A 72,089-nucleotide genomic window follows, 5' to 3' on the forward strand; every position below is an offset into this window, starting at 1 on the left:
TCCCACCGTGGTGCTTCCCTCCTTGCACTAGCTCCAGCTATCCTCGTCTTACCCTTCTTTCGTTTCTGCAGACCTCGCTCTGTTATCTTATGCTGCTGGAGAAAAACGTATATAACGTGAAGTCAGTTCTGATTTATGAACTCCAGCCTTTACTGGTCTAAGAAGTTATTTCAAATGTCCATCGTTCTTCAACCCGTCAGTATTGTCACCTATCTCCTGTCAGTTGACTTTGCCATCTCCTTCATGGAAAGAGAAAAAAGTGAGCCTATCATGCTAGAATTTTCTGAGCCTCTTCCTCAACACTTAGAAATTTATCTCCATGGGAACCTATCCTTTCTTCTTTATTCTCTCTCCTAGGGTAAGAAATAGGCTCCTACCTTTTTAAGCCCAACCCCATCCCTTCCCGAGTCTTGAGGCATGCGTTTTAACTTCTCTATTGATATTGGCCTTTGTCTCAAGTAGTTTCATCTAATGTTACACCTTTATACCCCTTGGGAGGAAAAACAGCCCCTCAACTCCACGTTTCCTTCTAGCTACTGACCTAATTCTCCTAACCTTCAGATTTGAGCTTCCTGAAAGAGTAGCTTGTAATTGGGTAGCCCTACTTCCTTATGCCTGCTTGATGACTCAACCCACTGCAATTAGCTTCTGTTCTCTGATGGAATTGTTCTTTCTAAGGTTACCAATAAGCTTCATATTTGCCAAAACCAAAGGCTAAATTTTAACCTTTATCCTACTTCATGCCTTTGTGGTATTAGACACTGCTAAGCACCCCACCATGGAACTTTTTTCCTCCTTTGACTTACATGACCCTAATTTTTCCTCATGCTTCTGTCTTTCTAGCTTTTTCCCTTGCAGCCTCTTTAGGGGTGTCCTCTTTTCTTATTCATTCATTCAACAAATGTTTATGAAACTGGATCCTGGAGCTGCAGTGATAAGTGGGATACAATCTCTACCCTCATTGGTACAGGATACAAGAGAAACAATCAAATAATTATACAAATCACTGTAGTTACACACACATTCTGGTAAATGCTGGGAGGGGGTGCCTTGGGGGTCTGATCCAGTCTCAATGGTGAGAAACACATGACATCTGAGTCATGTGAAGGCATCATCCATCTCACTGTACTACCTTTCCTGCTTTTTGGGAATATGAGATTTTGGTGAATGAATGCATATTCATCTTAGTCATACTCTTAATTATTTAATAATTGTCAGTCACATACCCTTTCACAATCTGCTATTTCCAAGTGTAGATATTTTTAGCCTTTTAATATACAGTCTCTTCCTCAGTCCCTTGTTAGTAGTTATGGAGATACTTGGGCTGAAATACATTTTTGTAAATCTTGAGTTCAGTTATGCCTTAGTTGAGCAGCAGCAGCTAGAACTTCCCAGAATTCCAGGTGTCCATCTATTTGCAGCTGAATTCCATCCGCTTTCTTAAAATCCGATTTCCCTATGTGGCTATCTAAATTTAGATCTCATGTGTTAGAGCAGGCAGCCTACTACACGCACATCTCTGAACACTACTTTGTGATATGCCATATTGCTGAAGAGGTGTGGACAGAGTACACAGTTGGTTTGAGTCTGGCCTCCATCACTTCATTCTTTTGACAGGTTATTTAAATTCACTGCCCAAGGAAGCAAAACTAGTAAACCAGCATTGAAACTTAGGCCATCTTACTGGGATTGGGAGTTCATCCTGTAAAATAGGCCATGGTCTTGTAAATGACCGTTGTCAATGGTGAGGAAATGGTTTTCCCACAGTGTGCTTCCCTAGCCACTTTAGAAGCACAGGAAGCAACTGGCCTTGGAATGAGGCCAGTGCCTAACCTACCTTGGTAAGGAATGATCTAAGGCAGTGCTTCTCAACAGGGGTGATTTTTCCTCCACCCCAGGTACATTTGGCAATGTGAGAAACGGACTCACCTATTTCTAGAGAAGTCCTCAAAAGATATTTTTAAAATTGAAAGTAACTATAGACTCAGAGTTTTCTGGAAAAGTATACAGATCATTTATTCATTCAAGACATTCTGAACACCTACTATGAGTCACGAGCCAGGGTTAACCTTCAACAGGCTTGGTCCTTGCCCCCAAGGAGATTATAATCCATCTCCTTGTGAGGTGTTGGTGGTCCTCAAATTTTACCATGCATCAGAATCCCTTGGAGGCTTGTGAAAAGCTCATTTCTGGGCCCTACTCCCAGAGTTTCTGATTCAGTAGGTCTGGGGTGGGGCCCAAGAATTTGCATTTCTAACAAGTTCAGGATCATACTTGCTCTAGGGGAATAAGGAAAGAAAGCTCCTGTGGTTTTGAGGATCAACATTTGCAGTATCTGTGGGACACTTGAACAGTTTGATTGTATCTGTCAGAATGTCTTTGGAAAAACGAAGTTTTCATAGCCCATGGCTGTTAGAGGCAGACTTGGTGTTTCACTAACAACTAGGATTATTGCTAAAAAGCCCAGACATTTTATTGCCTATTTCTCTAAAGCCAGTAAGGTTGAACATTTTTTCATCTTAAAAAAACAAAAATCTTTTTTACATGACTTATGTTTTCATTTCAATTATTTTTTTAAAAAAATTTCTGCTGAGGTCTTGGTGAGCAAATGGTTTTAAACTCCACACTTTTGGCTACGAATGAGATGTAAGATACAGACACTAGTTCTTAAAATTCAGCACTGTTCACTTTTGCCAAGTGAATATAAACTGAATTGCATCAAATTACGGAGAACAGAGTATCTAGAATATTGTTTTCTTTTATCATTTTCACCTTTCCATTGAAAGATGTAATCAGGCGATCAAAGTAGCAAGGGTTAAATTTCTAGACTACCACAAATTAGAATTGACAAGAAAAGCTTTCTGATCCATATTTGCCTGGGAAGGCTCCAAGGGAAATACAAGAAGCAGCAACTCAAATCCTGTTCTCTTCATTATCCTTTTTTTTTTTAATAGCTCTTGCATAGGCTCGGTTTTTGGAAGTTGTATGCTGCTAATTTAGGTATATATGTCATTACAATTTTAGCATGGATCCTTCTCAGGCATACACAAGAGATGCCAGACATGTGAAAAAAGGAGGGAGCCAAGCGCAGGAACCTCAGGGACACTGTATGACTGTTCTAGAGTCAGAAACCACGTGAATACGTATCGAACTGATAGACCTGAGGCTCAAGTCTGTTCTGTGCCCTGTCTCGCTCTCTCCTCTCAACGTCCCCTTCTCTTTCTGGAACTGGATTTCACATAATTCTTTAGGTGAGAACTAGAGCCATTCAGTCAAAGACTAAAAAGAGGCAAGGTTGGACCAAGTTTAAGTAAGAATCAGGTAACAATTAGCTTTGTGATGGTTAATGAAATCATATGTCTCGGCGTAGACTGTTCCCCTGGAAGTGTCTTGCAAAAGCTGGTTATTGTTGAAGTAGGATGGAGAGTTAAGGGAATGGGTTAGATGACCTCCAAAGCCCTTTTAACTACAAGGTGAATCTACAAGTCTAAGAGTCTTAGGTCAACATTTATTGGAGTGCAGATACGGACAGAGCTCTGTGCTAGGCACTGGGCCACAAAGACGTGAAACATGGTCTTGACCCTCAGAGGCTTGCTCCCTAATCAAGAGGACCAGGTAGACAGACATTTAAATAAAATAAAAATGCAAAGGAACATAGACTAGGCATTCTTTTTAGTTCTGGAACTCGTGTTGAGGATCACATTGGTTACTTTTAGGGTCAACTCCTAGAACTTGAGGAGCAACTTATTTCCGTTAGAAATTCCCATATAAAAATAAAGATGAAAACATGGAAAAAGATACCCCTAAAAAATTGGAATTCAGTGCAAATTTTATTAGACTACAAAAACATATCATACAATTATTATTTTAGATATATTTATATAAAGTCATAAAAGCTATACTTTCTGAAAAACATTAGCATAAGAAATAATGTTTTAATTTGTTATATAAGTAAATTAACTTTAGCATCTTAAGGATTCAATGATACAGTTTTTAAATTTATTTTTTAAATTGACAAATAGCAATTGTGCATATTCTTGAGGGCACATAATTATATTTCCATACATATAATTTATAGTTATCAGATCAGGGTAATTAGCACATCCACCATCTCAAATGTTTATCATTTCTTTGTGTTGAGAATGTACAATATCCGTCTAGCTATTTGAAACTATACATTGCATTATTGTTAACTATTGTCATTCTACAGTGCTGTAGAACACTAGAACTCATTTCTCCTATCTAGCTATAATTTTGTATCTGTTAACAAATCTCTCTGTCACTCTCCCTTCCCAGCCTCTAGTATCCTCTGTCCTACTTTTTACTTCTATGAGATCAACTTTTTTTAGCTTTCACATATGAGTGAGAACATGCACTGTTTAACTTTCCGTTCCTGGCTTTTTTCACTTAAAATAATGTCCTCCAATTTCATCTATATTCCATGAACGATGGGATTTCACTCTTTTTTATGGCTGAATAATACTCCATAGTGTGTATATATCACATTTTCTTCATTCATTCATCTGTTGTTGCACACCTAGGTTGACTCCATATCTTGGTTATTGAGAATAGTGCTGCAGTAGACATGGGATGCAGATGTCTCTTTGTCATACTATCAGTGACTTGTTTTGTTTTTTGTTTTTTGAGACAGAGTTTCTCTCATTGCCCAGGCTGGAGTGCAATGGCAGGATCTCGGCTCACTGCATCCTCCACCTCTCAGGCTCAAGCAATTCTCCTGCCTCAGCCTCTCGAGTAGCCAGGATTACAGTTGCTTGCCACCACACCTGGCTAATTTTTGTGTTTTTAGTAGAGACAAGGTTTCGCTACGTTGGTCAGGCTGGTCTCGAACTCCCAGCCTCAGGTGATCTGCCCACCTCAGTCTCCCAAAATGTTGGGATTACAGGCATGAGCCACCACGCCCAGCCTTAATGACTTGTTTTAATGAATTCTCTCTCTGAAGACTTACTGCTATTTCCTGCTTATTGACAGCTGTGGCAGCAAGCATCCAAAAGCTGACTTTTCTGAGGTCTTTGAAACTTTTGGACACTTCTCCTATTGGGAAAATAGAATTTTTCTTTTGAATAATTCTCATTTCCCACTAAGCGTATAAGCAACCTGGAGTATCTTGTAAGATCCATACAGATTAATATTTCAAGCATAATAATCCTTATACATTCCTTTTTGACAATGGAGACTATGGTTACGAGTAGAAGTTTTTAAATAAGGAAAACTTTTGAGGTCCCAAAGCTTTGAAAATCTTAGGTATAAACAAAACAACATATTCCAATGAGATATTGATACCTAGTTTTCTTCAATCTCTCATTCAAAGGTTGAGAATTTCTTCCTGAAATTTAGACCATATATTATAGAAATGTGCTTTGTCTTTTCGTACATTTAGGATGACTATTTTTAAATATAATTCTAGGCATTATTTATTCTGTATATTAGTGTAATAGTCAATGCAGTAGTTAGAATTGTGGTTGCTAATAGTCACAAAATCTAGTAAAAATGTGAGTACATGAACCCATCCCCAGGAAACTGATGGGATGAGTAGTAAATTGTTTTTTTTTTTACTATTTAACAAAAATATTTAATGCTGCCAAAAAGTATAAAAATACCGTAGGAATGGCAGTACAATACAAAGGAATCTCTCCTAATTTTTTTTACATATTTCTATATTTCATACATGCATTAAAAACAGTTAACAACACATCCATTGAAAGGTTCTGAAAGTCTTCTGCTGGTGGGTGCTCCTCATGCCTTGTATGTAAAGTTTACTTTGTAAACAAATGACTGTGAGGCAATCTAGAGGTTTAGCAAGTCTCACTTTAGTGTCTGGAGTGGGCTTCAGGTCTGGCTTTGCACATCAATGGTTCAAAATTGATAGCTCCAGAATATTCTCAAGTCATGAACATTAGGTGCCTATCGTGGCCTTTTTCTTTTTCATTCATTCTCATTTAGCCTCTGTTTCATCTGCTGCATGTTCTGAACTGTGGTGGCCTTTCTGCCCTCTCGAATACGTTTCCGTGGAGCATTCTCACTGTTCTCCATTGTATCTTGCATTTGCTGTACATCGGTCACCTGTCAGTTTTTCTTCTAGACCAATTCTGTTCCGATTGTATTTTTCAGCCGTTATTTTGTTTGGTGAGTGATCAAAAGCAGGAGCTAAGTTTTACTTAGAAAGTGCTTTCCACCGTTTCTGTATACTAGAATCTCCCGTTACACATTTTACTGCTTCTATTATAGCCATGTATGAGAATCTCAGTTGATCTGGGGTCTGAATAAGACCCATTTGGTATTTTCTCATGTTCAATAACACTTTTTTAATGTTAATATAATCTCCTTTTCCCATCAAAACAAGACAAGTGTCTACCAGAGAGAAGGTGCTGAGCACCCAGTGCCTTCACTACAATGGATCACCGCAGGCTCATCAGGGTTCAAGGAGCCAGATTCTCTCACTTTAACCAAGAAATTGATAAATGAAGCTGGTGATTCAGGGACTCCAAAATCTGGCCAGGTAGTATAATGAAAGTGAGATATTGTTCTGGTTTCACCACTATTGATATTTTCTAATCATAGAAGATGTACTGTGTAATACAACTTCACATCTTCTGACAAGAGCTTCATACTGAATCCTGTTTCTTTATACAGCATCTCTTGGTCATCTGTTGGCCAGTTCTGTGCACATTTAACCGATTCTTTCTCCACAATGCGGTTCAGCATGACAACTGCTTTGGTCTGCTGCTGCCAAACCGTAAGCCAGAAATGGCAGCACATGTTAGGAAGTGGACCCTGTGTTAAGATGTAACTCCTCTGTGCCTCTTCTATGTCAACTAAGCTGGCATTAATATCATCATTCTCAGCATTTTGCAGTTTAACACGACTGTGATCATATGGGCTTACATCTCTGTATCTATTTTGATTTCTGTTTTCTGGAAACTTGGCCACTCTATGAAGATAGTCATGGGACTCATTTCGAATTTCCAAGTACAGTGGCTGCCAGCGAGACTGAGCATCCAACTCCTCGAGCTCCCGCCCAATGATGGTGGGCGTGGCTGGGACGAGTCGTAAATCTTTAGAGAAATGGAAGAGTGAGGATGGCTCCTAAGCTGGACAGACACCCAATGTGGTTGATTATAGTCAATCATTACTCAAGGAATTTGTATGTATTCTATTCATATATATATATATATGGTAAATTTCTAATGGTAATTACTCCTATGAAGTAATTACCATACTCCTATAAAGTATTATCTTCATTATAAAGTGAAGAAAGTGAGGCTGAGAGAAGTTAAATTATGTGCCCGAGGTGATGGCCTAGTGAATGAGCAAACTTGGTTTAGCAGTCAGGTCTGTCTGGCTCCCAAGCTGCCGGTGTTTTACGTTACCGCATTGTCTTAGCCTAGGCCCTCCCGAAAGCAAAGCCTGTACAGACAACTTGGAGGTAGGCAGGGAGTTTATTTGGGAATGTAACACCTAGGAATAGACTGATAAGACAGAAGAATGACCCCCCGGAAGGAGAGAAAGCCAACCCAAGGGTCCCTTTCAAATTAGCAAACATTATGAATATCTGCTACTTGATCCTGTGGGAGCCTCTGAGGAACCTTTTAACCTGTCTCTCAGAATTGGCCACCCAGGGCCAAAAATGAGACAAGCATTTTTCTATGAGCTCCTGTCCCTCAGTGATCAAGGGCAAGGTTATAGGCCTTAACTGTCCCCCGTTGCCAGATTGTCCATGCCCGAGTGCCAAGTGGTTCCCATGGGACTCCTGTGTCACAGCTCCAACATAGCCCTGGGGCCAGAAACCAGGGGCAGAGGCCAGAAGCAGGTGCTGTGAGGTTGCATCCGCACAAGATGAAAGAAGCCCACCACGCAGGCCTGGGCACCACAGCAGTGTTTGAAACTAGAGGGGAAATTGAGAACATGTGATATGTTGCCCGGAATGTTGAGAGACACATGACCAGTTATAATGAGAGAGTGGAATGAGAATCTTCAGTGTCTCATCATGCATGCATTCATTCATTTATCCATTCAGTCACCAGTGAATGCTGGGTAGTATATGAAGTGAAAGAAGAATTAAAATGAGTCTAGCTGAGTTTCAGATACCACAGAAAAGAAAATAGACAATGTGATAGTGTGTTCTCAGTGCTTCAATAGAAGTATACTAAAAGCTAGTAAAAGTACAGAAGGGAGATACCCACTGTATCCTGTGTGTGGACAGAGAGGGGCTGTGGGGAGAAGGGAGGTCATTTTTCTAGCGCTTAGTCTTGAAAGATAAATAGAAGTCAGCCAACTGGGGAGAAATATGAGCATCGGCTCTATATTCAAATTAAATTTTAGTATTTCAATATTAAGTTTCCTAAGTATGATCATTGTGGTTATGTAAGAGAGTGTCCTATTTTTAGGAGATATGTGCTGAAAAATTTAAGAGTAAAATGTCATAATGTCTGCAACTTACTCTCAAATGATTCAGCACAGTAAATATTTTGGGATGGGGAAAAGCAAGTGAACACAAATGTAGCAAAATGTTAATAACTGGTGAATATAAGTAAAGGGTATGTATGTGTTTATTGCACTAATCTTACAACTTTTTAAAATTTTCTGAAATAAAAAAAGGCGGGGAGAAAATTAATTGGAGGCCATGGGCAGGGGCTGGGGAAGAGCAGTCCAGGATGGGCTTGTGAGAGGGACAGCAACACCTGAGGACACTGGTTCATTTTTTAAATTGCAGCGGTTGGCCAGGTGCAACGGCTTACACCTGTAATCCCAGCACTTTGGCGGCCAAGGCAGGAGGATCGTTTGAGACCAGCCTGGGCAACAGAGCAAGACCCCATCTCCACAAAAAATACAATATTAAATAGCCAGGCATGGTGGCACATGACTGTGGTCCCAGCTACTCAGGAGGCTGAGGTGGAAGGATTGCTTAAGCCCAGGAGTTCGAGGCTGCAATGAGCTATGATCGCACCACTGCACTCCAGCCTGGGCAACAGAGCAAGACCCTCTCTCTACGAAAAGTAAATAAATTGCAGTGGTTAGTGGGACACCATGGGACATAAATGCTCATGATAGAGAAAAAACAAAAATGGGACAAGAGAAGGGAGTGATCTATGCTAGAGTGTTGGGCTGCATCCTGAAGGCCTAGGTGACATTGAATAATTTCATGCATCTTTTATGTTTTTAGATGGTCACTTTAGCAGTAGTTTAATAAGAATGGATTAGAAAGGCCCAAAACTGTAGCAGGAAGATTAGTTTTTCTGTTATGACAGTAGTTGACAGATTCTATAGGCCTACAGGAAAATGGTGCCAAAGATAAAGTGAAGACAGCTTTGAAACTGCAGAGGGCAGAAGAGTCAACAGGACTTGGCAATCCCCTGCACTCAGTGAGTTCCTAAGAAGATGGACTTGGTTCAGTTCAGGGATGAGTCTTTTAAACCCCAAAGAGAAGGAAGACTTGCGGAGGAAAAAGTTTAGTTTTAGAATGTATTTAACCATGAAATAATGAATTAAGGTGTTTAGTTTGTACATCAGGGGTTTATCTTTTGTCACCATAACTAGTACTGCTTGCAGTATAGTAGGTATTCAATAACATTTTTTAAACTGTGTTTAGAAATCATGATAGTAGATGGTAAAATGCTTTCTTCAGTTGCTGATACTCGGGGGAACTATGTTGTATGTTTTGTTAATGTTTTCTCCCTGAGGGCTAAGCATTTGGTGAACATCTGTCTCCTAACACCCGTTGGACTGGTTTGCCTGGCAATCCAAAGTGAACATGTGCCAGGGTAGTGCCACTTAAAGTACCTTCACTTTTTAGAATCTATCAGATGGGTTTAGAGTCAGTTTGTCTTTCACCAGCTAGTTTTCTCAGTTTAGAAAGTACAAGTATTTCTACTTCTTAGTAAATGTAATATATGACAGTAAATGTAATATATGACACATGAATTTAAAGAACGTACAAAGGAGGAAACATTTATATTTCATACAACTTGAATTTTCAAATGCAAAAATTCCCTCTTGGGAGTGAGTCTTATGCTTTGGAGCAGGAATGACAGAACAGATATGGTACCAAAGCCAAGCTCACCTAGATATTGCAAACACACAGGCAAAAGAGGAGGTGGCCCAAGTGTGTCATCAGAGGGTCACTCGGCATTGGAGCAGTTCCTTTGGCAGGTGGTGAACTGAGCAAAGAGGCAAATGAATGATAGGTAGTTACAGAGAGAGAATCCCTACATCAAGGAAATACGACAGACACCAGGACTTGATTTTGATTCTATGTCTAAGAGCCTTCCTTTGACATCCCTCCCCACTATGTCAGGGAGGCTATGTACTCTATTCCATTCAGCCGTTAGCACTGCTCACATTGGTAATAACTTCTTGTTATCTACTTTCCTCTTTGGACTTTAGACAGCCCCCTGAAAGCCACCCACCTTTGTGTTCCCAGTGTTTAGATTGGTCCCTAGCACAATGTCAATGTTCTGTAACTTTCACATACATGAATGAACAAATGGACAAATGAACATACATGATTTCCTAAAAGGGTATCATAGCTCTTGATAGCCATGACAGCACTGGTATTAACCTTTGTTTTGTAATGAGTTTCAATTTAATGTTATTAAGGAAAATACAGGATTTTAAAAACTAGTACACACACATATACATATTCCAGAGTCTTTCTAATGAGTTGGAATATAATTTGTAAAAGAATCTAATAACACATGCTTTAAAAAATAGTGTTTGTGACCAGGCATGGTGGCTCACGCCTGTAAACCCAGCACTTTGGGAGGCCGAGGCAGACAGATTACCTGGGGTCAGGAGTTTGAGACCAGCCTGACCAACATGGCAAAACCCCATCTCTACTAAAAATATAAAAATTAGCCAGGCATGGTGGCGGGCGCCTGTAATCCCAGCTACTCAGGAAGCTGAGGCAGGAGAATTGCTTGAACCCAGGAGGCAGGGGTTGCAGTGAGTCGAGATCACGCCACTGCATTCCAGCCTGGCGTACAGGCTGAGACGGAGCAAGACTCCATCTCAAACAAAAAACAATTCGTGTTTGTGCCAGGCACAGTGGCTCATGCCTATAATCCCAGTACTTTGGGAGGCCAAAGCAGGAGGTCTGTTGAGACCAGGAGTTCAAGACTAGCCCGGGCAACATAGTGAAGCCCTGTCTCTACAAAAATAATAATAATAATAATAATAATAATACAAAAATTACTCAGACATGGTGGCCTGCACCTGTAGTCCCAGCTACTAAGGAGGCTGATGCAGGAGGACCACTTGAGCCCAAGATGTCAAGGCTGCAGTGAGCTGTGATTGTGCACTGCTCTCAGCCTGGGCAACAGTGTGAGACTCTGTTTATTACTCTAAACACTGTCACTAGTACTATAAGAGTAATAGAGTTTATTACTAAGTTGTTTTAGGATCTGTCAAATACAGAGATGCTGCCCCAATCTGGTCAGACATTTCTGATTGATTGATTGATTGATTGATTGATTGATTTTTTTAGACAGTATCTCACTCTGTCATCTAGGCTGGAGTTCAGTGGCACAATTACGGCTCACTGCAGACTTGACTTCCTGGACCCAAGTAAGCACCTGAGTAGCTAGGACCACAGGTGTATGCCAGCATGAACAGCTACTTTTCTTATTTTCTGTGGAGATGGTGTCTCACTCTGTTGCCCAGGCTGGTGTTGAACTCCTGGGCACAAGAGATCCTCCTACTTGGCCTCCCAAAGTGTTGAGATTACAAGTGTGAGGCATTGCACCCAGCATCTCTGATTCCTTTGATTCCATTGAAACTACAGTTTCAGTACATCCAGAAAGAAAACAGTCCAAAGGAACTCACGCTGTCCCTTTATTCACTATCAGGGACAATGTTAATAGGGACTGCTTCCAGCTGTCTGCACAATGCCCTTTACTGTTCAAGACCAGCACTTCCAAGACAGTGTGGTTCATTTGGTCTTAAGAACAGATACTGAGGAATTGGTCCATAATCCACAGCAAAGCTCTGTAGGCACCTGATACCATGGAGAGGTGTTCTGACATTCTTACACGTCCCCCAGGGCAGAAATATAGGTTCTGAGTGACATCTCGTTATAATTCAGTGGAAACATTAAGAGGCAAGCAAGCATAATTCTTGGCAAAGAAGGGCTCCCATCATAAGAATTTTGCAAACCGCATACTCTTATTTTGTAACAATGCTTGTAATTTATCTTTTGGAAAGAGGCACACAGACCTTGATGTAATTTGTGTAATAGATACTGTTTACTAATGAAATATCCTTTTCAAATGAAAGGAAAATATTAGTTTCCTACATCAGGTGCTGTATTAGTCCATCCTCATGCTGCTAATAAAGATATACCCAAGACTGGGTAATTTACAAAGGAAAGAGGTTTAATTGACTCACAGTTCAGCATGACTGGGGAGGCCTCAGGAAACTTACAATCACGGTGGCAGGGGAACCAAACACGTCCTTCTTTACATGGAGGCAGGAAGGAGAAGTGCTAAGCAAAAGGGGGAGAAGCCCCTTATAAAACCATCAGATCTCATGAGAACTCACTCACTATCGCAAGAACAGCATGATGGTAACCGCCCCCATGATTCAGTTACCTCCCACTGGGTTCCTCCCACAACACGTGGGGATTATGGGAACTGCAATTCAAGATGAGATTTGGGTGAGGACACAGCGAAACTCTATCAGGTGCTTATGACCATTTTAAAACCTGAAACATAGTGGTATTCCTATTGTAAATTTTCCTAGAAAAACACCATTAGATAAAATGCAACAAGCGATAAAATAGCATTTTATATTGTGGAATGATAATTTTTATTTTCTCCTAAACATAGGCAACTAACCCATATCTTTTTTTGAGTCTCACTCACTGTGTTGCTCAGACTGAAGTCCAGTGGCACCATCTTGGCTCACTGCAGCCTCTGCCTTCCGGGTGCAAGCAGTCCTCCTGCTTCAGCCTCCCAAGTAGCTGGGATTACAGGCGTGTGCCACCATGCCTGGCTAATTTTTGTATTTTTAGTAGAAACGGGGTTTCACCATGTTGGCTAGGCTGGTCTCAAACTCCTGATCTCAAGTGATCCACCAGCCTCGGCCTCCCAAAGTGAGCCACTACGCCTACCCATATCTTTATATTAAAAAAAAAAAAAAATCTAAAGTCCTACTTTTAAGTACTCTTTTCCCATAGTATTAGACAGACAACATAATGCTCTGTAGCAAACCACCCCAAACTCAGTGGTTTGTATTAACACGTATGTGTTCTCATACTCACAGGTCTTAAGGTTGGCTGAGGTTTAGCGTCTATGGAACGGGCTCAGCTCTTGACTCTGCTTAAGGCTGTGGGTAAAGGAAACCAATCTTTAGTCCGTTGAAAATAAGCTTGCCCTGTATTTGGTTCATGAGGTTTTGCCAACATACATAATTATTAAACTTTCACTGAAAATGTTTAGCAACAATATTTTTAATGAAACGAGAGGGTAAAGTGAGAAAACTTACAACTGGAGCAGTGCCTTACCTTTAGTATGTTCTCAAATAATATTTGGGAAAAGAATAAAACAATGGAATATAAAGAAATCAGAGATGATAAAATTTCTTAAAACTGTAACTAAGCAAACCTTGGACAAACCCTGACAAAGCTAAGCAGCAAAACGCTTTTTCCCCATTGCCTTTGTCATCAGTTATGTGAATAACATCTCAGGAGGACTTCAGGCTTGGCATGACCCACACACATTATCTCTGCTCCTTGCCGAAAACCCATCAGTAATGCTGAAGGAGTAGGATAGGGATAAAGAATGTTTTGAAAGATGGGAGACACCTGGACCAGTGGTAATTAACAGCACGAAACCTACACCTACAAATGTGTGTGTTGTTGTGGGGAGGGGTAAGAGTCAAGTTTCAAGAAAGGGGAGCCTTCAGGTACCCCCAAAGGTGGATTCAGAGTAGGACTGAAAATACAATAATTAATGAAATACTGTGTAAAGAATAACTAAATTGGACTGGGCATGGTGGCTCATGCCTGTAATCCCAGCACTTTGAAAGGCTGAGGTAGGAGGATCAGTTGGGGCCAGGAGTTCAAGACAAGCCTGGATAACATAGCAAGACCCCATCTCTAAAGCAACTACAAAAATTAGCTGGGCATGGTGGCACCCACCTGTAGTTCCAGTTACTCAGAAGGCTGAACTGGGAGCACCACTTGAGCCCAGTAGGTTAAGGCAGCAGTGAGCTTTAATTGTTCCATTGAACTATAGCTTGGGCAACAGAGCAAGACCCAATCTCTAAAAAAAAAGAAAAGAAAGAAAAATCACACTTCCAGTTTCCATCCTCAAGAGTGTAGTTAGGAAACCACTTCTCCCCAAGTATAAAACGTGAGGTTGGCCAGGCGCAGTGGCTCACACCTGTAATCCCAGCACTTTGGGAGGCCAAGGCAGGCAGATCACGAGGTCAGGAGACCAACATCATCCTGGCCAACATGGTGAAACCCCGTCTCTACTAAAATACAAAAATTTAGCCGGGCGTGGTGGTGCACACCTGTAGTCCCAGCTACTCTGGAGGCTGAGGCAGGGGAATCGCTTGAACCTGGGAGGCAGAGATTGCAGGGAGCTGAGATCGTGCCACTGCACTCCAGCCTGGTGACAGAGCAAGACTCTGTCTCAACACAAACAAACAAAACTTGAGGTTTAGTCTCCAGCAGTGTGCCATAGAACTTTCCGTGATGATGGAAGTACTTTCTATCTGCATTGTCCAACTAGTGGCTCAATAGCCACCTGAAATGTAGCCAGTGTGACCACACATGGTGGCTCACACCTGCCCAACACTTTGGGAGGCCAAGGTGGGTGGTTCACTTGAGCCCAGGAGTTCAAGACTAGCCTAGGCAACATGGTGAAAACCTGTTTCTATAAAAAAACACAAAAATTTGCTGGGCATGGTGGCACACACTTGCAGTCCTAGCTACTCAGGAAGTTGAAGCTGAGGCAGGAGAATCTCTTGAGCCCAGGAGGTTGAGGCTACAGTGATCCATGATTGCACCACTGCACTCCAGCCTGGGTTACAGAGTGAGACCTTGTCTCGAGAAAAACCCGCAAACAAAAATACACGAAATATGGCCAGTGTGACTGAGGAAATGAAGTTTAGTTTTAATTTTGATTCAAATAGCCCCATGTGGCTAGTGGCTGACATATTGGACAGTGAAGCTCTAGACTCAGGAATAACTGGGCACTGCTGACAGTGGGATGGATTCTCTTGCAGAAAAACAGGAAAAGTGAGTAGAATTCTTCAAGTGACTGCTGAGATCTGTCGGCCTCTTCTATTACATGGCACCCAGGTTGGAGGATTCCTTTCTGACAAAACTATGCTGCCAAATTTATATGAATAACAGAATAATACTCATATTATTAATAATAATATTCAGTTATTCCCAAGAGAACAGCCGGCACTCTAATTCATCACCCAGTGACAGCACCCTCACCTACAGTCAGCATTTGTTGTGGTCGTTTTGTTTTGAGATGGGGTCTCACTGTGTTGCCCAGGCTGGCCTTGAACTCCTGGGCTCAAGCAGTCCTCCCCCATCAGCCTCACATCCATCAGCATTTTAAATGCCTCCCTCTCAAATGTGACTAGGTAGCCAAGGATCACCATGCATTTGGGGAAAGCTACCCAGCTGAAATGGAAATCAATGCAAACAGAAGAAAAAGAACTGAAACAAGACATGACAGGGAACATAAGAAAAAAAAAAATAGTTTTTTTAAGAGAGAAGATATTGCAACCTAAAACAAGATCAGAGGCTATATAAAAGATCGGAGGAACACGTTTCTACATTCAGGCGCCTCCTGACTCACCTGAATTCCAACAGAGCACAGTAAGCACCAGTTCTCCGCCTGCCCTGGATTGGGCCCTGCAGTTGCAGAGAAAGCTTGGGAATAAAAATGGAGGTAAATCTTTAAGTGATTACCTATTCTTCTGACCCACCGGCTACAAATCGGTATTCCCACCACTTTCTCCTCAGGTTCAACTGATTTGACAGCAGCTTACAGAGCTCAGGGAAACACTTTACTTATGTTGACCTATTTATTATAGTGGATACAGAGGAACAGATGGGAAAGATGCATAGGGCCAGGTATGGGGGAAGGGTGCAGAGCCTCCGTGCCCTTTCCAGGGGTGCCACGTTCCAGGAACCTCCACATTTTCAGCTATCTGGAAGCTCTTCAAACCCAGTCCTCTGAGGGCTTTATGGAATCATCATTACATAGGCATGATTGACTACATCATTGCCTATTGCTGATCAACTCAACCTTCAGCACCTCTTCCTTCCCCAGAGGTAGGGGAGTGAGGCTGACATTCTAACCCTCCAATCTTGCCTTGGTCTTTCTGGTGCCAGCCTCCATCCTGAAGCCACCTAGGGATCCCCAGCGATTAGTCATCTCATTAGCAAAGCAAGATACCTTTATTGATCTGGCCATTCCTAGGGCTTGAGGAGCTGTGGATAGGAACAGAGATGAAGGCCAGTGGATCACTGGAGGGCTCCCACTATCTCACTTTTGGGGCAGAAGTGGACATTCTGAGGTGGGGAGTGGTTGGCTCAGAACCTCTGACTTGCGTGTTCAATCCCAGGCAGAGAGACATCGCTAGGACCTGCCAGAGTAGGTAAATTGCTCACGTGGCAGTCACCTGCAGGTGTGGGTGCAGACACATCTAGCTGAGAGTTGGGTGCCGCCATTCCAGATGCCTGTCCCCAGAAAGAAAACCTCAGACCAGTAAAGCTCTGAATGGAGGTTTGATCCGAATACCAAGGACGATATAAGCAGAGTTGCTTTAAGGATGCTATCGCTGTTGTCCATGGGAAAGACCCTTTATGCCTGAATTATTTTGATTCCACATTGAAGGAAAAACTGCTAATTTCAGGTAGTTTTATAGAGGCTGCGGTTTTGGACATTGCTGTTTGACTATAAACTCTCAATAAGGTAGGGAAATAAATCAGAAATCATGGGTGTGCATTTGTAGAGACTTGACAGACTTATTTTGCAGTTGGGGCTTCAGGGCCCAGAACCTTTTAGCATCCTTGCCCTAGTTGAAATCAGACACACCCTCTCCCTGGTATCCAAACAAAGCTAGTTCAGGTGCTGCCCTGAAGGGATTTGGTTGATGTGAAGTCCCAAGTCCTTAAATTAATCAACAGGAGTACTTCCTGGACGGGACTGATTTGATCAGGTGGGTGATATGTAAGCTCTCCTCCTTTACAGGGGAATACACCAGGACTCACTTCCCAGAGTCCCACTTCCCACCTCAGACGCTCTCAAGATGGTGACCTCTCTGGGTTTTAACACCTGGAACAAGCCGGGTGCGGTGGCTCAGCCTGTCCATCCCAGCACTTTGGGAGGCCGAGATGGGCAGATCAGCTGAGGTTGGGAGTTTGCGACCAGCCTGGCCAACATGGTGAAACCCCATCTCTACTAAAAATACAAAAAGTAGCCAGGCATGGTGGTATATGCCTGTAATCCCAGCTACTCTAGAGGCTGAGGCATGAAAATCGCTTGAACCTGGGAGGCGGAGGTTGCACTGAGCTGAGATCACGCCACTGCACTCTAGCCTGAGCAACGGAGCAGGACTCTGTCTTTGGAAAAAAAAACACGCTTGGAACAGGCAGAGCCTAGAGGATGCGTGTGGACTTCCCATCTGTGCCAAATGTGCCTTGGAGAAAACCCACATAGCTGAATGATTCAAGTCGAGCAGCACGGGAAGGGATCAGCCACATAGCAGTGCCCCGTGCACCTTGGCGGAAAGGAATTTTTCTGTCCATTGACATTTGTAGGTGTTCAGTTTGGAATCAGTCCGTTTTGGGAGTCGCCACCCATTAACTTGTCAGTCCCAAGGGCACTCATGAAGCAATCACCCGCTGAATCTGCACTGGGGCCATCCTGCGTCACCGTGAGAAACGGGAGACTTCCAGAGAAAGTGAAGGTCCAAGGTCCAGAAGGCCAGACTGGGCCCCTGTGGAGTCCTCCGATGAGGCAGATGAAGAATTTTCATTCATTGGGAAACCCAAGGAACGGGAGGCAGAGCCTGAGGAACAGGAGGAGGGCTCATCCAGCCAGCCAGGCTTTGGCATTTTCAGGACCAGGTGAATGACAAGAGGAAGAGAGATTGGCTGGCATTTGAAAACAGTGGAGCCTGGAGTGATAGAAGCAGGCGGCTTCAGAAGAGAAGTAGGTGCCTCGCGCCTGGAATGAGCAGATGTCAGTGAAGAAAAGGAAGAAACCGAGGCTAAGGAGATGGAGCGGCAGTGCAGCACCCTGTGTCAGGGAGCACAGGAGAGGAGACAGGAAGGTGGGAGGCACGGGGCCGGGGGTGAGGAGTGGCGTCCTGGGGAGCTCAGGGCAGTTCTGAGTATGGAGAGTCCACAGACAGTGAGGATGAGACGGAGTCTCGCCTGATGCAGGCCCTCACTGGGAAGAAGGGCTTGTTCAGAACCTGAGGCTGAAGCATTGAACCAGAAGGAGCCGTGGCAGGAAGCAAAAGGCACGCTGAGGACGCATGGTGCCCCCTGCAGACTGTAGGAGACCAAGGAAGAGCCGGCGGAGAACAGGCGGGGCCGCACTACTCTGGATGCGCTTAACACCAAGAGGAGAGTCAGGAGGAGCAGGAGGCATGGAAAGTTGAGAAGCTAAAACGAACAAGGGGACAGGGACGAGGAAGAAGAGCTTGAGAAGGAGGAAGCAGAAACTGAGCACCTGGGAAACCTGGCTGAGGACGAGCAGCAAGCTGAGCTTCAGGCGTATGGCAAGGTCATTACCAGCAAAGCCATTCAGGGCAAATATGAGAAATATACAAAAGAGCTTTCAGTGCCCCCACCCTGGAGGATCATTTCAACAAAGCCATGCTTCCTAAAGTCATGCAAGAACTTCGGGCACTCTGGTTATACCAAATACAGCCATGGTGGGGATTGAGACACCACCTCCTTCTACCCAACATGGGGCCAAGAGAGTGCCCAGAACACAAAGTTCTTCAAACAAAAGGCAGCTGAAGCACAAGATGTAGTTGGGCAGCCGTTTGCCAGGAAGCAGAAGAGTACGTAGGATTCAACTCCTTGTTCTCCCCAGTGTGGAACTCAAGGGGAAGTCTCAGCATCTGGTCCTTGATTTGCTTTTCCTGTTATTTACACGGCCCCTGAATCCAGCCTTCAGACCTACTGCCATGCCTGTGATACTGCGTGGCCCAGTTTTTGAAGGTGCTTTGTGGAATTTAGACTTGTGCGGAAAAATCCCCCAGAAAAGCATATCCAGGTAGGATTAGAGGCTTCCCACTTATTTCCAGGAAATCTTAGGTTTCATCAATGCTAAGACTTCCCGTGTTTACATGAGACTGTTCTGATTTTTAATTTTAGAGATGGAGTCTCGCTACATTGCCCGTGCTGGATTTGAACTTCTGGGCTCAAGTGATCTCCCTGCCTCAGCCTCGCAAGTAGCTGGGATTACAGGCTTGTGCCACCACGCCTAGCTCTGAGTTTCATTTTCCAGCCCCTTAGCTTGGGTCAGAAACATGGGCATGTAAGTGGACAATCAATTTAACTCTTAGGGTTAGGAGTAAAATGCCAGGAAATCTAAACTCATTAAAACTCGTTTTTCATTTCTGGAAGAAGTACATTTTTCTAGATGGACATACTTTTTGATCCATTTATATGATGTATCAAGAAATAAAAGAAACACACTCCCCCAAAAGAGAAAAAAACATACAAGAAGGAATGCAGCCTCTGTGCCAGGCCATTCCCAGTGTTTCACTGGTGCCCTGGGGTCCACATGCTTTTTTAAAGAAGACTAGGCTGGGCGCGGTGGTTCACGCCTGTAATCCCAGCACTTTGGGAGGCCAAGGCGGGCGGATCACCTGAGGTCGGGAGTTCAAGACCAACCTGACCAACGTGGAGAAACCCCGTCTCTACTAACAATATAAAATTAGCTGAGTGTGGTGGCGCATGCCTGTAATTGCAGCTTCTCAGGAGGCTGAGGCAGGAAAATCACTTGAACCCGGGAGGCAGACGTGGTGGTGAGCTGAGATCATGCCATTGCACTCCAGCCTGGGCAACAAGAGCGAAACTCTGTCTCAAAACAAACAAACAAACAAACAAAAAAAAACAAAAAGACTAAAGTGCGCCAAATCTGCATTAAATTGGAGAATGTCAGACCTGCCTCTTAGACCTAGCGTGTGGCCTGCACATCCAGGTTCATGACACAGCATTGTCTTTTGAAAGTAATGTGCCAAGGTCAGATGTCAGCCGAGGTTTCTACACACAGAATATGGAGAGAGATCTGAAACTCTGATGGAACACGTCCAATTAGCATGCTGGAGAAAGACACATCCCCCAGTGTCGTGCTACTCAAACTGGCCTGGACCATACCCTACTATCAAAGGAATCAGCCTCACATTCGCTCCTGCTGGGTGAAAGGAGAGTGTCAGAGAAAAGAGAAGCATCCCTACAGACACAAGAAGCCTACAGATCTGGACGATCCCCTTGCTAATCAAAATGTTGAAGATTCATATTATGGAATCAATGACCCTGTAGCAGATAAGCTTCCGAAGCAGACTTCAACCATGCCTCATCTGGACCCACCAGAGGACGAGACTCTCACGACATTAGAGGTAGATGGTGTGGGTGAAACAGATCAGAGAAATCATTTCTACCAGTTTGGAGAGATTGACGATCACTCTAATGCAGAAACAGCAGGGTGCTTTCACCCAGTTTTCCACAAGGCAGGCTGCAGACATGGCTGCTGAGAAGGCCTTTAATAAGTTGATTGTAATGGCCACAGACTGAATATGAAATCAAGAAGATCTCAAGCAGCCAGAGGAAAAGAAAAAGAAGGAGGGAAGCACGTACTCTGGGATCAAGCTAGAGCCTTTCCGAGGACTGCCGTGAGCTCTTCCTCTTGTTGCAGCAGAGGATGCAGCAGCCAGCTACTTCAGCCTACCCCTAAGTGATCCTCCACCACTGTGGCGAACATTGCCCTGCCACCCCCGCTACTCCCCGTACCGTCAGGTTTGGGGTCACACGTGTTCCACCCAATGAGACCACCTCATTCCTTTCATGAAGACTCCAGGACCAGTCCTTCTCAGGACCCTCAGAGGATGGGAGCTTGTGCTGGAAAACACAGTAGCCCCCAGCACATAAGCACTACTCTGGGGCTCTGTGGAAGAAAGGGCACTTAAAAATCCCAGTAAATGAGTTTTGGAGTAAATATATTTTTCCTTTGTAGTTTCCATGGTAGCTGAATATGCTCAGATATGGACAGTCGGTGAATGACAGCCATGCTTCTCTACACATAATCAAAGACTCAGTGGCCTTCAGATAAGCTGCTGAGGACACATCTGGTTACAAATACAACATGACTAATAAAACCTAATGCCTGTTCCGCTCATCTCTGTGGGAATAAGCGACTGGGTGAATTGGAATGCCCAATGGAGCTGCCATCTCAATTACATTCATTTTGTACCTTCATTTTGTACCTTCTTGGTGGGGGTGGGCAGGGGAGAATTGATCTTCAGTAAAAGACTTTTGAGCCGGCTGGGCTCCGTGGCTCACGCCTGTAATCCCAGCACTTTGGGAGGCTGAGGCCGGTGGATCACTTAAGGTCAGGAATTCAAGGCCAGCCAGGCCAACATGGTGAAACCTCATCTCTACTAAAAACACAAAAAGTAGCCGGGCATGGTGGCAAATGCCTGTAATCCCAGCTACTGGGGAGGCTGAGGCAGGAGAATCTCTTGAACCCAGGAGGTGGAGGTTGCAGTGAGCCGAGATCATGCCGTTGTACTCCAGCCTGGGTGACAGAATGACACTCTATCTGAAACAAAACAAAACAAAAACAAAACACCTTTGGGCTATTTTTATGTCCATGGGGGTATTTTTCTTTGTATCGTCTTTTTTAATTAAAAAAAAAAAGAAAAGAAAAAATGCTAGTACTACTCACTGCCGTGTGTCAGGGTGATTTAACTCTTTTGATGTCACACCCTCAGACAAGTAGAAACCAGCTGCCTGCAAAGCCCAAATGCTTTCTTTCCTCTCCTCTTCTTTATTACTAAAGGAATCTGATTGATAGTTGTACTTCTCTATATCACCAAAAAATAAAATAAAAAAATAAAAATTACTTTGTATTCCTATCAGTTGGATGGAAACACAAATTTCATGGAGCTGTGTATTATTGAAAAAACCTGGTGTCTGGGATGAAATTATTTTCAACAACGTCCTGTAAGATGCTTTCTTTAACAAATGGAAATGAAAAGCATGGAGTGTTTGAGTGGAAGACTTGTGACCTCAGCTGGACCTCTGATCTTCCACATTCACCTTTGTGTGTCTTCAGGGGCTCCTTGGAATTTCCTGCTCTGGGCAGGGTGGTCTTAGAAAGTTTGGGTATAACTGTATTATAGATGATAAAGGAAACTTGATGTTGTGTTAAAAAATAAATTTTAAAAAAGAGAAGAAGGGAGAAATCATGAAAGAAGTAATTCCAGCAGTTTTCACCATACTGAAGAAAGAATTCAGATTGAAAATGAAAAATGTCTTATGCCATCCAACAGAACTACATCTGTTCAGCAGAGGGCATGTACAGAAATGTTGATGACGGCCCTCTCTCTAGTATCCCCGAAATGGAAATAGTCACAAGTCTATCCTCATTAAAACTGGATACATCAATTATATATATATAGTGGAACAAGAGTGAATGAATTGCCACCACATGCAGCGACGTGGGTGAATCAGACAAAATTAATGGTGAATGAAAGAGACCAGGAGCAAAAGGTACATATTTTTTAAAAATATGGCTGGGCACAGTGGCTCACGCCTGTAATCCCAGCACTTTGGGAGGCCAAGGCGGGTGGATCACGAGGTCAGGAGATCAAGACCATCCTGGCTAACATGGTGAAACCCCATCTCTACTAAAAATACAAAAAATTAGCCAGGCGTGGTGGTGGGTGCCTGTAGTCCCAGCTACTCGAGAGGCTGAGGCAGGAGAATGGTGTGAACCCAGGAGGTGGAGCTTCCAGTGAGCCAAGATTGCACCACTGCACTCCAGCCTGGGCAACAGAGCAAGATTCCGTCTCAAAAACAAACAAACAAAAAAATACCTTATAACGATTTCATTTCTATAAAAATTCAAACACAGGCAAACTGATCTACGGTACTGGAAATTACAATAGTGGTTCTCACAAGGGGCCGATAGTGGCTCTTGGTAGCATTGTTTCTTAATCTAGGTATTAATTGCACAAAATGTTCATTTTGTAAAATGATTTGTGCTCTTCTGTATGTTATACTTCAGTAAAAACTTAACATTTGTCTAAGTTCCATACCAAAACACACCATAGTGAAATTTATGGGGATAAAGAGGAGATTCAAAAAGCTTTGGTTGGGGCTGGGTGACGGTGGGGCAATAAAAGGATCAAGACAGTATAACTTAAGACTTCTTAAAAGTATTACTGGAAAGTAAACAACAATGGAGAAATGCCTATAACATGCTAAGGGGAAATTATGTCCAAACTGTCAATCAAGTGAGAAGGTAAAATAAAGACATTTCGTAAAATGTAGTCTCAAAAAATTTTCTCCCTATGCATCCTTTCTCAGGAAGTTTCTAGAAGACATCACAAAAATAAGAACAGGGAAGACAGAGGACCCAGGGAACAGAAAAGAAAGGAAGAGAATTTCCAAAATGATGGTTGGAAGCAGCTGTAGACCTGCGGGCTTGGCGATGAATCCAGGCCCTGTGGAGTAGGATCGAGGATGCTGCCAAGAAGTCAGTAGCCCAAGTGGTATGAGAGGAGTTTTAAAGTTCTGTTGGAGAGTATGGTGACAAATAGTGATAGGAACCTAGAAAGCTAAGCAAATGGAAATAGAAAAGATAATTACTAGCTACCAGAAAACAAAAAGATGTCCAAGAAAGGAAATGCAATGAGTGTCCACTACAGTGAAAAATATTTACACAGGTGTTGAATAATATGAATGTTGATTTAATTTTTAGGCCGGGCAAGGTAGCTCATGCCTGTAATCCCAGCACTTTGGGAGGCTGAGGCAGGCAGATCACCTGAGGTCAGGAGTTCGAGACCAGCCTGGCCAACATGGTGAAACCCCGTCTCCACTGAAAATACAAAAATTAGCCAGTTGTATTAGTGTGTGCCTGTAGTCCCAGCTACTCTGGAGGCTGAAGCAGGAAAATCACTTGAACCCAGAAGACAGAGCTTGCAGTGAGCCAAGACTGCACCACTGAACTCCAGTTCAAAAACAAAATTAATTGTTAAAAATATACATAGTGGGAAATTAGGAGGAGGAGGAGGAGGGGAGAAGTATATTGCATTGTGAGGAAAAAGTTAGAAAAAAGTCTGAATCCTAATACCCTATGATAGGAAGTCAATTTTATGTTTTATATACTAGGCATATATGTTATTTTGATAATTTTAAAAACACTGAGGAGAAAAATAATTGTTTCATCTGCAACACAGTGAGAATTATTTGTTGCAGTAACTTCTATTTGAGAAAATAAAACATTTTTCTATCCCTTCTGAAGGAAACCTTTAAGTGCACTTGAATTTTTTATCTAGTTCTATAGTGTACAAGGTAAGAAAATCAAATTTAAAACATGCTTCCATTTCCCGAATTACGTTATTGGTAATAATTACACAAATGGACTTAGATTATCTGAGTGTGTTGCTTAGCTTTTGCCTATATTCCCGTCTTAATTGTGAGCAGAAAATAGGTTTATTTTTGTTTCAGTTTTTGTTTTGAGACAGAGTTTTGCTCTCATTGCCCAGGCTGGAGTGCAGTGGCACAATTTCACCTCCCTGCAACCTCCACCTCCCAGGTTCGAGTGATTCTCCTGCCTCAGCCTCCCAAGTAGCTGGGATTACAGGCGCGTGGCACCACACCTGGCTAACTTTTGTATTTTTAGTAGAGATGCAGTTTTGCCATGTTGGCCAGGCTGGTCTCGAACTCCTGACCTCAGGTGATCTGCCCTCCTCAGCTTCACAAAGTGCTGGGATTACAGGTGTGAGCCACTGTGCCCGGCCAGTTTTTAAAAAGTGCACATTAATTCAATTAAGAGGAATGATAAGATATAATAAGCATACTGAAGCCATTCATCCTAGAAACTTCCAGAATTTCAAATGGCAAAGAGAAGCATGGAGGAAAAGATGTTACCTTTTTTTGTGAATTACTAGCATCAATCATCTTTCCAGCTTAGAGAAAGTAGCAATACATACATATGCAAACACACAATTTTTTCCCCAAAATATTGAATTTCAGAAGTTCTCATTCTCATGATAACTATTGTTGTTTCTTCCAAATCTTGACAATTAAGAAAGTTGAGAATGAACTAAGCAAACACTGACGTTCCCTCCTTTTCAAAGTGCTGGCAAAGCACAGCTTCAGATGAACTCCATCAAGTGCTGCTGGCTGGCTTGTCAAGACAGAGGCTACAATTCTATGATAGGGCAGAAAGAGAAAGGCTGAGTGGGAAAGGTTGTACAGGGGACCCTCCTTATCCAAAGATTTATTATGAGAGTCCCTGCAGAAAAGATTAACAAATAATCTAATACCGACCTGTGAAATTAGTCCTCATTCAAGCATCTATCTCCTCTTAGCCTCTGTAAGTCGTTGAACAGTCTCTCCAGTGCTGTAAACATTAAAGCAGAGCAAATGGATAGCACAGTGAAAATGCTAATCTAGAAGGTGGAAACTGTCACAGAGCCTATGAAAGTGATGTTAGAAAACAGCTTGAACTGGCCAGGCATGGTGGCTCACACCTGTAATCCCAGGACTTTGGGAGGCCAGGGCAGGCGGATCACCTGAGGCCAGGAGTTTAAGACCAGCCTGGCCAACGTGGTGAAACCCTGTCTCTACTAAAAATACAAAAGTTAAGTGGTGAGGTGGCGCAAGCCAATAATCCCAGCTGTTCGGGAGGCTGAGACAGGAGAATCGTTTGAACCCAGAGGCGGAGGTTGCAATGAGCCAAGATGGTGTCAAAAACAAAAAACAAAAAACAAAAAAACAGCTTGAACCATAGGCTAGAGTTAGACTAATTAACAACATAGAAAAAAAGAGTAAGATAAGGATGATAACATAATAGGTGCTTCCAAAAAGAATGACAAGAATATTTAAATATTTATAAGGGCAGTCCTTGGAAAATTGACAAACCTCTCCTTAAATATTTGTGGGGGAAAAAAATGACCATTTTAATGATCAAGCTATACAAGTCCAACATGAAGGGTATTACATCGTGCTAGCGTCCATTTTTGTAGAACATAGCTTTCCCCCAAAGAAGGGAGCCATGGGAGACTAAAGTGAGAGACGAGACTGAGTTTGGCCTGGGCCATGGAGTGTGACTGAACTGGCTGAGTGAGCAGGGGAAACCGGACCAGCTCAGGAAGGAACTGAATCAGAATGAGGAATTTAGACCATCATCTTTTTCACATGTTCACCAACCTGGGGAGATAAAGATAGTCTTAGGGCTGGGCGCAGTGGCTCACGCCTATAATCCCAGCACTTTGGGAGGCTGAGGCGGGCGGATCACCTGAGGTCAGGAGTTTGAGACCAGCCTTACCAACATGGAGAAACCCCGTCTCCACTAAAAATACAAAATTTGCCGGGTGTGGTGGTGCACGCCTGTAATCCCAGCTACTTGAGAAGCTGAGGCAGGAGAATTGCTTGAACCTGGGAGGCAGAGGTTGCGGTGAGCCAAAATTGCACCATTGCACTCCAACCTGGGCAACGAATGAAACTCCGTCTTCAAGAAAATAAAAGAGAGTCTTGACCAGGATTTACTACAGAATTTTCAAATTGGGAATTTTTTGTTTTAATTATGTAAGGAAAAAATTTATAATACATTGCAATTAGCTAATAGAATTATTTTATGACACTTCTGTTGCAGTTTTATACATGCGTATACCTGTGTCACAAGGCAAATATTGATCTTACTGAGAGTCATGTAATCCAAAATTTGGGCTGCGCATGGTGGCTCACACCTGTAATCCTAGCACTTTAGGAGGCTGAGGCTGGTGGATCACTCGAGGTCAGGAGTTTGAGATCAGCCTGGCCAACATGGTGAAACCCCGTCTTCACTAAAAATACAAAAATTGGCCAGACCTGATGGCGCACACCTGTAATCCCAGCTACTCGGGAGACTGAGGAAGGAGAACCACTTGAATCCAGATGGTGAAGGTTGCAGTGACCCAAGATCACACCTCTGCACTCCAGCCTGGGTTACAAAGTGAGAGTCTGTCTCAAAAACAACAAAAAACAAAGTTTGAAAGACACAGATCTAGAGGAAGCTTTATGGTTCTGTTGTAGATGAGAACCCCAGAAGCCCTAACTGAGCCACATTGGAGAATAGCACCAGACTGAAGTCTCTGGGCTGTGGTTGCACAGATGTCCCCAGGCTCCAATCCCAATGCCTTCCCCCTGCATGTACATCGGCTTGAAGGCCCTTTGCTTGGCCCCACTGCCCACTGCTGCTGAACCCTTCTGTCTGCCCTGCTGCATGTGAATCTGGGTCTCACGGTGGAAAAAATATACGTTTTGGGCTCAGCTGGACCTGAGTCTGAAGCTTAGTTCAGCCCTTTACAGGTGAAGTTATGAAGCCATTGTGATACTCTGTTGCCTCTTCTGTAAAAGTGGGGGAAATAATACCTATTTCATAGGGTTGTAATGAGGATTTAAAGAATATATGTCACCTCCAATCAAGCTGTATTCTACTTCTAGGAGCTCATCTGTGGAAGTACTCATGTGTACAGATTCACATACATGGATGATTGATTGCAGTCTTATAAAACCAAACATCTGGAAGGAGACTAAAAATCTAATAAGGGGCGGGCATGGTGGCTCACCCCTGTAATCCCAGCACTTTGGGAGGCCGAGGCAGGTGGATTACTTGAGGTCAGGAGTTTGAGACCAGCCTGGCCAACATGGCGAAACCCCATCTCTACTAAAAATATAAAAATTAGCTGGGCATGGTGGTGCATGCCTATAGTCCAGTCCCAGCTACTCGGGAGGTTGAGGCAGGAGAATCACTTGAACCTAGGAGGCAGAGCTTGCAGTGAGCTGACATTGCGCCACTGCACTCCAGCCTGGGTGACAGAGTGAGACACAGTCTCAAAAAATATATATTAAAAAAAAGGGATTGATTTATTTTTAATTATGACATAGCAATGTAATGGAATACTATGGACCTATTTAAAAGAATGAAGTATACCTATGTCTACTTACATGGAAAGATATCTGCCTCACTACTTAGTGGAAAAAAAACAAGTTGCAAAATCCTGACCCCATTTTTTTTTTTTATTGTTTTTGAGACGGAGTCTCGCCCTGTTGCCCAGGCTGGAGTGCAGTCATGTGATCTCGGCTCACTGCAACCTCCGCCTCCCCGGTTCAAGCCATTCTCCTGCTTCAGCCTCCCAAGTAGCTGGGATTACAGGTACCCACCACCATGACCGGCTAATTTTTGTACTTTTAGTAGAGACGGGTTTCACCATGTTGGTCAGGCTGGTCTTGAACTGCTGACCTCAGGTGATCTGCCCATCTCGGCCTCCCAAAGTGCTGAGATTACAGGCGTGAGCCACCGCACCCAGCTGTAAAATATTTTACAATGAGCATGTGTGACTTTCATATTCAGGAAAAAAATTTCGCTGAAAACACACACACACATGCATGTGTTACCTAGCAGAGCCGTTCCGAGTAGTTGGTGGTTGTTAGGAGAGTTCCACTTCCAGCATGGGTACGCTACATCTTTAAATATTCCTGTAGCAATGAGTAGCCACTGTGCCTAGGGTTTCTGTGCGAATACATACCCTCCTTTTTTATTCTTGATAGACTCATTATTTTAGTTGAGGCCTTGTTCTCCTTTCCTTCATTAGCTTTAATCAGCAGGCTCGGGGCATCTGTCACAGGGGATGCCATCATTCATTTTAATTTTGAAAATTATAGTAGCAATTTAAGCTCATCCTAAACATGAAAAACAAATCCGCAGTTAGTAAAGTAAAACCTTCAAGTCACCAATTTCACCATGCCTTTCAGTCCCACTGCCCAAAGATGGCAGTGATTCAGTGTATGGTCTTCACAGCTTGTCTGCATATGCAAATGTGTGTGTGCACTTGGGTTTTGTTTTTTGAGACAGGGTCTCACTCTTGTCCAGTCTGGAGTGCAGTGGCACAATATCAGCTCACTGCAGCCTCAACCTTCTGGGCTCAGGTGACCCTCTCACCTCAGCCTTCTGAGTAACTGGGATTACGAACGTGTGCCAGCACACCCAGCTAAATTTTATATTTTTTGTAGAGACAAGGTTTCTTTATGTTGGCCAGGCTGGTCTCGAACTCCTGGGCTCAAGCAATCTGCCTGCCTCCACCTCCCAAAATGCTGGGATTACAGGCATGAGCCACCACACCCAGCTTGCACTTGGGTTCTTGTTGCACAAATACCACTGAGCATATAAAAAATTTCTTTCCACAACAGAGATTTAAATGTATATACTATGTCTTTTTTAAGAACTGCATAATATTCTACTTTGTAGGTGTAATTTATTTCACCATTCCCTTATTGACATAGTTTTCACTATTGTTAGCAGAGCCACAAAAATATTCTTTTACCTATATCTTCGCACACTTCAGTGAGCAGATCTGTAAGATAAATTCCTACAGGGGAACTTGTATTGGTCAAAGGGTATCCATGTGGATAATTGTTATCATGTTGCACTGACTTACATTCCCAGCAGTACATGTATGAGATCCTTTTTCCCCTACACACTTTTACCTGCACAAGTTGAGTATTCTTTACACAAAATGCTTAGGACCAGGTATGTTTCAGACTTCAGATTTTTTAGGATTTTGGAATATTTGGGTATTCATAATGAGATATCATGGGTGTGGGACCCAAATCTAAACATGAAATTCATTTATGCTTCATATACAGGGAGGCTGAAGGTAATTTTATGCAGTATTCTTAGCAATTTTTGTGACCCATCACAAGAAGTCAGGTGTTTCAGAAATTTTAGAAAATTTTGGATTTTCGGTTTTCAGATGAGGGTTGCTCAGCCTGTATTGTGTATTATATATGATTGTCTTATTATTGCTTTTGTTATTATTTTTAAATCTTTGGCAATTCAGTATGTGAAAAAATGGGTGTCATTGTTGAATTTGAATTTTTTTCATCGTGACTGAAGACATCATTTCTTTATTGCCACCATCCATTTGGAAATGTTATGCACATTCTGCAAATCCAATTGGAAGGCTGGCCTAGAGTTTGGTTAGATGGTGGCGGGGACATATATGCTTAGAAACATGGTCCTGGATAGAATGTTGAGAAAAAGTAGAGAGAGAAGATGTGTATGGGACACAGGTTGGATAGTGGCATATTTTTTTGCATAGAAATCTGTTAGCTGTATGGCTGCTGTTTCAGCATTCCTGAATCCCTCGCCTGTTTGAAATGGGCCATCTATCCATTCACCTTTGTTCACAACGATAGAAATCGTGTCCAGTATTCTCTGTGTATTTTTTCTCACTGAAATCTGGCATCATAATGACTCAGCATCTGGAGGAGCCAATACAAGTGAATCAGGTTTGCATTCATCACCCAGCAGTGCCTCGTATGCCTAAGGGATTTCACAGAACTTCATTTCAAAATCATAGTTTGAAATGGTCATGTTTCAATACCTATAAAGAAACTTTAAAATGTGGCAAAATGTAGACAGGGCCTTAAATGTAGAAAGAACGTTCAGATAACTTTGCAAACAGTTTTTTGGTGATAGCTCAGTTACTTCTTGCCTCATTAGTTGTCCTTGGTGCATAGGACATCCATGACTCCGCATATGTCAATGATAAAGTTTGTTCCAATACACATTATTTCTCCCTTTCAGAATGAGTGGCCTTGGCAGATGTGAAACCTTTCTGAGGAGGGAATGTCACTAAAGGGGACATGCAGAGAGACTGTGCAGAGTCACGTTGTGATGGGGATGTGGGTGAAGAAATTCACAGACACCATTGCCTTTTCCGTCATTTAGGATGTCTTTACTGGTTTCTTCATTTCACCATCCAGAAATACTGAATTATAAAGGATGTGATTCTTTCTGACTACCCAAGGCATCTAAAATTCAATCTTATGCAAATTTCAGTTGAGGACGTTTCCCCTGATTCTTTCGCAGCTTCCAAGTCCCAGTAGTTCTCCGTTTTTAACCTATCAGCTGTTCTCAATGGATGTCATACCTTGAGATGTTATCTTCCAAACACACAGCATACACAACTAACTCATTCTCTTTTTAGAAACTCAAGCAAATATGTATATAACTGCATATGCAGGCGTCTGGTCAACCAGAGGCAACAAGCATAACCTCACAAGTTTGTGTAAATTCAGACAAAAGCAAGGGGATGCAATACGGTAGTCCTTTTATGGGTTAATATGATCTCACCCTCCCCCGCCACAGTAGTGATCTTTCTGTTCCTAAAAAGGGAAGGGCCCTGGGCTGGGAACCCCTTCAGTTATCCCTTCTGAGTGGTACAAATCTCCTTCATCCCATCCCTCTGATGGTCCCAGTTGGTTGTTGTTGGCCGTGAACCAAGGTAAATGGCTCAAGATCATGCACCTCATCCCCCACCTGAAAAAAGACATTTCACGTTCACATTTTGCTGATGATGGGAGCCGAGTCAAAACCTGTATGTAGAAAACAGCCCAGGAGACGGGTTGCCTGGTCACTGGCGCTGCAGCACTCCGAGTTCCCTGCTCTGGGTCAGGTTGTTAAGACCGCATGAGGATGCGCTGCTGTAAAAGTGCCTGCTTCTTCCAATTTAGGTTCACCAGAGTGCAGAAATCCACTGACAGCTCTCTTCAAACAGTTGTTCTCAACTTTAAATAAAATTTTGAAATAACACCTGGTTTGCCTTTTTAAATTTTCAATTAAAAAAGAGCAGCAGGAGGGTATAGATTGGGGGGCTATGGAAGGCATTCTACTATTGGGGGAAGAGCACACGTCTTTTAGAGTTTGACTTTGAACCCTGACTTCACTAAACATTTGGCTATATGACCTTGGGAAGGTTATTTTTAAGCTTTGATTCCCTTCTCTGGGAGTAGGAATAAGACTCCTTTCCAGTCTTGTGGACATTTATTAATAATAACTTCAGCAAAGCATAGGGCTGGGCATGGGGTCGGGGCTGAGTAAAGGTGAGCTTGCCCGTCTCCTCTCCATCTCTTTTTATGTCACACTGTATCGCAGCCTTCTGTTTCTGCAGTTCAGGGCAGCGCTGGATGTCGTGGTGATGCTGACCCTGAGGAAGTGACAGTCCACTTCCTCAGGGGAAGTAGTGGCACAGACACAGGCAATCATATGTCATTCATAGAAGCAAGTCCCCGGCCACTGTGGACCACCAATATCTGAGGAAGGTGGGAAGAGTCTCAGAGACAGGAGCTACCACCCCAGCCTCGGGTGTTACTCACTGAGCTGCACTGCAGTCTTAGGGTGGGGACAAAGGTCAGGGGACCCACCATCCCCGAGAGGTTCCTTCCTTGGTGCGCTGACAAGCCAGCTTCTCCCTGAAGTTTCTTCCAACTGAAGCTTCAGTTCTGGCAAACAGACTACGGACCTAAGTCCTAGGCCCAGCAACTGCCTCCCCAGGCAGGTCCCGTTCCCTTTTTGGGATCACTGCCCCTTCTCAGCTTTCTCGCCCGCCTCCCTGGAGAGAGAAGGCTCAGCACCGGATGCACAGCCGCTGTGGCCCCTGCTCTGCGAGGACTCTTGAGCCTCAGCGGGGAATGGCCCATGCTACTCGTTAAAAGGCAGGCTTGGCCCCTTTGAGCTCCTCCTGGCCAAGAAGCCAGCATCGCTGCAGGATGCAAATCCAAAGGCCATCAGAAGGATGTGTGGAAAACACTGTGGTTAGGAATGGGCAGACATTCCTGATGGAGCACGGACCTCGGGCTGATCGTGATCTGAGACAAAACAGTGCCAAGTGCTGCTACATCATTAGAACACTTGTGGACAACAGCAAGAGAAATGAAGACACGCAGACTCTGCCACAGGAAGGCTCTGTGGTATGGAGGGAAGCAGGAGCTTTGGTGACAGAGGGCGGAGGCCCCTTTCTAGTTGTATTGGAACAAGTCATTTAGTGGTGGTGGAACTAGGGCTCGTGGTGGCAGCCTTGCTGTCCCCCCATATCAAGGTCTTGCTGTGTGCCAAGCACTGTCAGGCTCCTTGTAGACATCATGTCCCTATAGCCCTATGAGGTAGGTACTGTGATTATGCCTATTTTGATTTCAAATTTTTTTAGGTTAGCTCGTGAGGCTGCAGATCTCCCTGTTTAGATGAAGAATCTGACTCAGGTGAAATGATATGCAGGTAGAACCAGTCTCACTGTTCTCTGTCTTAATGTCTCTCAGCCTTCATTTCTCATCTGCAAAATGGGGATAAAAATGCAATCTCATAGAGTTAGAGAAATAATGAATAACTCACCAGTCTGTGGTATAAAACAGGTGTTCGGGCCAGGCATAGTGGCTCATACCCATAAACCCAGCACTTTGAGAGGCTGAGGCAGGCGGATCACTTGAGGTCAGGAGTTTGAGACCAGCCTGGCCAACATGGTGAAACCCTGTCTCTACTAAAAATAGAAAAATGAGCCAGACATGGTGGCGCATGCCTGTAATCCCAGCTACTCAGGAGACTGAGGCACGAGAATCACTTGAACCTGGAAGGTGGTGGTTGCAGTGAGCTGAGGTCATGCCACTGCCTTCCAGCCTGGGCATCAGAGCAAGACCCTGTCTCAAAAAAAAAAAAGAAATAAAAGTTGTTAGATGTGGGTTATTTAATGTTGCATGTTGCCTTCCAGTTTTTAAAAAAATTGCCAGGCGGGGCTCAGTGGCTCATGCCTGCAATCCCAGCACTTTTGGAGGCCAAAGCAGACAGATCGCTTGAGCTCAGGAACTTGAGACCAGCCTGGGCAACATGACGATACCCCCATTATATGGTTAGGCTTTGTGTCCCCACCCAAATCTCATCTTGAATTGTAATCCCCATGTGTCAAGGGAGAGACCAGGTGGAGGTGATTGAATCACGTGGGCCATTTCCCCATGCTGTTCTCATGGTAGTGAGTGAGTTCCCATGAGACCTGATGCTTTCGTAGTGTTTGGTAGTTCCTCCTGCATTCATTCCCCCTCCTGCCACCTTGTGAAGAAGGCACCTTGCTTCCCCTTCACCATCCACCATGATTGTAAGTTTCCTGAAGTCTCCCAAGCCATGCTCAACTGTGAGTCAGTTAAACCTCTTTCCACCCAGTCTGGGGCAGTTCTTTTTTTTTTTTTTTCTTTTTCTTTCTTTCTTTTTTTTTTTTTAAATATATTTTAAGTTCTGGGATACATGTGCAGAACGTGCAGGTTTTGTTACATAGGTATACATGTGCCATGGTGGTTTGCTGCACCCATCAACCCGTCATCTACATTAGGTATGTCTCCTAATGCTATCCCTCCCTTTGTCCCTAACGCCCTAACAGGCCCTGGTGTCTGATGTTTCCCTCCCTGTGTCCGTGTGTTCTCGTTCAACTCCCACTTACGAGTGAGAGCATGGTGTTTGGTTTTCTGTTCTTGTGTTAGTTTGCTGAGAATGATGGTTTCCAGCTTCATCCATGTCCCTGCAAAGGACATGAACTCATCCCTTTTTATGGCTGCATGGTATTCTATGGTGTATATGTGTCCAGCAGTTCTTTATAGCAGTGTGAAAATGGACTAATACACACCCTCTCTACAAAAGATCCAAAAAAAAAAAAAAAAATAGCAGGGGAATGGTGGCACTCTCCTGTAGTCCCAGCTACACAGGAAGCTGAAGCAGGAAGACTGCTTGAGTCTGGGAGGTTGGGGCTGCAGTGAGCCAAGATGGCACCACTGCAGTCCAGCCTGGGCAATAGAGTGAGACCCCATCTCAAAGCAAAAAAATAAAAAGGGCCCAACAAAAACAAACGCCAAATGCAACACCAGGTGGTACAAGTAGCAGCTCCTGTAAGCAAGATGAGGGGACAGCCTGAGCATGGCTTAAGTGTGAAAAGGACACTGGTTCGTTCAGCCACACCGGCATATGCAGATAGCGGGCCCTATCCTAATACATTTTGTTGTACAAAGAGTGGTAACATCTTTTGGACAAATCCTGAGGAAAAAAATACTTGGCTTCAGTAGATACACCACATGCTGATTAACCTATCTCACTCTAACTCCGATAAGATTTTATGGTCCAGTGATTCGAAGCTGACTTTTCCTAGCAAAGTAGGAAAGCTTTGTATAGAGGCCTTTTCCCTTGCTCAGCCAGGGTCGAGCCATGTGCAGAGTTTCTTTGACTAGGAAAGAGTGGTGCTATAGCACTTAACCTCCAAGGAGATTATTTCATAAAATATTGATTTGTATGCACAAAAAGGAGATAGTTCATGAATAGAAAATGTAAGCATAAGCAAAATTTTTCAGTTCTCTCAGTTCATAAACACAAAAAGTAATGAATCCTGTAACTGACTGAGGCTGGTGTCTGCTGTGCCTACTGGGAGATAGGCAGAGCTAGAAAATTATTCTTCCCCAATGTTGTAACTACAAGAACTGTTGTACCAAAAGTAGACCAACCTGGATGACACAGCCATGTCCTGTAGGCTGTGAAGGCAAGGCCATAGACTTTGTCGTAAGTTGGACCAGGCACAGTGGTGCACGCCTGTAATCCCAACACTTTGGGAGGCTGAGGCGGGCATATCGCTTGAACCCAGGAGTACTAGACCACCCTGGGCAACATGGCAAAACCCTGTCTCTACTAAAAATACAAAAATGAGCCAGGCACGGCAGTGCATGCTTATAGTCCCAGCTACTCAGGAGGCAGAGGTGGGAAGAATGCTTCTGCCTGGGAAGTGGAGGTTGCACCACTGCACTAAAGCCAGGGCAACAGAGCAAGACCCTGTCTCAAAAAAAAAAAAAAAAAAAAAAAAAAGACTTTTAGACTTGTTTGCCTCCATAACCCAGGCCATAACTGAGCTTTTCCCAACATCAGATCCATCTTACTGAGCTGTTGCAAATGAAAAATACGGTTTCACTAGCTATTGCTGTCTTGCAGATGCCAGGAGCCATGCCACATCACCTAAAGTGGTGTTGTCATACTATGTCCTGACAGCATTTCTGCACCCAGTCCTCCCCCTCCCCAGTTTACCTCTAATTCGTCATCACTCTTGACCTTACTCTGTCACAGTTAGGTAGCTGTCCTGGGGTTGGAACAGCCCGGAGGGGTAAAAGGGCAATGGTCTCACACACTAGAAGCAAGATTGTGGCCAGGCACAGTGGCTCACACCTGTAATCCCAACACTTTAAGAAGCTGAGCCCAAAAGTTTGAGACCAACATGTCAAGACCCAGTCTCTCCAAAAAAAAGAAGTTAACTGGGCATAGCGGCATGTACCTGTGGTCCCGGCTACTCAAGAGGCTGAGGTGAGAGGATCACTTGAGTCCAGGAGTTCAAGACTGCAGTGAGCTATGATCATACCACTGCACTTCAGCCTGGGCGACAGAGCAAGACCCTGTCTTGCCAAAAAAAAAAAAAAAAAAAAAGTGTCATGATTATGTTTTAACTCACATTCTGTCACTATGCTATCTTGAGCAAGTCAGTGAATTACTCTTCATGTTTGTTTCATTGACTGTGTGTAAGAAATGTTGATAGATGTTGTGAGGATCAAATGAGAAAATGCAGGTGAATGCTTTAAAAATAAATGCAATGCCATGATGAGTTATTAGTTCACACCCACTAAGATGGTTCTAATCACAAAGACAGATGATAACAAGTGTTGGACAAGGATGTAGAGAAATTGAAACCCTCATCTATTGCTGGTAGGATTGTAAAATGGTGCCTCTGCTTTGGAACACAAGGTGGCTGTTCTTCAGACAGGCAAATATTGACTTACCCCATGATCCCGCAGTTCTACTTCTAGGGATGTACCCAAGAGATGTGAAAACATGTATCTACATGAAACCGTGTACATGAATGCTTGTAGCAGCATTATTCATAATAGCCAAAAACAGAAACCACTCATGTGTCCATCAACTGAGCAGTGAATAAATAAAATGTGGTATATCCATGCAACTGTTATTACTCAACAATAAAAGGGTATGAAGTGCTTATACACTACAACATGGATGAACCTTGAAAACATTATGCTAAGGAAAGGAAGCCAGTCACGAAAGACCACATATTGCAATTCCGCTTATACAAAATATCCAGAATAGGCAAATCTATAGAGATAAAAAGTAGATTAATGGTGGCCAGGGGCTTGGAGTCAGGGGAGGAATGGGTACTAACTGCTAATGGGTCCAGGATTTCTTTTTGGGGTAATGAAATTGTACTAAAATTGATGTATCAGTATATTTTGAACATACTAACTCCACTGAATTTTTTCACTTTAAGTGGATAGATGGTATGGTATGTGAATTTCATTTCAATAAAGCTGTTATGGGAAAAAATAAGGACAACACAAAGGCCATTCATAATAATATTGGGTTTTCAGCAAATGACCAAATGGAACTGAACTCCAGCAAAGATCAATTCTGGGCTTGATTAACCTATTACCAGTATGTCTGAAATTCAGGACACATCTTATGATGGAAGATGTCTCACAGTCTGCTTGCCAGGCCACAGTCGTCATTGCCTGTACGTCCATGAACATCAAAAGCGCTAGTGTCCAAACTTAGAAAATGGGTATCAGTTGCTTGGAATAAGATCCCAGAAGGAAGAGTGAAGCACTCCTTTCCTTCCTGGGAACCAAATGTTGATGGGAAAAGAGGGGGGAGAATGAGAAATCGTCACGTGCTTGGCAATAATCTTGAAGCAGGAATCAAAAATAGGCAAGCAAAGAGCCCAGCCCCAAGAGCTTTTAGTACTGTTGGATTCTCTTAAGAAATGCTGCATCACCAATGCCCTTGGTGGCACAGAGGACGATATTGAGTGAATAAGCAGCGAGGCAGACTCTGAGTCAAACAAGTGATTCATAAGGCTGAGATTCTGAATGAGAAGACAATTTAGGAATATTTTATTTTTATTTTATTCATTTATTTATTAATCGAGACGGAGTCTCACTCTGTGGCCCAGGCTGAAGTGCAGTGGCCTGATCTCAGCTCACTGCCACCTCCGCCTCCCAGGTTCAAGTGATTCTCGTGCCTCAGCCACCCAAGTAGCCAGGATTACAGGCATGCGCCACCACACCCAGCTAATTTTTATATTTTTAGTGGAAACGGTTTTACCATGTTGGCCAGACTGGTCCCAAACTCCTGGCTTCAAGTGAGCTGCCCCCCTCAGCCTCCTAATGTGCTGGGACTACAGGTGTGAGCCACTGCGCCCGGCCTATTTTTATTTTTTTTGAGACAGAGTCTCTCCGTGTTGCCCAGGCTGGAGTGTAGCGGCCCAAACTCGGCTCACTGCAACCTCCACCTCCCAGGTTCAAGTGATTCTCATGCCTCAGCCTCCAGAGTAGCTGGGATTATAGGCATGTGCCACCATGCCCATCTAGTTTTGGTATTTTTAGTAGAGATGGGGTTTCACCATGTTGGCCAGGCTGCTCTCGAACTCCTGGACTCAAGTGATCCTCCTGCCTCAGCTTCCCAAAGTGCTGGAATTATGGCCGTGAACCACTGTGCCTGGCCAAGAAGACAATTTAGGAATATTTTAAATCAATTTATTTTGCCTATATTTTCCTTTTTGTGTATGCAAAAGAGTGTTAAATATTTTTAAACTCTAAGTCTAAAAGAGCAGTTTCAAAAAGTATAAAATGGTAAGTGATAAGGAAGCATCATCTCATAGTTCAGTTTAATTAAAGGAGCATTTTTCTTTTCTGAGGACTGCATAATATAATGCTGCATCAATGGGCTTACATTTGATCATATTTAGTACTTATTATGAAAGATAGTTCTTGAGGGTGGCAGGAACTGTTTTCTAAGTTCAATGTGACATCTCTAGCTGCTATGTTGAATTTTTTTTTATTTTTTATTTTTTGAGACAGAGTCTTACTCTGTCACCCAGGCTAGAGTGCAGTGGTGTGATCTTGGTTTACTGCAACCTCCGTCTCCTGGGTTCAAGCAATTCTCCTGCCTCAGCCTCCTGAGTAGCTGGGACTACAGATGTGTGCCACCACGCCTGCCTAATTTTCGTATTTTTAATAGAGATGAGGTTTTACCATGTTGGCCAGGCTGGTCTTGAACTGCTAGCCTCAAATGATCCACCCGCCTCAGCCTCCCAAAGTGCTGGTATTACAGGCATAAGCCACCACATCCAGCCTGAAAATTATTATAGGATAATTCTCACTTCTCAAGCATTGAAATTACTTGACACTTGTTCCAGGACCATCTAGAGAACATTTATTTGGGCTGGGCACAGTGGCTGACACCCATAATCCCAACCCTTTGGGAGGCCAAGGCAGAAGGATCATTTGAGCCCAGGAATTCAAGACCAGCCCCCATCTCTACAAAAAAAAAAAAAAAAAAAAACTAGCTGGGTGTGGTGGCATGTACCTTTTTTGTGTGTGTGGTCCCAGCTACTTGAGAGGCTGAGGTGGGAGGCTCACTTGAGCCTGGGAAGTTGAGGCTGTAGTGAGCCATGCTCGTGGACACTGTGCTCCGTCCTAGGCAAAAGAGTGAGACACTTAAAAAAAAAAAAAAGAATGTTTCTGTGAGTGTTAAAAGCTGTGTGCTATCTATTGCTCCCTTACTCTGTGTCAGGCACTGTGCTAAATGCTCTTCATGCATTTCTCACTGGCACCTAACGATAATAATGTGTAGAAGGTATAATACAATTTCTCCTATTTTACAGAAGAGGAAACTGAGGTTAAGGAATATTAAATAACTTTCCCAGAGTCCTTCAGCAACTAAATGACAGAGCTAGGACCTGGATCTATCTGACTCCAAAAGATCATGCCCTTGATGTTCTGCCAGGACACCTTTACGGCTGATCTAAATTGGGTGTTGAAAATCACAGACAATTCAACACAAAGGGAAATAGGAAAAGGCCATTGGATATAGAAGTGTTTTGTTTTGCTTGTTTCAGACAAGGTCTCAGTTGCCCAGGCTGGAGTACAGCAGTGTGACCACAGCTTACTGCCACCTTCAATTCCTGTGCTCAAGTAGCCTTCCTGCCTTGGCATCTCAAGTAGTCGGGACTATGGACATGCGCCACCACGCCCAGCTGTTTTTTTTTTTATTTTTTATTTTTAGTAGAGATGAAGTCTCGCTATCTTGCCCAGGCTGGTCTTAAATTCCTAGGCTCAAGCGATCCTCCCACCTCAGCCTCCCAAAGTGTTGGGATTACAGGCGTGAGCCACCACATCAAGCCAGATATAGGAGTTAGAAGGGAGTCGCAGACTTCCGGTCTTTAACTACACTAACGGTCAACTCGGCCGGCTCTGGGTTTTCCATGTTACTCGATGGAAGTCAAAGCAAACACGAGTGAGAATCTATAGTTATAGTTTCCAGTGTTCTCCTGTAAATTCTGCTGGTGAGGTATAAAGTTTCTGTCTCTCACATTTATTGCCCCACCCTTCTGGGTTTTTTTGGGTTTTGTATGCTGAAATACCCATGGAGAGAACTACAGAGGATTTGAGATGCAGAACCAGAACAAGCCTAACCTGCAGCAAAATCCCAAATCACAGAACTTCAGAGCTCAAAAGGCTCTCAGAGGCCAGGCGCAGTGGCTCATGCCTGTAATCCCAATACTTTGAGAGGCCAAGGCAGGCAAATCATATGAGGTCAGGAGTTAGAGCCTGGCCAACATGGTGAAACTCCATCTCTACTGAAAATACAACAATTAGCCAGGCGTGGTGTAATCCCAACTACTCTGGAGGCTGAGGCAGGAGAATCACTTGAACCCGGGAGGTGGAGGTTGCAGTGAGCTGAGATTGTGCCACTGCACTCCAGTCTGGGTGACAGAGCAAGACTCCATCTCAAAAAAGAAACAAAAAGGCTCGGAGAAATTGGCAAACATTAAAACCACCTATGCAGCTTTTCCCAGACAGCTGTTGAATGGGAATCTCAGAGCAGGTCGGTATAAGAACTACATTCTCAGTGGTTCTCAAAATAGGCTTCCTGGACAGCAGCTTTACATCACCTGAGAACTTGTTAGAAATGCATATTTTGGGGGTCTCACCCCAGACCATTGGATCAGAAACTCTGGTGGCAGGGCCCAGTAACCTGTGCTTTACCAAGCCTTCTAGGAGGTTCTAAAACCTGCTAAAGTTTGAGAACCACTGAACTAGACTAAGAATTTGGATAGGATTCTAAGGTCATTCCTTCTTTTCAGAAGTACATCACAGCTCTATTTCAAATTCAATTTCTTCACATTCAAAATATTTATTTTCATGTTTTGTATACTTGGAACTTTTTTTTTTAGCATTTATGTATTTAAAAGCACAAGAATCCTAGCCTAAAATTCTGAACCTTATTATTATTATTATTGTTATTATTATTATTACTATTATTATTTTGAGACTGGGTCTCATTCTGTCACCCAGACTGGAGGGCAGTAATGTGATCACAGCTCATTGCAGCCTCAATCTTGCAGTCTCAAGTGATCCTCTCACCTTAGCCTTCCAAGTAGCTGGGACTACAGGAGTGTACCACCACTCCTGGCTAATTTTTTATTTTTTGTATAGACAGAGTCTGACTATGGTGCTCAGGCCGGTCTCAAACTCATAGACTCAGGCAATCCTCCTGCCTCAGCCTCCCAAAGTAGTTGGGATTACAGGCATGAGACACTATGCCCAGCCCTGATCCTATTTTTCTACCTCCTCCTTAACATCAACTAAAAATATCTTTAAAAGTTTGTCAGTTTTAAGTGTGTTCTGCATTAAATTATGAAGTATTGGATGATAAAACAACCTCTTATTTAAAAAAAAAAATTCACTGTGGTAATGCACAGATATATGGTATGGCTGAAACTATTCTAGAAAATTCCTTGTTACATTTACTTTGCTGTATAGGTATTTTGTTAAAATTAATACAGTTGTTAAAAATCACTTCTCAAATGTATTGACTCAAGTAAAAAAATTAGTGAAAAGTTACTATATAGTCCATAAGGAAGGAAAGAAGACAGCTTACCAGCTCTTGAATATCTTGAATCAGTTTAACTTCTGAAATATTCCTTGTAGTCCTAAATCAAGTATTTTGATTTAATACTTGGTCAGGAAGGGAAGAATTTGTTCAGGCCAGCATTTCCCAAATTGCATTTCTGCAAGAGGTCAAAAACAATTTCTCAAAGAAAGATTCTGTCATAAGTACATTTAGGAGATGCTGTATTTAAAAAATGAGTAGATTCAGTTCATGACTTCATAGAGTTTTTAATACAGTAATATGGACTGTAAATCTCTGGGGGTGTGGGGGAAAGGTGAAACGTTGTACGTAGCATTTGCCAGACTTTTTTAAATAATTTTTTTTAGAAACAAACCAACGAAGCATTGTTTCTAAGGACCTTGGAAGTAGATCTGTTATATGGAATCTTTCTTTATAATGGTAATTCATGGAAATAAATTTTACCTATAAATTCTTTTGATGATTACCTTAGTTTGTAAAATATCCTACTAGCTGGTTTTTGGTGTCGTGAAACTAAAATGGAGCCCCTGGGTGTATTACATGTTTCGAGGTGCATCTCTGCTTTAAATAATTCCTTTCATGTTTTCTAAAAACATCCCTTCTAGAATAATGTGGGGTTTTTTTTAGCAATTTAATAAATATTAAATGAGCATGACAGATATTGTTCAAATTAAGATATTTGTTAAAATTGTTTTTAATATTGATAATAGGCAGAAAAGGCCAGCTGGCATTATGACCTTACTGGCGATAAGATAAAGTTATTTCAATTATTAATGTTTTCTCAGTGAGTATTTATTGAATGCAATGTTAAATTACATTTTGTTCAATAGTGAAGGCACTGAAGAGAAGTACGTGTTAGTCTTCTGTTGTTGCATGACGAAAATTATCACAGAGGCTTCAAATACCACCCAAGTTTAATGATTTAATATGATGAGGGTCAGGCTCACCTGGGTAATCTCCCGTAGCATTAGCTTCAAATAGCACACAGTTGTGTAGGTCAGAAGTTCAGTTTGGCATAGTCACGTTCTCTAATCAAGGGATCACAAGCCCAAATCAAGGTGTTGGCCAAATTGAGCTCACATCTACTTCCAAGCTCATTCAGCTTCTGTTGGCAGAATCCACTTCCTTGTGGCGGAATCCACTTCCTTGTGGCCCTATAACTGAGGTGCCACTTTCTTGCTGAGCAGTAGTAGGGCACTGCCGTCTGGTTCTAAAAGCTGCTTTCCGGTCCTTTTCCTGTGACCCCCCAACACCTTCAAGCCAGCAAGGGCGAGTCCTAGTCTTCTTGTGCTTTGAATCTCTGATTCCCCAGCTGCCTCCAGCTCTCAGCTTTTAATGATTTACTTTGATGAGGGTCAGGCCCACCTGGGTAATCTCCCATAGCATTAGCTTCAGCTGTGCCATCTAACACACCCTAATCATGGGAGTCAGCTCTCGTCATACTCACTTATTCTGTCTGTGTTCAAAGGAAGAAGAGATTCTCTAAAGATGGGGCTTAGGGGAGGTCGTTGAGGAGCATCTTAGGGTTCTGCCTACCACAAAGTGTAAGACACATCCCAGTACTCCAGAGTTTAACAGTTAAAAGATGACACACACCTGTAGTCCAGCTACTTGGGAGTCTGAGGCGGGAGGATGGCTTGAGCCCAGGAGTTTGAGGCTATAGTGAACTATGATGATGCGGGTGAATAGCCACTGTACTCTAGCCTGTGCAACATAGCCAGACCATCTCTCAAAAAAACTAAATAAAAAGTAAGAAATAGATATACAAATATGACCAGAATGTACAATTTAAAATGAATACTACAATCAGTGCTGCAGTCATTTATAAAAAGGTGATTATCAACGTAAAAAGATTGATTAGAAAGGTCACATAGAGTTTCGAAAAATTGCCAGGTACAGTGGCACATGCCTGTGGTCCTAACTCTTTGGGAGGCTGAGGTGGGAGGATCACTTGAGCCCAGGAGTTTGAGTCCAACCTGGGTAACATAGTGAGACCCTATCTCTTAAAAAAAAAAAAAAAAAGAAAAAAAGATTGAACTAGACCCTGAGGGATAATAATAAATGGCTAGCGTTAATTGAGCTCTAAACTCCTAGTACAGCTCGGCACAGCTCAGTACTAGGGATTTATAACTCAATCAATGCTAGCCATTGCTATTATTATCATGAGGTAATGTGTATCCTCATTCAATCACTACAAAAATCCTACAATTACTCCCATTTTCTAGATAAGAACCAGTTAGATGATTTCCTTAACAGTCCAGATGAGAGTATCAAGGGCCTTAGGTGAGAGATGGACCATATGAAGGGACCGTGGATGGATGAAATTTGGGAAGGCCAGATGCGGTGGCTCATACCTGTAACCCCAGCACTTTGGGAGCCTGAAGCGAGAGGATCACTTGAGGCCAGGAGTTTGAGACCAGCCTAGGCAACAGAGAGAGACCCCATAGACCCCATTTCTACAAAGAAAAAAAGAAACCTGGTGACTCGTTAGATGTGTAGTATTGCTGTGGTTTGAATATTTGTCACCTCCAAAACTCGTGTTGAAACTTGATCCCCAGTGTAATACTATTGAAAAGTGGGGCCTTTGGGAGGTGACTGGATCGTGAGAAGCCTCAATGAATGGGTTAATCCATACATGGATTAATGGGTTATCGTGAGAGTGGATTATCAAGAGAGTGGGTCAAGAAAATTCGGCATTGGCCAAATTAAGGTTGCGTTATCTGTATTACATCCCAGTAGAGATGACTAGTAGAAACTTGGACATACAGGCCTGACGCTCAGCAGAGAAGTCTGCCCTCAGAGAGGCAGATTTTTGGAATCTCAGTGCTCTGGAATGAATTCAGCGCTGTTGTATTCATGCTCCCACTACCTTATGCTAGGCCCTAGGAATACAGATACGAAGATACAGATCCTGCCGTGGAGCAGACGTGAACTCACACACACCTGTGCAGATGTTTAGCTGTTACAGTGAGCACATGCGTAGCATACAATGGGAGTATTCATGTGGAGTGACTTCCTGAAGCGGAGGACTCCAGGCAGATGAGAGTAAAACCAGGAGGGAAAAATGGAAGAGATCTTCTACAGACCACATGAAAATTGACTAAAGAGCCAAAAGCTGGGGTGGCCAGAAAGAAAACGGAATCCAGGTTAAAATCGTGTTGTTTAGTCATGTGGGGTTTTTTAGGTTTTTTTTTTTTTTTAATGCAGTCTCACTCTGATGCCCAGGCTGGAGTGCGGTGCAGTGGTGTGATCTCAGCTTGCTACCACCTCTGCCTCCCAGGTTCAAGCAATTCTCCTGCCTCAGCCTCCTGAGTAGCTGGGACTACAGGTGCCCGCCACCACGCCCTGGCTAATTTTTGTATTTGTATTAGAGATGGGGTTTCACCATGTTGGCCAGGCTAATCTTGAATTTCTGACCTCAAATGATTCACTTACTTTGGCCTCCCAAAGCGCTGGGATTACAGGCGTGAGCCACCGTGCCCGGCCCTAGTCATGTGGTTTTATAAAGGTACACTCAGTATTGAGGGATGCAGGGGACTGGCTCAAAAGGTGCATGGACTGTCCACACAGAAGCCCTGTCCAGCACATTTACCTTGGTTTACCATGGTCCTGGAGCTGTTCCTCAGGCTCAGACATGTGATTTATTTGTTAATTATCATTATTATGACTGAGTGGAAGCGGCTCCATTTCTCAGCAGTGGCCTTACTTTAGCCAAGCTCATCAAAACTGATTATCCGCACATATGCATGCAGCTGAAGGCCAATGCATTTGGTCTGCAGGGGGATCTGCAACTGACAGCCTGTCTGTCTGATCAGGGCCCATGCCATGAACAACAGACTGCTTCAGGATTGCTGTGGAATCAAACTAGTGAAGGGCATTGTTAGGTGATTTCAGTGTTCACACATCAGGGCCTGAACTGTCACGTTCATTCTTCAGGAGATGTGGGTAGACTTTCTCATTGACTTAACAGATGGGTGTTGCCTACTTTTCACTCCTTGGGCTCCCTTTTCTGACCCTTCTAGTCACACTGCTCCCCTAAGCATGTTCAGTGTTTGCCTCTGCTCCCTAAATTACAATCACTTTCAAATCCTACTTCCCTGACATTACTCCCAGATTTTGATTGGAGTTTCGGGTTACCTCGAGCTCCTCAGTCACTCATTTACAGAGCAGGCATCCTCTTGATTTACTCGTGCGAATTACATCTTTTTTTTTTTTTTTTTTTTTTTAAGAGACAGGCACTCACTATGTTGCCTAGTCTGGTCTCGAACTCCTGAGCTCAGGTGATCCTCCTGCCTCAGCTTCCCAAAGTGCTAGGATTACAGGCCTGAGTCACCATGCCTAGCCCCAATTATGTCTATGGTGTGTGTTAATCAAGTGCATCTCAGGTGACAACTTTAGCTCTTAAAGGGTAGGCCACAGTCGCCCTCAGAGAAGAGTCAGAGAGGTTAGTCCGGGAGGAGGGTACGCTGAGGTTGAAAAGTCCTTGAAGCTGTAGCTAAGGAGATTATGGCTTGTCCTCTGAATAGTAGGGAACCTCTAGAGGTGTGGGTTCGGGGCAGTGGGACAGCTTGGTGAAATCAATGTTTGGGGCCTGCAGGTAAACTGCACTAGAGTCAGGAGAAACCGAAGGCCAAGAGCCCAGATAAGAAACCAGGACAAGGGAGGTGGATGGGACATGCAAGGCCCAGCCTAAGATGGTACCAAAATCTCGAAAGGAAAAACTACGTTCAACAGACATTTCACAGAGAGAAGCAAGAAGACTCGGTGTATTAGTTTGTTTTCATTGCTGTAAAGGAATGCCTGAGGCTGGGTAATTTATAAAGAAAAGAGGTTTATTTGGCTTATGATTCCACAGGCTGTATGAAAAGCATGGCACCAGCATCAGCTCAGTCTCAGGAAGCTTCCACCCATGGAAGAAGGTGAAGGGGGAGCAGGCATGTCACGTGGCAAGATGGATAGAGCAAGAGAGAGATGAGGAGGTGCCAGGGTCCTTTAAACAACCAGCTGTCTCTCATTACCTCAGGGAGGGCACCAAACCATGCATGAGGGATCCACCCCCATGGCCCAAATACCTCCCACCAGGCCCCGCCTCCAGCATTGGGGATGACATTTCAACATGAGATTTGGAGAGAACCAACATCCAAACCGTATCATTTGGTGACTGCTGGGCTGTAGTGAATAACTAAGAGGAAAACATTGATGCCCTGTTTTTCTTTAGTTCTATGATTATTACTGGCGGAATTTCAGGAATCTTTAATTACCATTATACTTGGTTTTAGGTGTGTGTTTATAAGCATTGTATATGTGTAAAACCATATTACTTCAGTATGATGAGTAGTAGGGTCTGGCTCCTCCACTCTGGTTCACTTAGTACACTTAAAAGAACGAGCAACTTGTAAAAAAAACTATCTGTTGGCTAATCTAGACTCTTCTCAAACATCTTAGGAAGAGATGTTCCTGATACACAGTACATTTTGAAGAATAAGGAACAGAATTTGGAGAGAAACTCAGGATACTGGGCTGATTGAGGAGGGCTGGAGGAGAATTGATCTCTCAACTTTTAGTAAGCGTTTATTAAGCACTTACTATATGCCCAAGATTGTGCGAGATGCTGTGGAGGCTACAAAAGCCAATATGTAACAGCTTCTTTTCATGAAGAACTTCATAGCCTCCTCGCGAGTTAGATCTTACTCTGAGAAATAACCAGAAGCAAGCAACATAAAAGGAAATGGAACCGTGCCGCTAAGCCAGAGCATAGAGACCTGCGGTATTTTCGTACAACTGAGTGATGAGCCTCTGGAAGCCATGGCAGAGAAAACAACAAGGTCAGAAGGACGGAAAAAAAAAAATCATAGCTTGAAAGGAATAGGCAAACTGGGGCTGGTAAGTTTAGTAACAGATTCCAGAGGGATTTATCCTTTCTTTTTTTCCCAGAGGTTTATTCTTTGCAAAACACTTTTATGTGTATTAATCTCATTTTAGCTTTGACACAATCCAGCAAGGGAGGCAAGGTGGGGATTAAAAACGGGGAAAGGATTTGAGAGAGATTTATGATGTAGAAACAGCAGGATTTTATGACCAATTAATCTTCTGGTTAAGGGTGAGGGAGAGTCAAAGATGCCCACCCCTACTCACTCATTCACTCATAAAAATCACTCATACAACAAATACTTGTTGAGGATATATTATGTGTCCTGTCTACCCACTGGTACTGGACTTGCAGATACCTGGCTGACGCTACGAGGTCAATTACAGTGCCTTGGCCTGAGCAGGAGGTGGTGGAGGAAAAGTATGGGATGCAGGTGGTTGTTCAGGTTTCGGGGGGTTCCGGTTTCCACCCTGTGGATTTGGGAGGGCTATGGGACACACAGGTGAAATTGACAAGCAGGCAATTTGACAGGAAGATTTAGCTTTCTCTGGACAGAGGTCTGGGATAGGAAATAGACTATTAATTAGCCTATAGGTAAGAGTTAAAACTGAGAGTGGATTAGGTAACCTCCAGAGATCTTGGTTAAGATACTTAACAATTCAGAGCTTCAGTTTCTTGCTATGGGAAATGAAGAAGATAGTATCTACACCTCTGGATTATTTTAGATCCAGTGAATGTGCGTGAACCTTGAATACAGCAATACATTATATAAGTTGAAAATATTATTGCCAATATTTCACCACTATAGTATCTGTATCTTGTCTTGCCCATCAATTTAGTAAACGCCTCAAAAAAGACCCAAGTTTTGCACTCAGATTCCTGCATTATCTCATTATCTTCGTATCCCCAGGCAAAGGTCAAGAGTTAAACATGAATAGGTCTTGACATCTGGGCTTTAGAATAGAAATTAAGAATATTGGGGCACAGCCAGGCATAGTGGTTCACACCTGTAATCCCAGCACTTGGGGAGGCTGAGGCAGGTGAATCATTTGAGGTCAGGAGTTCAAGACCAGCTGGCCAACATTGTGACAACTAAAAATACAAAAGTTAGCTGGGTGTGGTGGTCCACACCTGTAGTCCCAGCTACTCGGGAGGCTGAGATAGGATAATCATATGAACCCAGGAGGCAGAGGTTTCAGTGAGCCAAGATCGCGCCACCACACTCCAGCCTGGGTGACAGAATGACATTCCATCTCAAGAAAAAAAAAAGAATATTGGTGCTGGGTGCAGTGGCTCATGCCTATAATTCCAGCATTTTGAGAGGCCGAGGAGGGAGGATGCCTTAAACCCAAGAACTAGAGACTAGCCTGGGCAAAATGGTGAGACCCCCATCTCTACAAAAAAAAAAAAAAAAAAAATTTTTGTAATTAGCAGGGCATGGTGGTGCACCTGTGGTTCCAGCTGCTCCAGCAGCTGAGGCAGAAGGATGGCTTGAGCCCAGAGGCCGAGGCTGCAGTATGCTGTGATAGCACCACTGCACTCCAGCCGGGATGACAGGGCAAGACCCTGTCTCAAAACAAAACAAAAATATTGGATTAATTCATAAATCTACTTTAGATATGAAAGGTGTATCTATCTGATCAGGAACTGGGGCAGAAAGATAATTATGCAAGGCAGAATGGCGGTGCTGTTGTTGAGTTTGATTTCCAAAAGCACAGCTAATGAATGATTAATGTGAATAAGTATTTTCACGTAGTCTGACCCTTGAAAAATGAAGGGGAGGGGAAATTTAGAGAAATTTGAGAGAACAATTCAGGTTACGACTAGATTCCCTGATGGTCAAAATGAAAGGCAGTGAGAAAACCAGGATACCTTTAGGAAAACATTTTCAAAGCAAATTGGTAGAGACTAGGTTTAGGAGCACTGTTTCAACCGAGTACAAGGATGAAACAGGTGACCAAGGAATGTTTTCAAAGGCCTACATTTTTTGTCATTTTCGTTTCTTTTTTTTTTTGAGAGGGAGTCTTGCTGTGTCACCCAGGCTGGAGTGCAGTGGTGTGATCTTGGCTCACTGCAATCTCTACCTCCCAGGTTCGAGCAATTCTCCTGCCTCAGCCTCCCGAGCAGCTGGGACTACAGGCATACACCCCGATGCCCGCCTAAGTTTTCTATTTTTATTAGAGATGGGGTTTCACCATTTTGGCCAGGCTGGTCTTGAACTCCTGGCCTCGGCGGATCCGCCTGCCTCAGCTTCCCAAAGTGCTGAGATTATAGGTGTGAGCCACTCCGCCCGGCATGTCATTTTCAATTCCATAAGACATGGTATAAAAACGACTTTCTTAATTTATTTTTTGAATGATGTTACTCTAACTCCATGAATTAGAACCTGCCTGGGAAAATAAGGAACATATTTATACTCAGTTTTAAATTTTTCGTCCAGTATAATATGGGAGTAACAGTTCAAGGCCATGGCCAGCCACTCCATTTAATTTTCTGGCTCTCGTTAATTATTTTTTCTTTTTTAGAGAGGGAGTCTCACTCTGTTGCCCAGGCTGGAATTTTGTGGTGCAGTCAATAGCTCAGTGCAGCCTGGAATCCCGGGGCTCAAGAGATCCTCCTGACTCAGCCTTCCTTAATAGCTGGGACTACAGGTGCACACCAGCACGCCTGGCTAATTTTTTAACATTTTATGTAGAGATGGAGTCTCACTATGTTGTCCAGGCTGGTCTTGAACTCCTAGGCTCAAATGTTCCTCCCACCCCAGCCTCCTGAGTAGCTGGGATTCCAGCTCCAGCTCTTATAATTGATGGGTGCATAGGGATGTCTTCTGTGCAGGTAACCAAATCTCAGAAGTTAACTAGAGGAAGAAGAATGGTCTCCTGGAACTGGAGATTTGCCTACTCTGCTCTCAGGAAAACAAGGTGGGGTAGTTTCTTGAAATAGTAATTCTGCTGTGCTGGTCTTCCTCAGACCACAGAATGACTGTGAAGAGTCAGTCTGTGTTTCTGCAGTGACAGAAGCTAAAGAAACCGGATACTTTGTTCCCTCATTCAGTCATTCATGAAACATTTGTGCCAGAGAGTGTGGTGACTGCTGGAGAGGGGTGGATGGAGTAATAGTTCTTACTCCTAGGAATCTTCCAGTCTAGTGGAGAAGATAATACTGGGTTCCAGGTGCCACCTCTGAATACATGTGTAAGGTGCAGTGCCCACCCAGGGTTAGGGCTGGGTTGCCCTTCACACAGGTTGTGACACTGAAGCTGAGTCTTAGGGGATGAGCAGGAAGTGGCAAATTAGATTGGGAGTTGGAATTCCAGGCAACAGGGAGACAGCTTGGTGGAGGGTGGAGGCGTTTGAGCTGTAGTGGAAGACTACACTTTTATGAGTGAGGGACAGCAGACTGAGCTGGAGTGGTCGTCAGGCTCAGGACGGCCTTGGATGCCATTCTGATGAATTTGGAATTTTGCCCTGAATATGAACAAGGAGGCAAGCACCCTCGTGGCTTTGCTTTGGGGGGATCTCCTCCCTATAGACTGAGTTGCCTTGAGAGTGGGGATGGTCCTATTCATCTTTGTAGCCCCATTATTTTCTGACACACATTTCCTGAGCACCTTCGGAGTGAGCACCTTGAGAGCCAAGGGTGCGGGAGAAATAAGACAGCCTCTGCCAGCTGGGAAAGGGTGACACCCACACAGCTGTGCAACCTGGGGACAGAAGTGCCAGGCAACCCCAGAGCCTGCAGGAGCGCATCCCACTCAGCAGGAAGGTGTGTGTCACTGGCACTTTCCTAAAGCAGGTGAGGCTTTGAGAATGCCAGACCAGCCAGGCCAAGAGAGCTGGAGAGAAGGGAAGGCTGGGAGGGGCAGCCCAAGTATGGATGGATCAGTGGCACCTAGCTAGGTGTGCTGCAGAGAAAGTGTCCGCGGAGAGGCAGAATGATCAACAGAAGGTGGAGGTGGACACATTGGCCAGAAACAAGAAGGACGGGTCTTCGTGTGAGATGGAAGGAGAAGGGTGAGGGCAGATGGGACTGCAGGCTGGGGTACAGAGGGGTCAGTGATAGAGAAGGGTTCAATAAATGCTAGCTCAGTCATCGGTTAAGAGGGTAGCCTCCACTGGTTAAGAGGGTAGCCCCCATGCTACACTTGGGTGGGTCTGGGAACGCAGCTGACCTTTCCTCAGCCAGATTCCTGCTTCCTCTGGCTGTAGCCCTCTCTACAACTGAAGAGAATATGCCCTTCAGTCCAGAAGCCAGAAAGAATGTCAGCAGATCTCAAATGCTTCCATCCAACACACCGCCCCACCCACTTGGCTCATTCCTCCCTGCAAGGCCCCACTAACACCTGTTCAGGTCCCCTGATGCTGCCACCTGGGAAGGGACTGGAAAGGGCTTGGGGCCTGGCTGCACCTCCCCCCGATCCAATCCTGATTCAAAGGGTCTAGCTCTCTGCCTTGGTCAGCCAGTTTAGTCTTTCTATGGGGACTGTTTTCTTCTCTCCTCAAATCTGTCTCCAGGCCAGGTGCGGTGGCTCACACCTGTAATCTCAGCACTTTGGGAGGCCGAGGCAGGCGGATCACCTGAGGCCAGGGTTTCAAGACCAGCCTGGCAAACATGACAAAACCCTGTCTCTACTAAAAATACAAAAACAAAAAAAACCGTCTACTTGATGTCCTCAGACTGCCCCCTGAGAGGATGGGAATGAATGAAGACAAAGGGGGGATCCAAAAAGCATGCTTGGCTCTAAGGTGATTGTGTGCGCTGAGGTAAGTGCAGATGAAATCACTGCTTCACACTAAGCCACTAGATAGGAGTACGATGGAAACGGGATGGGCCCTGTGTTGAGAACTGTTGAGGTTGAATAACGGATACGGGGGTTTCGTTATACTCTACTTTTGCAATTTTCCATAATAAAAAGTTGAAAAACAGGCTCACACCTGTAATCCCAGCACTTTGGGAGGCCAAGGTGGGTGGATCACCTGAGGTCAGAAGTTCGAGACCAGCCTGACCAATATGGTGAAACCCCATCTCTATTAAAAATATAAAAATGGTTGGGCGCAGTGGCTCATGCCTATAATCCCGGCACTTTGGGAGGCCGAGGCAGGCGGATCACGAGGTCAGGAGATCAAGACCATCCTGACTGACATGGTGAAACCCTGTCTCTACTAAAACTACAAAAAATTAGCCGGGCCTGGTGGCTTGCACCTGTAATCCCAGCTACTCAGGAGGCTGAGGCAGGAGAATTGTTTGAACCTGGGAGGCAGAGGTTGCAGTGAGCCGAGATGGCACCACTGCGCTCCAGCCTAGGGGACAAGAGCAAGACTCCATCTCAAAAAAACAAACAATAACAACAAAAACAAAACAACAACAACAACAACAAAATATATATATATGTTAGCTGGGCGTGGTGGTGGCGCCTGTAGTCCCAGCTACTTGGGAGGCTAAGACAAGAGAATTGCTTGAACCCGGGAGGCAGAGGTTGCAGTGAGCCAAGATCACGCCACTGCACTCCAGCCTGGGAGACAGAGTGAGACTGTCTCAAAAAAAAAAAAAAAATTGAAAAATAAATAGTTGGTATTTTGAAAATGCTGTGAATTGACACTAATACTTCATTTTTGCCAGTCATGTGATAAACTTATTATTTACCAATGCAGGGGGAAGAAAGCAAGAACTGTTTTGTAGGAACTCTGCTGGTTTGGAGCTCTCCTTCCCTCTCTCACCTCCAACTCCAGTCTTTGGCCAGTATTATCTGGTATTACCCCTCCTTGGTTTTAATCAGAGTTACCCTTCAACTTCACCCCTCCTGTCTGAGCATGCTTGCCTTTATCTGCTTTTCATCTGTAAGGGTAATCCTAGTGTAAGGAAGTTCGATTTCAGCCTAACCGAAACCTTCCCCTGATCTAAGCTTTTCTTTTCACCGCAGCTATGACTTTGATGTGATGGAGAGTTGCTGGTTGTCATACTTGTTTTTAAATTACCCCTCTTGGATAAATAATCTTTTTTTGCCTAGCTTTATCATAGAGGTCTCTGATGTTTTGAAAAGAAGTATCTAGATAACCAACCAGAGAACTGTTGGGAGGAAAAAAATGCAAAACAAAAAGAAGTGTCAGAGCACTGAAAAGATGCTTAGCAATATTAAGCGTGAAAAACAAATTTCAGATATGAAAGATTACCTTGGATTGAAACCATATTGTGATTGAGAAACTTGAAGACAAAGTAACTTCATGAGTCAAAAGATAAGAAACCAGCTAGCAAGAACAACAGATGTTTTGGGTGGAGCCTTTGTCACAGGCTGGGGTGGGGTAATTCACATCCAGCCTTCTAACTGTCCTTCCCTCCAGGCCCAACCCAACTCATCCCACCTTCTTCAGAGCTCCTCATTAGCTTCAAAATAAAACCTGAATTTCTTCAAGGGCATCTAAGATGACACTACCTATCTCCCATCTTGTATCTCAAAGTTTCCTTCTTGGAAGCCTTTCTTGACTCCCCTGAAAAAAAAAAATGGTGATTTCTGCATGAGTGCTCCCAAAGCACCAAAATATACAATACATTTCTGTATGTGTGTGTGTATGTATGTATGTATGTATGTATGTATTATTTTGGAGTCAGGGTCTTGCTATGTTGCTCAGGCTGGAGTGCAGTGGCTATTCACAGCTGTGATCATAGCACACTGCAGCCTTAAACTCCTGGGCTCAAGCAATCCTCCCTCCATGGCCTCCCTCTTCAGTAGCTGGAATTACAGAGAATACGGTATGACCCAGCCCTACAATACCTTTATTATTGTTTTCCCTGCTACAAGTTTTTTTTTTTTTTTTTTTTTTCTGTGACAGTCTCGCTCTGCCGCCCAGACTGGGGTGCAGTGGCACAATCTCGGCTCACTGCAAGCTCCACCTCCCGGGTTCCCGCCATTCTCCTGCCTCAGCCTCCCAAGTAGCTGGGACTACAGGCGCCCGCCACCGTGCCCGGCTAATTTTATGTATCTTTAGTAGAGACAGGGTTTCACCCTGTTAGCCAGGATGGTCTCGATCTTCTGACCTTGTGATCCGCCTGCCTCGGGCTCCCAAAGTGCTGGGATTTCAGGCGTGAGCTACAAGTTCCTTGAGCTCAGGCAGTCTTGTCGACCTGTGCAGTACCTATGCTTAGCACCTAGGAGTTTCTCAAAAAAAAGCTGAGTGGGATCAGTGACCCTGCAGAATTGTATTATAGCAGCCGCAAATGAAGATGGCTCATTAAACAAACCCATAGGCTGGCAACAGAAATGTTACTTTCCTAATAGAAGAGGAACCTTCTCCATAAAAGATATAGTACAGACTATAATTACGATTTATTATTTAATAAAATGATTTATTTTATAATTTATGTATTCATATATTTTTATTGTGTGCTTACTAAGGAGTCAGCCTCTATGCTAAACGCTTTGCCTACATTACCTGATTTGCATTTATCCTAAACTTTTTTCTGTTTATTTGTACTCCCTCTCCTTCACCTCCTTTGTATCTCATCAACTCTGTTCAGAGTGTGGAGACTAAGGCCAAGCGCCATGGCTCACGCCTATAATCCCAGCACTTTGGGAGACGGGTAGATTGCTTGACACCAGGAGTTCGAGACCCTCCTGGCCAGTGTGGTGAAACCACATCTCTATTAAAAATACAAAAATTAGCTGGGTATGGTGGCAGGCACCTGTAATCCCAGCTACTTGGAAGGCTGAGGCAGGTGAATTACTTGAACCCAGGAGGCGGAGGTTGCAGTGAGCCAAGATCGCGCCACTGTATCCCAGCCTGGGTGACAAAGTGAGGCCCTGTCTCAAACTAAACTAAAATAAACTAAAATAAAATAAAATAAAATCTGCATACCTAGATTATAATGCAACACTGCAAATACAGTAAAAAATGTAACTGTACATGTTACTCGAATTTTATGATGTGCCTATACATCCACACAGTATGTACATTATATCTCAATAAAACTGGTTTTAAAATCCTATGTAAGGTTTTCTATGTAAATGAACAAAAAAGGTCTAGAATAACTGTTAATTACTTACAAGGAAGGAACTGAGATGGGGGATGGGCCTTAAGGAGAACAAGTTTGATTTTTTTTTATTCTGTGGACTTCTGTATCTGAATGTTTTCCAGTGAGCATATGTGTTAGCTTGTATATTTTTGGTCTGTTTTATTCACTGCTGTAATCCTAGCACCCAGATCAGTGCCTACACATAGCAGAGGCTCAATAAATATTTGTTAAATGAAAAATAAGTGAATTATACTTTAAATGTAAAAAAACCCAAATGGAGTACATAATAACTTGATTGGTTTGTGTATGGCTGACTCAAACTTTCTAATTTTTAAAATTCATTTCCAAAATAGATTTATGGAACCGATGCTTTTTAGCAATTTGAGAACTATTCTTGGAATACTCTGAATGGGTCCTGGCTTAAAAAATCCAAGCACTGAATTTGATTTTTGGCTGTAAAATTTGGCTATGAAAGGAGTTTCCCCAGTATATCTTTTAATCAATCTGCTATAAAGCATGTACAATCATTTATTTTTCTTATCTAATATGAGAAAATGAGGTGTTGTAACTGAACATAGCTGTAACTATGTTCACCGGTGACTTGATTTGTATTTGGTATTGCCTTTACATTACCTGATGGATTTTTTTTTTAAACAATAGTGGAAGTAAATTTACTAGTAATTTGCAATCCAGGCTAAACTCTGTATCTGAACACCTCCTTCCCTGATGTACTTGCATGTATATTAAGGTAAATACTTGTTGATACATACCTGAAATGCTGAAATAATATTGTCTATTAGTATTTAAATGTGGTTACTAATTATGTGATGATTATTTACAACAATCAACCTTTTATCTCGCTATTGCTTAAATGGAAGTTTTTTTAGTTCTATTTAATGCATTCATAAATATATATCTTGATTTTAATCTTGCCTCTCTTCTAAAACAGTGGTTCTTAAGCCTTTTGGAGATCCTTAAGGATCTGATAAAAGCAATGAGCCTTTGCACTATAAAAATGTACACATTTAGGTTACAGTGAACTCCAGCCACTGCACTCCAGCCCAGGCAACAGAGCAAGGATCTGTCTCTAAACTAAACTAAATGTACACAGTTAAGGATGGTTCCAAACCTCAGGTTAATAAATCATTCAAATGCATGGAGCTATCCATAGATACCTCCACATCAAAATTTACATATATATATATATACACATATATATATATATATAGCTTAAAAGTATGTAATTTGACCAAGGTTCCTAGCTTTTTATATTGATGGTGACTTTCACATTTAACCTGTGGCTCTTTAGGGTATCCGATTCATTTATTAGAATATCATACTCAGGCACAGTGACTCACATCTGTAATCCCACATTTTGGGAGACCAAGGTGGGAGGATCACTTCAGGAGGAGTTCAAGACTAGTCTGGGCAACACTGCAAGACCCCATGTCTACAAAAAAATTTTTTTTAATTAGCCAGGTGTGGGCGGGGTGCAGTGGCTCACACCTATAATCCCAGCACTTTGGGAGGCCAAGGCAGGAAGATCACTTGAGGCCAGGAGTTCTAGACCAGCCTGGCTAACATGGAGAAACCCCATCCCACCTTTCAGGAGGCTGAGGCAGGAGAATCCCTTGAACCCGGGAGATGGAGCTTGCAGTGAGCTGAGCTCATGCCATTGCACTCCAGCCTGGGTGACAGAGCAAGAATCCATCTCAAAAAAAAAAAAATAATTAAAAAACAGAAGTTAGCTGGGTGTGGTGCCACACACCTGTGATCCCAGCTACTCGGGAGGCTGAGGCAGGAGAATCACTTGAACCCAGGAGGCAGAGGTTGAAGTTAGCTGAGATCATGCCACTGTACTCCAGCCTGGGCAACAGAATAAGACTCTGTCTCAAAAAAAAAAAAAAAAAAAAAAAATTAGCCAGGTAAGGCAGCACACACATGTAATCCCAGCTATTTGGGAGGCTGAGTGGGGAGGATCGCTTGAGCCCAGGAATTCAGGGCTGAGGTGAGCCGTGATCGCACCACTGCACTCCAGCCTGAGCAACAGAATGGGACCCTGTCTCTTAAAACACACACACAAGAATATCATACTCAACTTGCATCACCTGGTATCTTAGTTCATTTTCTGTTGCTAAGACAGAATACCTGAGACTGGGTAATTTATAAATTAAAGAAGTTGATTTGGCTCATGGTTCAGGAGGCCAGGTAGTCCAAGGACATAGCAGCAGCTTCTGGTGTGGGCTTTCGTACTGCTTCATAACATGGTGGAAAAGCAGGAGGACAGCACCACATGCAAAAGAGACTACAAGAGTGAGCCAAGCTAGCTTTTCTAACAACCTCATCTCCAGAGGGCTCACTCCTGTGACAGCTAATTCACTCCCTCGGGAACTCACTTCACCTGATGGCATTAATTTATACCTGCAGGCTCTGCCCTCATGACCCAATCATCTCTTAAAGGCCCCATCTCTTAATACTACTACATTGGCAATTAAGCTTCCAGCACAGGAACTTTGGAGAGACACATTCCCCCAGGCCCGAGGAACTCAGGTGGCTGGATGATTGACATACAGGCTTCAGAATCACTTTAACCAAATCCCAGTGGCTTGGGGCAGGGTTTAGTTTTGTTTAATTGAATTCAGCAGTTTTCTTAATTCTTCAAACAATGTCACATAATTATTTAAATGTGATGTAACTAATGGATTGACTTTTCAAAGTTCCCTTTTGGTCTTATGATCCCAAATACAGTTTTTAAAGAAGAGGGAATCTACAATTAATGAAGGTTTATTTCTCATACTTCATGCTTCTACGAGAACGAGAAAAGGGTATTGTGGTTTTTAAATGTGGTTTGGGAAATGTTCATGACAATGGAAAGACCAGTGTTGGGTCAGACTATGAGGCTGCCTGATACAAAGAGCAATTCAGTTTGAAACAAGAAAAAAGAGAAACGGGAAGGGCAAAATGAAGGAAGGGTGAGAGCTGCAATTTTTGAGAAGGAATGATCGAGAGACTTTCTGGTGAAGAGCCACCCAGTCTGGAGATCAGAGATGCAACAGACCCATTTCAGACCTAAGCACACCTATCATTCAGTTGTAGTTAGTAGGAAAACCCAAAGGGTTTGGGATGATTTCTGAACCCATCTTCAGGGTGAAGAATTTGCTGATTGCAGGCTGGGCACATTGGCTCACACCTGTAATCCCAGCAGGTTGGGAGGCCGAGGAGGGTGGACCAGGAGTTTGAGACCAGCCTAGCCAACATGGCAAAACCTTGTCTCTACTAAAAATGCAAAAATTAGCTGGTCATGGTAGTGCACACCTGTAATCCCAGCTACTCAGGAGGCTGAGGCAGGAAAATCACTTGAACCCAGGAGGCGGAGGTTGGAGTGAGCTGAGATCACACCAGTGTACTCCAGCCTGGGCAACAGAGCAAGACTCCATCTCAAAAAAAAAAAAAAAAAAAGACTGGGCGCAGTGGCTCACACCTGTAATCCCAGCACTTTAGGAGGCCAAGGCGGGTGGATCACTTGAGGTCAGGAGTTCGAGAGCAGCCTGGCCAATATGGTGAAACCCTGTCTCTACTAAAAATACAGAAATTAGCTGGGTATGGTGGCTCATGCCTGTAGTCCCAGCTACTCGGGAGGCTGAGGCAGGACAATCTCTTGAACATAGGAGGTGGATGTTGCAGTGAGCCAAGATCACGCCACTGCACTCCAGCCTGGGCCACAAAGCAAGACTCCATCTCAATAATATAATAATAATAATAATTTGCTGATTCCTTTTTCTAGATTTGTGTATTTGGGGCAAGAATCATTGAAATTGTGTCTGACTCTATAGCTAGACGTGGGGTGGTGGGGGGCATAAAGGGATAGAGTGAGTGATGGAGACCTTGCAAAGGAAGCAAGCCCAGCCATCTCTCCTGATACCCACTACAGCTCTTATCCCTCTCCAGCCCCTCCCACTCCTGCTGCATCCCAGGGGGACAAGGCAAAGTCAATGAGAAGATAAATTCCGAGAGAAGATCATCAAACTTACCAAAAAAAAGTCTTAATTGACCTTGGGAAGATATATTTTGAGATGGAGTCTCGCTGTGTTCCCCAGGCTGGAGTGCAGTGGTGCAATCTCGGCTCACTACAACCTCCACCTTCTAAGTTCAAGTGATTGTCCTGCTTCAGCCTCCCGAGTAGCTGGGAAGAGAAATGCAAATCAAAACCCCAATGAGATACTATCCCACACTAGTCAGAATGGCCATTACTAAAAAGTCAAAAAACAACAGATGCTGGCGAGGTTGTGGAGAGAAGGGAATGCTTACACACTGCTGGTAGGAATGTAAATTAGTCCAGCCACTGTGGAAAGCAGTTTGACGATTCCTCAAAGAACTTAAAACAGAACTACCATTCCACCCAGCAATTCCATTACTGGGCATATACCCAAAGGAATAGAAATCGTTCTATCATAAAGACACACACATCTGTGTATGTTCATTGCAGCACTCCTCCCAATAGCATAAGACATGGAATGAACCTAAATGCCCATCAGTGGTAGACTGGATAAAGAAAATGTGGTACATATACACCATTGAATACTACCCAGCCATAAAAAAGAATAAGATCATGTCCTTTGCAGCAACATGGATAGAGTTGACGGTCATTACCCTAAAGGAACTAATGCAGAAACAGAAAGTCAGATACAGCATGTTCCCATCTATAAGTAGGAGCTAAACAGTGAGTACACATGGATACAAAGAGGGGAGCAATAGACACTGGGGCCTACTTGAGGGTGGAGGCTGAGAGGAGGGTGAGGATCAAAAAACTACTTGTCAGGCACCATGCTTATTATCTGGGTGACAAAATAATCTGTACACGAAGCCCCCATGACACAAAATTTACCTATATAACAAAACTGTATCCCCAAACCTAAAATGAAAGTCAAAAAAAAACAAAACAAAACAGCCTGGCCAACATGGTGAAACCCTACCTCTACTAAAAATACAAAAAGAAAAAAGAAAAAAATTAGCTGAGTGTAGTAGCGGGCACCTGTAATCCCAGCTACTCTGGAGGCTGGGGCAGGAGAATTGCTTGAACCGGGGAGGCGGAGGTTGCAGTGAGCCGAGATCGCACCACTGCACTCCAGCCCAGGTGACAGAGAATCAGTGGTAGATCCAAAAATGGAATGAGTGTGGCATAATCATTCGAGGTGTTCAGTGTGAGTGAAGAGAGGGCAGGGTTGGTGCGGTTGTATTGACAAGTACGTCTTCTGCATTGAAGGGTCCTGGTTATAGTGAAAGGTGAAGAGGAAGGAGCCAGCCGAAAGAGATAGGGGATCATTTTGGAAAATGAAGAGATGACTGAGGATCAAGGTCTCAGTTTATAATTGAAGGGGAGAAAGACTGAAGGCTGGGGAGGGGATGGCTTTCGTGTGTAGAGGAATATAAGCACTGAATTTCTAAGAAGAGAAGAAAAGAGACACTACCTGTGAGGCCCCAGGCATGATGGGAATATTGGTGGGGGGGGTGGTGTGGTGTGGGTGTTGCAGGGAGTGAGCATTGATCTGATGGAAGGAATGTTTGTGTGGAAGAGTAAATAGCCACCAGCCTGAAGTTGACCATTAAAAAAAGTCCCAAAACACATTCAACTGAGTCTTACCCTCTTAAATGACTCCACATTTCAAGAAAATTTGCCTGGAAAAGCAATCCTCTTCCTCACCCATTGAAGATACTGTATTTTACTTTTGAAAAGCCAACGACAAAGATGCAACACCTTTTTAATAAAGAATCTCCCCCTTTGATGGCTTAGATTTTTAGCTGCCTAGAGAAGGCAAGCTAGGACACTGCTTTCTTGGTCCATTCCCCTAACACTTTTAGGTGAGGTTTTTATTTGATGCGCAGTGTCTGAACTGCCATGTACTTTTGCAAAAATGCATTTCCTGGTTGTGTGTGTTTTATGGCAATTGCTACCATTTCTTCTAATCACTTGCCACAGGTATCCCATAGCTATCAGGGGTAGAACTTCTGGTGCAGCGGGGAGGCCCATGTGCCAGGCTGTGAGTCTAGGCAGGTTGTTGGAAAGGCAGTTGTTTACTAGGCCATGGTGTTTGATACATTACTGATATGAGGCCTGGAGGGAGGACTGGTGTAGAAATGATCCGCATCTGCTATCAGGAGCAAGAAACATTGAATAAATAGGTAAAATTGCTAAAGAAAAAAAATGCTTTCCTAACTTCAATTATTTTCCTTTTCCTTCCTTTGGCCACCCCATCTTCAGGTGCCCAATAGTGTCATAAAAATGTATTTCTTTAAAAACCCTAAATGTTTGAGTTGACTCCAAGTTAATATATATCAACGTTAAAACTTAAAAAAGTTAAAGGCGTATTAGGCTGGGTTATAGTAGTAAAACAGCAGAGCAAAGGACACGATGGTCCCACTCTAGATGGTTGTAGAGTCTAGATGATTATATTCTGTTTTAGGCATCCTGTTTTGATAAGGACACTGACCAACTGGACCACAATCAGAGAAAAGCAGCTAGGGTCTGGGAACCACATTATCTGAGGAATGACTCAAGGCCTGGAAAAAGAAGACTGATGGTTATCTTTATATATTAAAGGGTTGTCTGCCATATAGTAAAGGGAAACATTGGCCGGGTGGGGTGGCTCAAGCCTGTAATCTCAGCACTTTGGGAGGCCAAGGCGGGTGGATCACGAGGTCAGGAGATCAAGACCATCCTGGCTAACACGGTGAAACCCCATCTCCATTAAAAATACAAAAAAAAAGTTAGCCGGGCGTGGCAGCATGCGCCTGTAGTCCCAGCTATTCGGGAGGCTGAGGCAGGAGAACGGCGTGAACCCAAGAGGCGAAGCTTGCAGTGAGCCGAGATCGTGCCACTGCACTCCAGCCTGGGCGATAGTGCAAGATTCTGTCTCAAAAAAAAAAGAAAGAAAAGGGAAATACTCAGTGTCGCTCTGGGGGACACAGCTAGGACCAATGGGAGGGAGTGACCAGGAAATACATATTGGATTAAAATAAGAAAGAAATTTCCACTAATTAGAGTTGTTCAAAAGGAGAATGGAAAAAAGCAAACTGCAGAACAACATTAGAAGTATAATCCCATTTGACTTTGAAATTGCACACAAAAGTCTTTGAACAGTGGAGAGACAGGATCATTGCTTTAGAAAAACGATGCTGGCGGCAAGCTAGAAGATGCATGAGAAAAGGAGGTAAGGATGGCAGTGAATAGCCCATTGAAATAGTCCAGCCAAGGCCGGGCGCGGTGGCTCAAGCCTGTAATCCCAGCACTTTGGGAGGCCGAGACGGGCGGATCACGAGGTCAGGAGATCGAGACCATCCTGGCTAACACGGTGAAACCCCGTCTCTACTAAAAATACAAAAAAAACTAGCCGGGCGAGGTGGCGGGCGCCTGTAGTCCCAGCTACTCCGGAGGCTGAGGCAGGAGAATGGCGTAAACCCGGGAGGCGGAGCTTGCAGTGAGCTGAGATCTGGCCACTGCACTCCAGCTCGGGCGACAGAGCAAGACTCCGTCTCAAAAAAAAAAAAAAAAAGAAAGAAATAGTCCAGCCAAAAGATGATGAGACCTTAAACTGGGGTAGTAGCAGTGGGCATCAGGAATTAGAGATGACCCAATTGTCCATTGATAGATAAATGGAGAAACACAATGTAGTCTCTGCATACCATGGAATATGATTCCACTTTAAAGGTGAAGGAAATGCTCACACGGGCTACAACATGGATGAACACGGGAGGCTGAGGCAGGAGAATGGCTTAAACCTAGGAGGCAGAGGTTGCAGTGAGCCAAGATCACGCCATTGCACTCCAGCCTGGGCAACAAAAGCGAAACTCCATCTCAAAAACATAAGTACTTAAAATGGTAAATTTTATGTTATGTATATTTTAACACAATAAAAAACACTTCTAAACTTAAAACAAACAAGGTTAGAGATGAATTTGAGAAAGAGTTGAAAGATACAAATGAAAGTAGAGTAAAGGTGATTGCCAAGCTATCTAGCTTCGCTGACTAGGTAGATGATGAGGCCATTAGCCAAGAAAGAGAACATTAACCAAGAAGACAAACAGAAGATTAGGAGCTCAGTTGGAGAAATGTGAAGTTTGAGTGGCCTGACAAACATTCAATGGGAGATTTTTAAAATAACAACTTTACTGAGTTGTATACGATAAATTGCACCTATTTAAAGTGTGCCATTGAGTTTTTGTTTTTTTTTTTTAATAATGGCTAGCATTTATTAGATGCTTATTATAGCCATTTTCCCAATTTTTTTTTTTTTTTTAAATGACATTTCACTATGTTGCACAATCTGGTCTTAAACTCCTGGGCTCAGCAACCCTCCCCCACCTCAGCCTCCTAAGCAGCTGGGATTACAGGTGCACACAACGACACCTGGCTCAATTCAAAGAGTTTTTGTTTTGTTCTGTATAGGAGATGAGTGTCTTGCTTTGATGCCTAGGCTGGAGTGCTGTGGTATGATCATAGCTCAAGGTAACCTTGAAATCCTGGGCTCAAGAGATCCTCCCACCTCAGCCTCACAAGTAGCTGGGACCACAGGCATGTGCACCTTGCCTGGCTAATTTTTTCATTTTTATTTTTGTAGAGATGAGGTCTTGCTATCTTGCCCAGGCTGGTCTCAAACTCCTAGCCTCAAGTGATCCTCCCGCTTTGGCCTCCAAAGTGCTAGGATTACAAGCGTGAACCACTGCACCCAGCCAGTCCAATGCACACATCCATGAACCCACCACAACCAAGGTTCAGAACATTCCTGTCATCCCCCAAATTTTCTCTTTTCCCTTATCCTTCTCCACACCTGCCCCAGAAAACAACTGAGCTTTCTGCCACTTACAGATTAGTTTGCATTTTCTATAAATGAAAACATATAATATGTAGTTTTGTGAGTAGGTCTGACTTATTTCACTAAGCATAAAGATTTTGAGAGCCACCCATGTTGTGAGCATCAGTAGTTCATTCCTGTTTAGTACTGACTCATGTCGCACCTTTTGACTATGCCACAACTTGTTTATGCCATAAACAAATTGGTTTAGGCCAGTTGTTGAGCATTTGGTTTGCTTCTAGTTTTTAACTATTACAAATAAACCTACAATGAATATTGCTGTACAAGTCTTTGTGTGAACATATATTTTTATTTTTCCTGGCTGAATACCCAGAGGTGGAATGACAAGGTTGAATGGCAGGTGTATGTTTAACTTTTTTTTTTCTTTTTTTTTTTTTATTTGAGACGGAGTCTCACTTTGTCACCTGGCCAGGCTGGAGTGAAATGGCACAATCTCAGCTCACTGCAACCTCCGCCTCCCAGGTTCAAGCGATTCTTCTGCCTCGGGCTCCTGAGTAGCTGGGACTACAGGCCCACGCTATCATGCCAAGCTAATTTTTGTATTTTTAGTAGAGACAGGGATTCACCATGTTGGCCTGGCTAATCTCGAACTCCTGACCTCAGATGATCCGCCTGCCTCAGCCTCCCAAAGTGCTAGAATTACAGGCGTGAGCCAGCGTGGCTGGCCATGTTTAACTTTTAAAGAAGCTGTCAGTTTTCGAAAGTGCTTGTACCATTTTACATTCCTGTCAGCAGTTGTACATCTTCACCAACACTTGGTATTGTCATCATTTTATCTTGAGCCATTCTCATTGGTGTGTAGTGGCATCTCATTGTGGTTTGAATTTGTGTTTTCTAGATGACGAACAATATTGAGTGTCTTTTCATGTAACTTCTTTTTATAAAGCATCTGTTTGTCTTTTGCCCACTGAAAAAATTGCATTGCTTTCTTATTGAATTGTAATAGTCCTTTATACATTCTAGATACCAGTCCATTATATGTATTGCAAATATTTTTTCATTCTATGCTTTATCTTTTCTCATTTTCTTTTTTTCTTTTTAATGTATTAATAAATTTTTGTTTGAGGTGAGGTCTGACTCTGTTGCCCAGGCTGGTCTCAAAAATCCTGAGCTCAAGCAGCCCTCCCACCTCGGCCTCCCAAAGTGCTGGAATTACAGGCATGAACCACTGTGCCTGGCTTTTTCATTTACTGAACAATATCTTTCTTTTTTTTTTTTTCCAGAAAGAGTCTTGCTCATTGCAACCTCTGCCTCCCGGGTTCAAGCGATTCTCCTGCCTCAGCCTCCCGAGTAGGTGGGACTAGAGGCGCCCACCACCACGCCCGGCTGTTTGTATGTTTAGTAGAAATGGGGTTTCACTGTGTTAGCCAGGATGGTCTTGATCTCCTGACCTCGTGATCCGCCTGCCTCGGCCTCCCAAAGTGCTGGGATTACAGGCGTAAGCCACCGCGCCTGGCCACCAATATCTTTCTAAGAGCAAATTTTTAAGTTTTAACAAGGTTTAGTTTATCAATTTTCTCTTTTATGAAAGTTTGCTTTTTGTGTCCTGAGATTTCTCCTCTGTTTAACTCTGGGAGTTTTCTAGATTGTACACTTAGGTCTTGCTTTCATTTTGAGTTGATTTCTGTGTATAGCACGATGTAAAAGTCAAAGTTCATTTCTTTTTTTTTTTTTTTTTTTTTTGAGAAGATAGGGTCTTGCTTTGTTACCCAAGCTAGAGTTCAGTGGCATCATCATGGCTCACTACAACCTCTGCCTCGCAGGCTTAGGTGATCCTCCCACCTCAGCTCCTCAGCTTCCTGAATAGCTGGGGCTGCAGGCGCGCACCACCACACACAGGTAATTTTTGTATTTTTTGTAGAGATGGGGTTTTGCCATGTTGCTCAGCCTGGCTCAAGCGATCCGCCTGCCTCAGCCTCCCAAAGTGATGGAATTAGAGGCTTGCGCCACCACACCCAGCCTCAAGGTTTGTTTCTTTTTGCATGTGACTACCCAGTTGTTTTAGTAATATTTGTTGAACAGTCTTTCCTATGGGCTGGGTGCAGTGGCTCACGCCTGTAATCTAAGCACTTTGGGAGGCCGAGGTGAGTGGATCACCTGATGTTAGGAGTTTGAGACCAGCCTGGCTAACATGGTGAAACCCCGTTTCTACTAAAAATACAAAAATTTAGCTGGGGCCTGGTGCTGTGCGCCTGTAATCCCAGCCACTCGGAAGGTTGAGGCTGGAGAATCGCTTGAACCCGGGAAGCGGAGGTTGCAGTGAGCCAAGATCACGCCATTGCGCTCTGGCTTGGGCAATGAGAGCGAAACTCCATCTCAAAAAAAAAAAAAAAAAGGAAGTCTTTCCTTTTCGTGCTGAATATCTTACCAACTTTGTTGAAAATGAATTGAACACATATGTCTGGGACTATTTCTGGTGTCTATTCAGTTCCAGGTGGAGATAAGAGGAATGCGTGACAGAGGGAATTAGAGCTACCTTTTTGCTGAATTCCAGCAGTGTACCTTTGCCTACACACAGAGAAACGCACCTGTCTTCAGGAAAGCCTACCTACCAACATCAAGTTTGCATATCATTTCCTGAATTTTTTTTTTTTTAAGAGACAGAGTCTTAGTCTGTCGCCCAAGCTGGAATGCAGTGGTGTGATCATAGCTCATTGCAGCCTCAAATTCTTGGGCTTAAGCAATCCTCCCACCTCAGCCTCCCAAATTCCTAAATTCTTTTTTATTCACCGAATTCTTAATTCTTGTTGTTGTTGTTGTTCAGAGAGTCTCACTCTGTTTCCCAGGCTGGAGTGCAGTGGTGAAACGTCAGCTCACTGCAACCTCTGCCTCCCAGGCTCAAGTGATTCTGGTATCTCAGCCTCCCAAGTAGCTGGGATTATAGGCGAGCACCACCATGCCAACTAATTTTTGTATTTCTATTAGAGACGGGGTTTTGCCATGTTGGCCAGGCTGGTCTCAAACTCTTGGCCCCAAGTGATCTGCCCACCTCGGCCTTCCAAAGTGCTGGGATTACAGGTATGAGCCACCACGCCCAGCCCGATTTCCTAAATTCTTAATTGAAATACTTAACTATGACTCTTTCTAGAGCCAAGACCTACAGTGATAAGGCAAGGGAAAATATTAAAACCTGGGCTCAGACTTGATGAAGGCATAATGGCAACGTATTTGGGATACCTGATTCTTGGCAACACTAAACACTTACTATTTCTGTGAAAAAAATATTTACAGGTTAAAGAATTGAAAATGCCTGGAAGACAACTGAAGGATCTGGGGGCTTTTGGGGCAGACAGTCAGGATCTGGACATCAGCAAACTCTCCAGGTTTTGTTTGTTTTTTTTTTTTTTTTTTGAGATCAGCGCAGTGGCTCACGCCTGTAATCCCAACATTTTGGGAGGCCAGGGCGGGCAGATCCCTTGGGGTCAGGAGTTCAAGACCAGTCTGACCAACATGGTGAGACCCCATCTCTACTAAAAACACAAAAATTAGCCGGGCATGGTGTTGCCTGCCTGTAATCCCAGCTACTCAGGAGGCTGAGGCAGGAGAATTGCTGGAACTCAGAAGGCAGAGATTGCGGTGAGCTGAGATCTTGCCACTGCACTCCAGCCTGGGTAACAGAGCAAGACTCCATCTCAGAAAAAAATAAATAAAATAAAGAAATTCCATTCGAATTGGTCATTTAAAAGGATAGAAGACTGTGCGGAAGAACATGCATTCAGAAGTGAGTGACACAATGGGCCAATGGATCTATCTGTATCCTGACCTTGGCACACATCTTAACAGTGTTAACCTCTGTTCCTCCTCCTAGTGAGAGCTACACGTGCTATTAGGTCAAATACACAGCTACTGTGTAACTCTGCTTATTTAAAACCAGCAAGTTAAAAATATGTTCCAAACAAATCCTTTTCCACTTACACATGCTGTATTTTTTGCTTTTACAACTTTAAATTTCTATCCTCTTCCCACCAGTACAACTGCATCTTCTTGTTAAGAAAATAGTTAACTTAGGAATTAATTTTATATCCTTCAATAAGAGTTTTTTTTGTTTGTTCATGTGTTTGAGATGGGGGTCTCACTATATTGCCCAGGCTGGTCTCAAATTCCTGGGCTCCAGTGACTCTCCTGCCTCAACCTACTGAGTAGCTGGGACTACAGGCACGTACTACTGCACCAACCTTCAACGAGAGTTTTTAGAAGTATCTAGAAATTAAAGTTCTAGGGTTTTGTACTGTTGAGTTAATGGTGTTTCTGAAGAAAGAGTGTCAAAACCACCAGTTGCTAAGCCTGCTCCCTTAAAGTCACCCAAAAATGTATTTAGACTCAAAAGCAATCAACAGAAAGGAAAAATTATTTTTCCCAATATTTGTGTTTCTGAATGCTTGCTGTGCTGAATATTTGCACTGAATGTGCATGTTTAAGCTTTTGTCTAAAATTATTTCATTTCAGGTCTTCCTCTTAGGCCATTATTATTATATGTATATATGTATGTGTATGCATGTCTATATGTGTGTATGTATGTTAGGTGTGTGGAAGACAGCGTAAGATATCTGTAAGTTTCCCATAATTGAAAAGTTGGCTGGGCACAGTGGCTCATACCTGTAAACCCAATACTTTGGGAGGCTGAGGCAGTAGGATCTCTTGAGCCCAGGAGTTCAAAACCAGCCTGGGCAACATAGTAAGACCCTTTATCAGAAAAAAAATAATTAAATGAAAAATTAGCCAGGTAAGGTTGCACATGCTTGTAGCCCCAGTTACTGAGGAGGCTCAGATGGGAGGATCGCTTGAGCCCAGGAGGGCAAGGCTGCAGTGAACCAGGTTTGGGCCACTGCACTCCAGCCTGGGCAAGAGAGAGAGACCCTGCCTCAAAAAAAAAAAAGAAAGAAAGAAAAGAAAAGAAAAAGTTGACAGCTACCTGGAATCACATTTAGCCAGTGGATGTCTGTTTACTACTTTGAATCTTTTGAGTCTAAAATTTTTGTAATTATTGCTATAGCAGCAATTCAGATCCATTTTAGTGATGTTACAATAACTATCATAATATCCAAATTAGAAAATAAAAATGCTGGTAAGAGTTTGTTTTTGTTTTGTTTAGTGATAGTTTCAATTTTTATTGGATTTTTATTATTTGAAGTTTACTCTTTGGCTATAATTAATGGTGTCTGTTTTATATACTATTTAGTATATAAAGTTTGTATGACCACCTAGTGTGTTTGGTTGGGTTCAAAGAAGGTTACACAACAATTCTGTAACTCTTTAAAGACTTTGGCAGGGCCGGGCGCGGTGGCTCAAGCCTGTAATCCCAGCACTTTGGGAGGCCGAGACGGGAGGATCACAAGGTCAGGAGATCGAGACCATCCTGGCTAACACGGTGAAACCCCATCTCTACTAAAAATACAAAAAACTAGCCTGGCCAGGTGGCAGGCGCCTGTAGTCCCAGCTACTCCGGAGGCTGAGGCAGGAGAATGGCGTAATCCCGGGAGGCGGAGCTTGCAGTGAGCTGAGATCTGGCCACTGCACTCCAGCCTGGGTGGCAGAGCAAGACTCCGTCTCAAAAAAAAAAAAAAAAAAAAAAAAGACTTTGGCAAATGTTTTTCCCCCTCAATTTTAAATCATTGTTTTGTAAGGAAATTTTAATTAGAAAAAAAATTGTTTCTTTTCTGACTAAGTGCACGCCCCTCCATTGAGCCAATAAAGAATTTGTTTGAAAATAATTCCCAGCCTCTAGAACTACTAAGAGTATAATTTTTTCCCTTTAATTAGTAGTTTAGAATTTTTTTAAACCAATGCCAAATGCAATGTGAGCTCAAGTTTTTAGTTCAGTTCTAAACTTAGAACCCGTGATTTTCAAGTGGGTTCTAAATTTGGCAAAATGTCTTCTCCCTGCCATAGTAGCTGGTGTTTTCCCATTCTTAAGGGTTCATATGTCTTATTTTCTAAGCAAGCAATACTGTTTTCCTTCACTATTTAATAATTTTTCCATTTCCCCTTTGTGGAATACCAAATGTGGTGTAACCTTTTTTAGCCCATAAAATAAAATAGATAGAGCAGCTTTTTGAAAGAGAAAGGGGAGGAAATGGTAAGGGGAGAAAAAAGTCATTTAGCTTGCTTCCCTCTTACAAGGAAAAGAATACTGTATGTCTTGGATTTTGAATTACACAAAGTTTATATGTAGGTTGGTAGAAATCATCAAGTCAGAATTCAGTTCAGGTGCTTATTTTTTCTGCAACCCTCTGCATAAATGCAAATGAGTCCCAGAACCTTCCTGAGGAAAGGATATGGGAAACAGCATCCTATTCAATCACCACGCAAAGAAGCCTGTTCAACAAAGCCATCTCTCCTAGTCTGCTCTTTGCCAAGTATTTCATGGTGCTCCTTGCAGATGAAGGCACCAAGTGTTGAAAGCAGAACTCACTGGGTGCAGTGCTCAGGCCTGGCAAGCTAGGGGCACTGGCCTCTGAGGAGTATAGGTGGTTACTGTGTAGATGTTGTAGGTAGTTGGAAAAAGCCACTTCCATCCACAGAGTGTTGGAGAAAAGGATACCAGGATCTCTCCCCAAAACACAAGACCACACTCACTACATTCTCACACTCACCTGCGCTGATCTCTGCCGTTCAGCTCTCCGGCTCAGGTCTCTCCCTATCATGTTCCTTGTATTCTTTTTTCTCCTGTTGCAATTCTTTCATAAAAATAAAATGACCCAGAGGAAATAAGACCTGCATGAAGAAAAAGGTAAAATGAGGTTTTTATGCCCCTCCCACACCCAACGTTTGGAATGCGGTCCAGTCCCTCGGGCAGCACTCCTCTGCAGCAGACTGTATCTGTTGGAGCAGCTTCCCTTTCTTCCCATGATCATGTTGTTTAGGCATTTGTAAACGTCACCCCAACCGAGAGCAACAAAGCTCAAGTTTGCTCTTTCTCAGAGATAGAGCATTTCCCAGCACTTCCCTGGAGGTCTTGGCAGATAGGCATCCCGTTCACCCTAGTCTCTCTGGTCCTGCTCTCTTCTCTGCTGGGAAGGAAGAACTATCCAGCTCCTTCTAGCAGCAGGCAGCCTCCAGCAAGAGTGGCCTTGACCATCCTGTCCAACAGGTTCCCCTGCTTTATTTTTCTCTTGCTTCCCTGGTGCCAAGAGGCAAGGAATACTTAAGATATTTTCCACTCCTAGCCTTCCTGGATACTAAGCATTCAGACTACCAGATTCTGGGCTGTGGCAGCAGTACATTTTCCAGGATGAACGGCCCTCCCATCATCCATACCACTGCCATTGGCAG

General features: G+C 43.4%; 2 pseudogenes; one reads left to right on the plus strand and one right to left on the minus strand.

Moving 5' to 3' along the window:
- Positions 1-5,922: 5,922 nt before the first annotated feature.
- On the minus strand, positions 5,923-10,136 carry LOC111540431 (annotated as a pseudogene).
- A 5,787-nt stretch (positions 10,137-15,923) lies between these two features.
- Positions 15,924-21,195, plus strand: LOC111540430 (annotated as a pseudogene).
- The last annotated feature ends 50,894 nt before the right edge of the window (positions 21,196-72,089 follow it).

This window comes from Piliocolobus tephrosceles, chromosome X (assembly GCF_002776525.5).
Source record: "Piliocolobus tephrosceles isolate RC106 chromosome X, ASM277652v3, whole genome shotgun sequence".
Classification (NCBI taxonomy): Eukaryota; Metazoa; Chordata; class Mammalia; order Primates; family Cercopithecidae; genus Piliocolobus; species Piliocolobus tephrosceles.